The 72,089-nt window shown below is 40.6% G+C and overlaps 1 protein-coding gene across 4 annotated transcripts; it reads left to right on the plus strand.

Annotated features, from left to right (window-relative positions):
• The first annotated feature begins 8,363 nt into the window (after nucleotides 1-8,363).
• LOC104587714 (bZIP transcription factor (DUF630 and DUF632)) lies at nucleotides 8,364-42,500 on the plus strand. Of its 4 annotated transcripts, none has more exons than XM_010245424.3 (6): nucleotides 8,364-8,525; nucleotides 10,141-11,280; nucleotides 11,732-11,803; nucleotides 13,376-13,590; nucleotides 15,780-16,003; nucleotides 41,351-42,500. In XM_010245424.3, exons 2-6 carry the CDS (start codon nucleotides 10,170-10,172, stop codon nucleotides 42,030-42,032), a joined length of 2,304 nt encoding a protein of 767 aa, XP_010243726.1. In that variant the 5' UTR covers nucleotides 8,364-8,525; nucleotides 10,141-10,169; the 3' UTR covers nucleotides 42,033-42,500. The 4 variants fall into 4 exon arrangements, with proteins under 4 accessions (XP_010243726.1, XP_088745586.1, XP_010243728.1 ...); XM_088889460.1 differs by having other exon boundaries at nucleotides 8,397-8,525; nucleotides 10,134-11,280; XM_010245426.3 differs by having other exon boundaries at nucleotides 8,522-8,860.
• Nucleotides 42,501-72,089: the final 29,589 nt, after the last annotated feature.

The following is a 72,089-nucleotide window of genomic DNA, read 5'->3' on the forward strand; positions in this document are numbered from 1 at the left end:
CTGTACACGCTACACCTAGATATACTTTTTAAGACAAAGCTTAAAACTTTTCTCCACCTTTAAACCATTTTGGCCCTTATTAAAAATCGGTTTGATGCTACTATTGGTGTGTTTCACTTAGACTTAGGGGGAACACCTCAATGGAGACTTTCAAAACTACTTGAAAGAATAGGTAAATGAATTACAAAGATCATGGCCTGGAATCCCACAACAAAATAGGGTGGTAGAGTAGAAGAATGGGTACATTTTAAGTGTTGTGAGGACGTTGTTGCAATACTCCCATGCACCTACATCCTTTTGGATGAATGCGACCAACATTGTTATATATCTCATTAATTTGCTTCCTTCTTTTTGTTCTCCATGATACCTTTCCTTTTCAATTCTTATTTCACTATCCTCCGAATTTCTCTTTTATTTGTGCTTGCTTCGTTCATCTTCCTCCACATGAACACACAAACCTTACTCCTTTATTGGCTTTGTATGCTTCCATGGGATATAACTTGGATGATAAGGGATTTATCTGTTATGACTCTTGAGCTTAGCAAATTAGGATTTCTAAAATTGTTGTCTTTCTTGAGAATGTTCCTTTCTTTGCTCACATTCTTAAACTTCTTGCTCCTTCTGCCTCTATTTTGCATTCATTTGACTCTACAAGTACTGCAAACTCCACCTATACCCTCTTGGAGTTTTTCACCAATATGTAAGGAAGCATTGGCTGCTCCAACATCAACACCTCTACCCCTTCTCCACTAGCTCATGGTTTCACTCCTCTTGACATTGTAAATACTAATCCAAAGTCTCCCTCTACACATTTCATCCTCTCCCCCTCTACATCATTCCTCCCGTATCTCTAGACCTCCTAACTACTTTGGTTTTCCCACCAACCATATCTCCTTTTCTATTGTCTTATTCTCTACAAATATTCCAAAGACTCATCAATAGGCTATAGCAGTCTCACATTGGATAAAAGCTATGGATGTTGAAATTCAATCCCTCACAAGAATGATACTTGGAATCTCATTTATATGCCCCCAAATGCCTTGATCATTGGTAGTATATGGCTTTATTCCATCAAGCTAAAGTCAGATAGTAGCTTTAATAGATACAAGGATCATATGGTTACACAAGGATACAAACAGGAGTATGGGATTGATTTGCACCAATTGTAAATATGACTATAGTCCACTTAGTTTTAAATATCTCAATAGTGAAATAGTGGGAAATTCATCAAATGGATGTCAAGAATCTACTGAAGGTGATGATCATGATGGAATTTCTCAACTCAAGAATCTGTTGAGTCAAGAATTCAAGATGAAGGATCTTAGCTCTCTAATTTACTTTCTACGATTGGAAATAAGTCATTCACCTCATACTTTGTAAATCAACAAAATATGTTGTGTATTTGGTTCAACTAAATTGCCCCACTAATGAGAAACAAATGGATACTCCTCTAGAGGTGAACCTCAAATTATCCAAGGATGATAGTGAGCCCCTTCATGATGCTACATTTTATCAACAACTTGTTGGCAACCTCATAAGGTCTACAACCTTATGATTAGGGATCTCCAATTGGCTACTACTTTCATAGCCTTCCTACATCTCATTCTCATTCTAATGGTCAGTCTCATTGTTCTTAGAGAGATTCTTAGGGATGGAGGTGAGGCTGATCCTCAGGATCAGAAGAAAAAAAAAAAAAAAAACAAAGATTCAAATATGAGTGGAGAGGTAAAGAAATAGTAGGGGTCTTATTGAAAGACAGTAGATGACTTGTGAAGAAGGAAGAATGAGAAGGGAAGGGGATGCAAGAGGTTTTAATGGAGGCTAGGAGAAGGTTGAAAGCATAGTTCAACAGAGCTTACACACAAGGGTGGTATTGAACCCATATGAAGAGCTTGTAGGTTTCTTTGATTATAGAAGAAGACTCCATGATGAAATAGGAAGTCACACAATTAGAAAGTATACTTTTTCTAAAGTGGAAAAGTTTGTTAGTTGGTTAGATCTAGGATAGAGGGTTCAAGATTAGGGCTTTGCCATGTGTCACCATGGAAATCCTGAGATCTAGGCTCCCGTCCTTTTTCTCAAAGTCCCTGCATGCGCACAAGCTCGGCTATAGCCCTACTTGTAGAAACTTCTCATTACTCAGTTGCTTTGATTGAGATGTTAATGTGTTGGTTCATCATTGCAATTTTTATTGGTGTTACACAATTGCTAACATATGTTGTGTTGTATCTTTGCAACATTTTTGGTGATGCATCATCATAGTACAAAGAGTTACTATATTGGCATATTAAATCATAGGTGTGTTAATATCAGAAGTTTGGTTATGTCCCATGCTATGACAGTGGCCCTTAGTGTCTCATTGTGAGAGCGTTGGTTTGTTGTAATTTAGCTATTGAGTGGGATTATTCTATAGGGATTTTTCTCAGGCTATGAATTGTAGTTAGATATTTTTCAATACAATTTAATTACCTACTATTTGAGTGTAAAAGATTTAGGTTTGTGGTGTGATGTGATTGCACTATGGTCATTTACTTGAATGTCTATAATGAGATCTCCATAAGGTCTAAATCTATATACTTACACTTAGACATTGAACTATAGAGTCTATAAACTTCTAAACCCTAGACCAACTCGAACAATAGGGCATGATTGAGGGTCCTTAATCTTGTTGATAATTGTGGTTTGATGAGCTTTTAGGGTTTAGGAACTCTTTAAGTGGCTAAAAAATAGGAAGAATGGAAGAGGTATTGGAGATAAAAATGGGGTTTATTCTAGGAAAGACACTATAATGGCATCTCTTCCTTAGTTTCAAATGAGCTCTAGGGAAGATGTTGTAATGATGGCAATGGGGCGGATTCAGGGAGGGCCTTGTAAATTCTAGACTCTACCTGCCTCCCTAAACCTCTCAACCCATACCTGCCCCAAAATCCGTAACGAGTTAGATTTTGAGAATCCAAACCCTCCCTGTACATGAAAATGCAAACCCTCCCCAATCCTCCCCTCCCCACATTCAAGGGTAGGGGCGGGTTGGGTTTAGAACCTATGTTTAATTTCCTATTATTTCTTTTCATATATAATCAATAAATAAGTAAAATAACACAAATAAACAACAAAGTTTCCAATTATTTGATTAATACATGTAGAAAACACATAAACCATCAATTATCCTTTACATAAAATTCAAAATATTATTAAATCAACACCTAGTAGATAAAGTTTTTATGCTTTTTCAACAATATGCGGGTTAGGGAGGGTCGGGTTTAGCCTAATACTGTACCCTACCCATACCCATACAGGTTGTAGAATCCCAAAACCCATACCTATCCTAAAACCCATCGTTCAAGCAAGAAAACCCTCTCTATCAAAGAGAGTAGGGAAGGGTACCAATTGGGTAAGGTAGAAATTGCCATGTCTAATAAAATTAGGGTTTGTACATTGGGAAAGATAATGTAATGACACCTCTTAGGTTTGAATGGCCTCTAGGAAAGAGGTTGTAATAGTGTCTCTTCCTTAAGATTCAAACGATGAGGCAGAAAGGAAAAAGAGTCGCATGTTGTTTTTGGAGAAAAAAGGGAAATATGGGATTTTTGGCACTGAAATTGCCTGTACACTTTATGGTCCATATCATATAGTGCCATTTCTTGCTATTATTTTGTAAAAGATGATCACCTCATGTTTTTTCAGTTCCCCATGTTTGGATGTGATACTAACACCCAAAAGGTGTCGATATACACACACTATAATCGCTTGAAATTCTTCAATTTGGGCAACTTGTCTTGCACCCCTACTTGTACAATGAGTTGTGTAATCCACTCAAGAGTGAATACATCAATGGTTTATACTAGCATCAGTTGTATTGATCATTGGCATGTTTACTCTTGATTAGGTTACATATAAGGGTTTTTAGCCTGGTCTAGTCTAACTAGAAATTCTAGGCTTGAACGTGGGTTTTGTGTTTAGGCCCAGTAACTTGCACCAACAAATTTCCAAGTTGGGTCTAGGCCCAATACTTCAAACCTAGTCCACAATTTACTTATATAACACACACACACACATGCATACACACACATACCTACATACATATATTTTATGACATACAAATACACACATATATTATGTCACATATTATAAAATATTATACATGATATGAGCCCAAGGGCTTTCACAAAAAATCTAATGTATTTAATGATAGGCCCAAAGTTTGGCCTTGTCCACAATCCACATAGACTTGGACCCAACCTAGACCGCAATGGCTCTTATTATAAGTGGGTGTTAAGCCTAGCCTGGGCTTTGATTGAGGCCCATGATCACGACTTATGTAACTCATTTGTATGTGCATTGTTTGTAGTAGACCTAGAGTTGGCAATATATCTTACAATTGTCAATACTCTATACTAGCATTTAGAAAATTGGATTGGACTGGCCAATCATACCAATTGAACTGTGACCTAGACCCTTGATCTATTCAATCATATCCTAAAAATTGGAACTCATAAGAAATCAATCAAACCAATTGACTTGACCACATGGTTTAACCAAAGAATTGATGAATTGGTCCTCGTTTCATACAACTGCCTAGATCCCTAGATGAATGGAATTTGCAAAATGCTAATGACAAAATTTAAATCCATGACCTTTTATATTCATTTGTGCCTCTTTAGTGTATATATTGCTTTAATAAACACATTTTAAAGAGAGTAAGGGTTGATGGACTTGAATTCTTGTTATTTGCTTTAAATTAAAAAAAAAACCATCTATCCACCACATACAACAATTGTATTATTTGTAAAATATATTATATAGTATTTATGTGACCTACATTATATATTCATATATGTTACATCATCACGGTTTGACCTCTAGTTTTAAACCTATGACCCGTGAATCTCTTCTTTTTTTGACTCTTTGCCTGGTCTAGTTCACTAAACATTGCTTTATAGTATGTACATTGGAAATTGGATCCTATAATGTTTGGGTTTAATGTTTTTAGACCCTAGTCATTTTTTATTAGTGCTAGATATGTCAGTCATGTGAGTAATCAATCCTCAAATGGCACATACCAACCATCAAAGCCATGTGAGCCCCTAAAGGTTTTAGATCTCTTGGTGTTGGAATATATTTTGTTAGTAGGAGCGATGTTTTAAAAACTGACCCAAAGGCCGAATCGTTTTTGCCTTTAGGTTGCAACTCATCGTTTTGACTAGGGGTGTAAGTAGGGGTGTCCACAGTTCGGTTTACCGAACCATGGCCTTTTTTTCGTAAACCGAACCGGTACCACCGGTTAACCGGTCTGCCGGTTTCGGTTTTTGACTGGTTCGGTTCTTCAGTTTTTTATATTTATAATATATATTATATAAATATATGTATAATGATATATTAAAAATAATAAATGATATATAATATATTATAAATATTTTAAAAATATATAATATATTTATAAATAGATCATTATAAATATAGTATAAGTATATATTTATATATAATGAAAATATATTTATATATAATATATAGAAAATATGTGACATATATTAAATATATATATATGTATATATATATTTTGGTCGGTTCAGTTTACCGCCAATTTTTTTGTAGGTTAACTGAAAACCGAACCGGTCCTTTGGTTTTTCAAAAATTCTGAACTGAAACCGAACCGATGGGTTCGATTAACTGCATTTTGTGGTTAGGTTTTCTCGGTTTGGTTCAGTTTTTCATGGACATCCCTAGGTGTAAGTGATACAACACTGTTCGCAAGCTAGTTGAGCTTGACTAGATCAATACCCGAGCTCGACTCGTTGATGGTTGAGTTTGAGTCGAGTTCAAGTAGCTCAAATCCTAAAACGGTTCATTACTTGAGGATCTGAATACTCGGCTCAATGGGCTCGTGAGCCTATTTGAGTACTATTATATAATATATATATATATATATATATATATATTGTTATATAATATTTAACCTCTAAAAATTATAATTTATTTTATTCCCTCCAAGAAAAACACTCAATAATCTCTATTAGGGCACTGTTTTGTAAGTTCTAACATAGCATTCTCTATAGTTTTCAGACTCACCACCACCGCCGCCTACCGGAACACAAATACACAACAATGCTGCACGGCTGCAAAATCCCATGCTCCGACCAATCAAGCTCTAGCAATCCAGTTGTAGGCTCACAACAACCACTCCACTTGGTCTTTGGAATCTAGTCGTAGGCTTGTAAGTCACAAAATTCTATTCTTTGGCCCGTACCACATCTTCATCACCATCATCGTGCACACACACATATATGCATGTATGTATGTATATATGCATGTATGCAATGATAGATCTAGGAATTTTCTCTTGGGTGGGCGAGTTATATATCTCTTTTGGCTTATATATCTAGGAAAAAGTTATAATAAGCCAAACTCTTTCACTCATGTGTTTAGTTCCCAAATTGAGGTGTTTTGAAGATTTTTTTTTCTTGATGTTAGAAGATTGTCAACTTGTGCAAAGAGAAAAGGAAATGGAAAAGGATCTAACGTTTTAGAAAAAGTGAAGAAGAGAAAAATGGAAGAGGATGTTCAAACACATAATGGATATATGTGTAGATATTGGTTTTATTTAAAAAAAAATTGTCTAAAAATAGAGATTCTTTTAAAGAATTACTAATAGGGAGCTAATGTCATGGTTAATTGGGTTACTATGTAGTAGGAAATCTGGTTCACAAATATTACGTTGCTTCATCCCTAAACTAGCAGAATAACAATTTTTTAAAAAATGGTTTGGGGGACCTCCCACCTTATTACTTAGCTCGTCTCTTGCATGTATCTATATATTATATAGGTATAAATATGTATTCTATAAATAAAATAATGCATAATTATATTTTACAAGTAACATATGTATTATAAGTATTAACTTATGTTGTTAATTTAGTTTTAATTTTTTACTTGTATAAAAAATGCTAAAAATTGCAGTCAGAAAAAGGATTTTTTAAAAGCAGATTAGGATGCATACATGTTGAAAAGCTATCCAAAGTAAGAAAAAAACATTCCAAATTCCAATTGAACATGCAACTGAAAAGTTTATACCTTCTAAAAATTTACATGCTAACTTGTGATCAGTGACGGAATCAAATGGATCACAGTTCAACCGCCTGATAGGTTTTTCTCCGAAAGTCCGGGTTTTAGAAAAAAACCGAATTGAGAATCTTAACGACGATTCGACCATCTGCATCAACGGGTTGGAACCAGCTGGAATCTGAACCGACCCAATACGAAAGGTTGAGGACTTGGACCCGGACCCGATAGGGTCTATAATTTTTGGACTTGGAATTGAATCTATCGGTTCTCACGACAATCGGGTGTGACTGAACAGACTCAATTATAATAAATAAAAAATAAATATTTATGTTTAATAGATATTAAACATTGTATATTATTATATGTATAGTATATATATAATTTATTTAATATATTATACAATTTATTTATATTATATAATATATAATATATAAATATATAATATATAATATATTATATTATATATTATATATTGTATTATATATATGTCGGGTCAGGTTTAAATCGATTTGGGACTAGGTAGAACAGGTTTCAAACTGATAATAATCGGGACCCTATATCAGGACCCGTAACCGATCCATCGGTTCCAATTCTCAGAACCAGAACCGGTCCAATCAGTTCGGGTTCATTGGCTCGGTCAGGTCGGACCCGACCCATTGACAGCCCTACACTCATCGCCCTATATTTAGGAAAAGACTTTTTATTTTATTTTTGAAAATATCACCTCATCATCACTCTCTCATTACATTACAACTTTGGGAGTACCTGGCCGGACCTAGGACACATTTTCCGGTTAAATTAGAATCCAAATCCAATTAATAAATTGGGCCCAAATCTGCCTAGATGGTCCAGATCCAACTCGACTGCAAGTAGGAAAAATATTTCTTCTCTCGACTTATCACTATCAAGTGTCAACCAAACAGAATTCTCCCACTTATGACGTTCCCCTCAAAACTGTTTTCTTTGGAAAACTTTAACAGCATTTTTTTACGGCCTGGGAGAGAAAACGTATAATATCGAGTGGTATTTCCGTCATTTCGCGTGTTACTGAACATGAGTCCATGGCGGTGATGCAATATGACTGTACATCACTGAAATAGCAATTGGATTTGAATCATCAACCTTTCCAGATCAGAAAAATTCCAATCCAAGGATCATTGTACTTCTCACAGACTAAGAATCTGTTCCATGGTGTTCTATATCATATTACTAACTTTGGATTTCCTTTCTATTCCATAGAGGGGGCTCCACATACACAGTCGTTTGTCTTTATGCTTCTTTTTCGGTTCTGTAAGGATGTCTTTATGCTTTTCAAGTGGTAATATACTCTTTCTCATGAAACCATGGCCGGTTTGTCATCTCTCAGCAGACGCTTCTTAATTCCATTCTCGATGTTTCATGATTCCCTTATATGGGTCGTCTCTGAATTCCAATATAACCGTACACTGATTGAGATTTAATTGCAGGTACTCAATTTTTTAATCTTAATTCTATTTTATTTTTTTACTTCTTTTCCATGTCCGTCGAGATTTCCAATTTTCTGTATCTGGGTTTCAGTTTAGCTGGTCGGTTTGATCGAGTTTTTGTGAATTCGATAAGAAATGGGTGTTCTGTGTCTGCCTTGAGACTCTCTCTAGGGACTGAATTTTGGTATTACTTATTCTTCTTTTGCGGAGTCTTTCTTCATTTTCAGTTCAGAGTTTCTGTCTTTTACCTAAACGGTTTAGAGTTTCTGTTTATTTTACCGAGGCTTACACCTTGAATTTGAGCTCGGATTTCTATGATTTCAATTTTTGACAAGGTGAGTACTTCCTTTCTTTCTTTCTTTTTTTTTTTCCTTGTGGTGTTCTGAGTTCTGAAGTATGTCCTCTATCTCTATCTCTTGTTTTGATGGATTAATTCTAGTAAGAAAGGGGCATGTTGCTCTTTGATGGGTTTTCAGATTAATCTTGCAAGTATTAGAGTTCACATCTGCGCCCCACAATGTCCCACAGCGCATCCCCGCCGTGTATTGGGAACATCTCCCGATGATAATACATAGCTGATGATGTCATCATCATCGGGAAATGTTCCCAATACGGATGCGCTGTGGGACGTTGTGGGGCGTCCCGTCGTGGGGCGCAGATCTGAACTCACTTGATTAGTGGTTGTTTTTCAGGTGGGAAAAATGAGCTTTTTGTATTTAATTTGAAGATTAAACGAGAAATTTATTGCTATATGCAGATTTTTGTTTCATATGTACTTTTTAGATCTTTGATTCCAATTATAAAGGTTTACTTTGAACTCTCAGATGTGAATTTTTGTAAAGTTTCTCTCTCTCTCTCTCTCACACATACACAACACAGCTAGAATTTCTCCTCTTAGTTGCCATTCCCTTTCTCTTCTATCATACCATTGTGCTTTTAATTCGGATTGACCACCTAGAGTAAAGATACCATATTAATGAGTAAGTTGTGTCAGTGGCGATAGTAGCTACCTTTCCGAGGTTTGATCTGTCTGACTTAAATTTCTTGTTCGTAATCGGAAAAAATCCTTTACTTTGTTCTTGTATGTTAATTTTTCAAGGTTCTTTCAAATTTGTTTTGGGTCTGGATTTAGAATTCAATGAATATTTCCCTCAATTCTTTTGGTTCCTTTTCTTTCTTCTTTGCTATTATTTGTTATGCGACTGATTTGATTTTTTCCCACTACAGTTACTAAAATTGGTGGTGTTAAGCGTGCTTCTGGGATGATTCTCTGTTTCTTTATATTCCACTCTGAAAGTAGTTGTGTAGTTGGGTACCTCGGTTGTTGCTTTTGAATTTCTTTAAAATTTGGTTGAGCTATTGATGTTTCATTTAGGTTTCTTAGTTGTTTCTGTAAATGAAGATTTGGAGATTTAAATTGTGGATAATTATATTTGGAAGGGTTGGGTCTTGGGCAATGTGTTTTTCTCAAGGAAGAGAAGTTCTTGAGTAATGGTTTTTATATTCTTCTAGATTTTGGGTTGGACTGAAATGAAATGCGTGAAATTTGGAGAAACTGGATTGTCAACTTTGGTTGCATGCCTCTTATTTCTTTCTGAATAATTTGAGATTTCAGGAGAAATATCTGTCAACATTGTCTTGAAAATGGGAGTCTCAAGCTCTAGAATAGAAGATGACAAGGCCCTGCAACTCTGTCGGGAAAGGAAGAAATTTGTTAAGCAAGCACTTGATGGGAGATGTTCACTAGCAGATACTCATGTTGCTTACATTCATTCACTAAAAAACATGGGGACTGCACTCAGGAAGTTTGTTGGACCTGAAGCTCCAATAGAATCTTCATTGTATACTTCCACAAATGCAACACCTGAACCACTTGTTTTGACTGAGAAATCGCTTTCCCAATTTTCATACTCTTCTCCATCTATGTCACAGCATGTTGATGCAACTGAAACCTTTTCTCCAACTCCTTCACCTCCCTACTCTGGCCGGTTTCAGGTAAACTACATGAAAACAGGCAGTTCTTCCACAACAGTTGAAGAGAAGCCTCCTTTTGCAATAACTGGGACTTTAGAATCCTCTATGAGTACTCATCAAAACCTCACACCTCGATCTGGAGAAAGACCTGAAACATCACCATTTCGAGAAAGTCCCCTTGCCCCTGCAACTCCACCTTGGGATTATTTTGGTCCATTACATCCAATTGATGATCAGTTTTCCTTTCAAGATTCTAGGGGGTTGACCCATGGGCTGGACAATGCTGATGATATAAGACGGCTTAGAGAAGAGGAGGGAATTCCTGAACTAGAAGAGGAAGAAGAAAAGGCTGTTTCTAATGGAAGAGCAGAGTCCCAGGAGTCTGAAGATGAATTTGATGAGCCTTCTACAGTTAACCTTGTTCGAAGTTTTAAAAATCTTACTCGGGTGTCGGATTCTCATTTGACCAACGGATCCACTACTATGCCATCTACCAGAAGTATAAGCTCAGAAACTGAACTCTTGAATGGGGAGAAAAGTGTTTCCCCTGATTTTACTCCATTAAACACTAAATCTTCCGTGGTTACTCTTCCCATGGATGAAAAGAAAGCAGCAGAGAAAGAAGGCAGTTTTGAAAATAAACTTGGTACTAAGGATTTCTTGGCAAGCATAAAAGAAATTGAGTTTCTATTTTCCAAAGCTGCTGAATCTGGAAAGGAAGTTCCAAGGATGCTAGAGGCTAATAAATTGCATTTCCGACCAATATTTCCAGGAAAAGAAGGTGAGGTGACATTTCCCATTGTTCTTTTATGATAATATTTCTCTTTATATTTCTCCGGAGTCTTTCAAATAATATAGAAAATGTAAGGAGGTGCTCTGGTAACTTCTGGATCTTTTCCCAAATCCACCATCTATGTGATATTACAGAGGTCTAGACCACCCTGAAGATGGGTCTACCTGTAAAGCTCCCTAATAGTGGTAACCCCACTACATCCTATATGGTTGATTTGGTAGTGTAATTCTGAATGGGAGATTTTACTAGTTTAGGCTGATTAAATTGAACTATTTGAAAACCTTAGTCATGAGAAGGATAGATGATTGGCTGCATAAGAGCATTGATTACATTGCCTCATCACCATAGACTACTTTAAGAGGCAATTCTAGGTCTTGATTAGGAAGATTTTGACATGAAGAGTGGGATAATCTAACCAGGAGCTTTTGTGATGTATCAGGGAGTTCAACAGCATCTTTGTTATTCAAGGTTTGTTTCTCATGTGGTAAAGATCCAACTCATTTTCCTGAAGGTTGGTCTCCCCATCTTTGTTATATTGCTCCTACTGAATTTACCTCTTTGAAAGACACTTAAATGATATTAATTTAATATTGTTGTTCGGCCAGGAGGGCAGTTTCTCATTGAGAGGAGATAAAAGAAAGAAAGGGGGGGGGGGACTGGTAGACAAAAACATTGACCTGTCTCTGATAAGAGTGAAGAGATTCTATTCACAATTTCATATCTATAAGCATCAACCCATGATATGATATTATCAGGTTTCTCATTTCATTAACTGATTAACATAAAGAATAGAGGGTGATTTAGGGAAATCCATTTCTGATAAGGGGTCACCCCAAATTACTAGTTAAAAAGTGCATGCTTTTGAAAGGTAAAAGCATCCTATGTATTGAACTTATGCTTGGCAGCCTGAGATTTAAACATTGCACCAAGCATGGTCCCTTACATGTGGATGTGCCTGATTCATAAAAAAATGGGACATATTCCCAAATCAATCCCTAACAGAAATATGTCAAGTTGTCTCTTTGGAGGTGGAATGGGGTAATTGTGACAGAAATATTGCAAATTAGATTAATACATTACTTGGCAAACAAAGGTCTATGGTATACATAGTTGTCAGCCTAGGCGACAAGGCGCACTTTGAGGCTCGCCTCATCTAATCGCCAAGTAGTTTTGTACTATGTATTAAAAAATACTTTTTTATTCTTTATTTTTTTGACATTATAATTATAAAATAGGCACTATTAAACTAAAATATTCATTTTGTGTATTTATATTCTAATTTCTTTTTATTATTTTCTTATTTGTTAGAGTTTAATCAATAGAAACATTACTAAATGCTGTATTGAACCCTCAAAGACTTTAAAAACTGAACCAATAAGTAAGGAAGAAATTAAAATTTTGTCCAATCAACACATTTTTTGAATTTTCTTCTTTTCTTTTCTTCTTTTCCTATAACAAAAATAAGGGTTCAGCTCCTATATTTTTTGAATTTTCTTTTCCTTCTTTTTCTTCTCATTAATATGTTGATTTTCTATACTTTTACATGAACTCTATACTTTTCTTATGAAAATTATGAATAATTATTAAGGAAGTATGGTTATGGTACCTAGGGAAATACCCTAGGATCTATGTTTTCCACATAAAATGTCCATTGCCTAGGCGACAAGGCGCCTCCCTGTCACCTAGCCTCGCCTTGGCGCCTTGAAAACTATGATGGTATACTTTGTTTAGGAAACCTGATTGCACTAATTAGGGAGCATCGGATTATCCATTTTGTGTTGAGTCTTGTGATTTTGCATTTAAAAATTGCTACTTTACAGATAAATGAAGTATACTTTCTTTTTTTTTATAAATTATTTGTATATGTACATTCTTCTACACAAACATGCATATTTCAGTATCACTGACAATTTTATGAAATTTCTAGTGATTAATTATAAAACCAGATAAATTTCTTTCTTTTGAAAACTAGCTTCTTGTGTTTCATTGGTTACATCCTTATACCTTTCTAATTTAGCAAATTCTATGATATTTTTGGTTTTGATTCTGATTCAATTCTGTTCCTTTATTCATGTATGCTTAGAGTTAGAACCTGCTCCAACTGAAGTGAAATACTTAACTTGGCATAGATCGGCATCATCTTGTTCCTCATCATCCAGGAATCCCCTCTGCTCAACTTTGAAGGATGACATGCAGGACATAAACAACTACAACAGTTTCTGCATGAACTCGGGTAGCCATGCATCAACCTTAGATAGGCTATATGCATGGGAGAGAAAACTTTATGATGAAGTCAAGGTAAACTTTCTTTAAATGTAACTGTGATACTGTTATAATGATGGGTGGTTGTGATTCTACTTTATTCATTTATATATTTTTAATTAGGTAATTGTAAAATGGCTTGAAATTTTTTTACTTGTAACTTAATATCATGGCCTAGTGAATCAAATCAGATGGAGACCCAGTCCATTACCAAGTCTCTGAACATTCAATTCTTCTAATGTTTTGAAGTATAGATTTCACAAGCTGAACTGGCAAGATATTACTTGATGGCCTCATTACAGGTTTCTGGTGCAAGGGATGACTGCTAGACCAATTATGAAATTGAATAAAAAAAAAGGCTTTCTAGATAAGATTTAACTTTGTTTTTTGTTGCTGAAAAATATTCAAGTACATAATTTTTTTTTCTTGTTCTTCCATTTGTCCTGGAGAAATTCATGGCAACTCAACATTCCTTTTCCATGGGCTTTGTTTTTTATTTTTTATTTTAAGTATGTCCTCTCTAATACATTGAAGTTATATGGTGACGTAAGGATTTAGGTATCCTAAAAGTTTATATAATAACATGAAAAACGTCCTTTCGATGAATTGATTAAGATAGTGCAAATGTTAACACCACAAAACCAGAGGAAAGAGAAGCATAAATATGTTGTCCAACTCAGTGTTATAAAACCTTGATCAGAGGTTGAACAACTTTTTCCTCTTGGTGATTGGGTCAGCGGTTCAACTGTATGGGCCACTTTTCCCTCTGGGTCATCAGGTTAGTTCAACTGTATGGGTCAATGGGTCAATCCATAATGTCATCAATATTAAGATATTGACGAAAAAGCAAAAAACCAGTAATCCATTGAATATGTCAGACAAGTCAATTGTTTAACCTTCTGGGTTGACAGGTCATTGACCGAGTCAACAGTTTTTTGTAACATAACTGGTTAGAGGTTTACCAAGCTGGGGTTGAGATTGGGTCACTGGGTCACTGGTCTGATCAGTTGGGACAATGATGGGTTCAAAACATTGATCCAACTAGCTTTCTGATGGGATCAACTAGCTTTCTGGGTCACTGCTCCTATGCTCATTTGGCATAATTATGAAGATGTGGGGCCACATGGGAGCTAGATTAGCAGTGGATCAACTTGGGAAGACCCTAGAGCCTTCAATCCACCTTAAGATGCTCTTTGTGTGGATGAGTTTGCTGCTGGACATGACTTATTTCGTTTTCTTACATTTCTGGACAGTAAGGGTATTTTTGTAATTTTGCATGCTTAGGGGGGTTATGTTTGGGAACAGGTCTTAGTCTAGTAATTTTCCTTTGTTTAGATTTATGTTTGTAATTGTTCGGGGCAGGTTTGTCTAATCTAGCTTCTTTTTGTAAGTGGCTTGTTAGGCAAGCTAACTTGGGGGGCAAGTTTCTTCCTTTGGAAGCTTCTTCTTATTAAGCTTGTAAGGTTCATTTGGAAGGACAGTTTTGGCTGATTAACAAAGAAGGTTTCTCTATAGAATTTGGTGTGATTGCCAAGTTGGAGGTGTGATTGCCTAGGGTTATCTCTTCTTTCATCTTCTCTTCTCTTCACTTCTTTCTTTTAATCTGATATATTTTTTTTCTGTTCTGCACACCTACAACCTGAGTTTAGTTGCAAGAATAGTGCTGAATCACAAACGTCCTGCATCACTTTCTCCCTCATGTATATATCAAAGGCCCATCATAAAAGAAAATTGTTGACAGCATCCCTTTCGTGTAGATTTTTTTGGTATTTAGTTTTCAGTCACTAGGTGCTTGATTCATTGGGCAAATGTTTCTTAATTTGATGATAACAAACGTATGGCATATGGAAGGGAAGGCATGTAACTAAATAAATGTGATGAAACTTCATAGTTGAACATTATTTAAGTGTATTTATTTACTTATTTATTTATTTTGTTGGAGGGGAGGGGATACAGAAATCATCCATTCAAAACAATAGAAATATAAATTTGTTCTGCAAAAGAGCTCTTTTTACATGTTTCTGACCTTATAATTTGTTCTCCAAAACAGTAGTTTGTTTTACCTTTTTTGTACACTCTTTGATTCATTTCTTTTTTTCTTAAAATAGATGCAACTTCTTGATTCATTAAATTTCTATTTATGTTTGGAGAGACTATAAAAGCTATTAAAACAACTATTTAATCTCTAGGACTAACACTTTTTTATCTAAATCTATATATTTCAGGCTAGTGGGATGATCAGAAGGGAGTATGATGTGAAATGTAAACTGCTTAGACAGCAAGAGTCAAAGGAAGAAAATATTTACAAGATTGATAAAACTCGTGCAGTTGTCAAGGATCTACATTCCAGAATTAAAGTTGCTATTCACCGAATTGACTCTATATCAAAGAGAATTGAGGAGTTAAGGGACAAAGAGCTCCAGCCACAACTTGAAGAATTGATTGCAGGGTATGGCTATTTAGTTCTTTTTTCATGCTTTATGTGGATGAAATTGTCATAAACTTATTCAGTGCATATAAACTATGGACATGGAAAAATATTTTGTGTATGAGATGCAGTCAAGATAGCACTGATTATTGATTAGTCTGGATATTTGCAATTCAATCAAAGTTTAGCTTGAATTAGCCAGATTGCAGTTGAATCCATTTAAACATGCAATCAGATATCCTGAGTGGATTCAGATATAGGAAGATTTGGTCCAAATATGACATTTTTACAGCCTAGTTCAATCCTCCATTCCTAACAAATTTAACTTTCTTACACATCCCTCAAGTCGATAATATATGTTAGCTATAAAGCAAAGTGTTCTGAAAATAAGTTGTTATTTGATCCTATATGGTGTAGAATCATCTTAATTGATATCAATTAATGTAGGGCAACTATCAAAAGAGGGTGAGATTAAGAGGGTAGAAATGTGTTGGAAAGGGTTTAGAGATGGTTTTAGAACTAAAGAGAAGGTTTATAGGGATTAGAAAGGTTTTGAGTTGAACCACTGAGAGCTACAAATTCTTTGTGAGAGTGGAAAAAATGAAAAATTCAGAAACCAAGTTTAGGAATGTAACTTTTTGGTGAAGCTTTATAAAGATGTTTAGGATGATGGGTTTTATGGGGAATTTAACATTAACACTGTAAGGACATGGAATTAACAATCACACGCCATACAGGATGTGATGCAAGTGTGTTGTGAGTCAGCAATGCCAGATCGCAAGTGAAGCCTCAATTGCCACATCATGTGATATAAGTTCGATATGAGTTGGTGATCCTAGATCTCAAGTCATACTTAGACACACTGACGTGCCTCATTGAGGGCCAGATCATAGGCCTCAAGTTAGACCAATGATCAAATCACAAATGAAAAAAAGTATGCAAGTTCCAAAGGGAGAAGAGGGGGGTGTTGTAGCTAGTGTTCCTGTACGCATGCGTTGGGAAGGGGAGTGCCCCAAGTACTGAGGTCCTGCAAGGACACGTGGTGTGTGATAATGGTTCAGTCAAACCAGTTTCAGAGATAAAGAAGAGAGAAAGACAGAAGAAGAAGAGAAAAGGAAGAAGTGTCGAACTGAGAAGTCAAAGAGACTTTCCCAGCCGACCATATATATATATATATGTCAAAACAAGGTACAATGTCAAATATGCCCCCACTTAAGTATGGGGAGTGTGACTTAGCACAGTACCAAAAAGACAACACATCTTAACTTATGATGAAAAGACTGAAATACCCTACCTTGGCTGATTCTAACACTCCCCCTCAAGTTGGAGAATATTGTTGGAAAGTAGAAGATTGACTCTTTGATTGATTCTCCATAATTTTAGGTCCATCAGTTTAGGAAACTTAATTTCCTAGAATCATGGGATATCCTAGAATCATGGGATATTAATTGGAGAATCCCACTGATATAGAAATTAGATTTTTAGGAAAAGTTAGTTTCCAATTTTATCACCCTGTAAGTTAGCTCTGTAATTCTATATAAAGCTGTGTATGTGCTCCTTCCAAGACAATACAATCAATTCATTTTTTCTCTCAAATTTTCACATGGTATCAGAGCTGGTCACAACTTAATCTACATAGTATCTCTTTGGTCATCTCTGCTTCTGGTTCAAGAACACTAACAGTATTTGGGAGGTTCTTGAGTGTCCTTGATTCTTCTTCGAGATCGGGTACAGATATGAACTTTACATTTTTGCTTCTTCTGGACTGCTGCGCCATCGGATTCATCCTTTTTCTTGGATCTCTTTGTAGAGACATCAGATCAGTCTGAAATCTTAGATCTGGTGTTGCCCAGAGCAGATTTACTGAATCCCTTTGGTTTGGTTTGGATCAGTTTTGATTTTGAGTGGTTTCGATCCACTCTTTATTTGGTGGAGCATTACAGTTACCTGTTTTTTTACATTGGCTGAAAGATTCTTTAGGCCTTCGTTGCCAACCCTTACTAAGTTTTTCAGACCTTCATTGTCTGTTTTTCTCTCTTTCTTGAAGCCCGCCCAATATGTCAGAAGCCACCGTATCAAATACCACTGCACAATCGGAAGAAGTTTCCTCACATCAAGCATCTGGCGACCTGCAAAACATTCAGGCAGCATATAGGTTGAACGGGAAAACTTATTTGAAGTGGTCTCAGTTTGTTCGAACATATTTAAAGGGAAAAGGAAAGCTTAGCCATCTCTTAGGGACGGGACCGAAGGAAGAAGATCCAAGATTTGATGCATGGGACGAAGCTGACTCCATGATCATGTCATGGTTATGGAATTCAATGAACCCTGAAATCAGCGACACGTGTATGTTTTTATCCACGGCTAAAGAGATCTAGGATGCCGTCCGACGAACATATTCAAAAGCACGTGATGCAGCACAAGTGTACGAAATCATAGTCAAGACTGGAACAACTAAACAAGGCAGCAAGATAGTTACCGAGTATGCAAATTTACTGCAGAACCTATGGCAAGAACTCGATCATTATCGGTGCATTGAGACTAAATGTGCAGCGGATGTAGCAATCCTAAAGAGTTTTATCGAAAAAGATCGCGTTTATGACTTTCGTGCAGGACTCAACGGAGAATTTGATCAAGTTAGGGTCCATATTCTCGGCAAAGAAGAGGTATCATCTCTAAATGAAACTATTTCTCTGATTTGTGCTAAAGAAAGCCGTAGGGGGGTTATGCTTGAACCCCAAGTACTAGAAGGTTCAGCCATGACTACAAGGATGGAACAGCCGAAAATACTGGAAGGAATGAAGACAGATTTGTCCTCTGCACGGGACAACAAGGAGTCTCTTTGGTGTACCTATTGCAAGAAACCAAGGCACACCAAAGAGAAGTGTTGGAAACTGAATGGTAAACCATCGAATAGGGAATGGGGCTACCGAGGAGGACAACAGAAGAGTCGAAGTCAAGATAACTTCACCACGAATCAGCCGAGCCAAGAAAAGCCTCCAGACAAGACCGAGTTCAATAAGGAGGAGATCCAAAAGTTAAGGGGGCTTCTGGGATCGTTGGAGAAACCTAGTGATACAGACTCTCTTGCAATCTCAGGTAAGTTTTCTATTACTCACGGACTAAATGTCTCAGATGAACCTATTAGGGATTTATGGGTTATTGACTCAGGAGCCACAGATCATCACTCTTCACTACATTTTAGCTCTTATACCCCCTGCCCAAGCAATCGAAAAATAGCCACTGCAGACGGTTCCCTTACTACCGTAGCTAGCCTTGGGGATATCCATATTAATCCATCACTTACACTAAAAAGTGTCCTTCATGTTCCAAAATTGTCCACTAACCTGATATCCATCAAAAAACTCACCCATGACATGAACTGTAATGTGCTTTTATATCCTTCTTACTGTATATTTCAAGACTAGGATTCGAGGAAGAGGATTGGACTTGCTAAGGAGAAGAATGGACTCTACTATCTTGAAGAATCATGCAAATCAAATATTGTTCAGGATAAGTTATCTCTGTCATTCCTTTCATCATCCAACAAAGACACCATTTGGCTTCATCACTTTAGACTAGGACATCCATCTTTTGGAATTCTGAAAACTATGTTTCCCTCCTTGTTTAAAGGATTGAGTGTTGAATATTTTCATTGTGATGTGTGTGAATTTGCAAAACATAAGCATGTGCCCTTTCCAATCAGTAACAAGAGAAGTTCAGTCCCATTCTTTTTGATCCATAGTGATATATGGGGACCCTCCACAGTTCCAAATGTGTCTGGCTCACGATGGTTCGTCTCTTTTATTGATGATTGCACTAGAGTCTCTTGGATCTTTCTTCTTAAATCTAAATCAGATGTAAGAAGTGTACTCCCAAATTTCCATAACATGATCCAAAATCAGTTTGGGGTCAGAATCAAAAGATTTAGATCGGATAATGCATGGGACTATTTCAACCAAACTTTATCTCCATATTTTCAAAAAGAAGGGATTATCCATGAATCCTCCTGCATTAATACTCCACAACAAAACGGAGTAGCAGAAAGGAAGAATGGTCATCTACTAGCTGCAACCCGAGCCTTACTTTTCCACCAGCATGTTCCAAAAACCTATTGGGGGGAAGCTGTGTTTACAACCGCATACATTATAAATCGATTACCTTCGAGGGTGTTGGGATTTAAAACACCAATGGAAACACTTTTCCAATTTTATCCCGATTTACATACAACAAATAATCTCACCCCAAGAATCTTTGGATGCACTGCTTTTGTCCATGTTCATACCCATAATAGAGGGAAGTTAGATCCAAGAGCCGTCAAGTGTATTTTTGTGGGTTATTCGTCCACCCAAAAGGGTTATAAGTGTTACCACCCACCTACTAAAAAATTCTTTGTCTCTATTGATGTCACTTTTGAAGAAAAAACACCATATTTCACTCAACCTTATCTTCAGGGGGAGTTCTTGTCATTCATTGAAGATAAGGACAGAGATTTGTTCCCGCTTGGTCTACCTACAATTTCTCAACACCCAAACTCAGCATCTATACCAGCTCAATCCGTATCTACACTTATCGAACCACCTCAAACCAAACCAACTTCCTCACCCATTCATACCAGACCCATAACAGAGAATGATGAACTTTGTGACTCTATGAGATTGTAGGTATATTCAAGAAGAAGAAACTAGGATCCTAATCTTGTGCAAGTTCAAGATTCAACTCCTAATCCTGAGAATGAGGTAAATACAGTTCCAGAAATTTCTTCTGAATTAGCATTTGACCAAGATCTTCCTATTGCCCTTAGGAAAGGCACAAGAGAATGCACTAAACATCCCTCATATCCCTTAGCAAATTTTGTGTCCTTTAAAAAATTCTCACCATCACATAGGAGTTTCCTAGTTAGTCTAAACACCATTCATATTCCTAATACTTTATCTGAGGCATTATCTGATGAGAAATGGAAAGATGCTATGAGAGAAGAAATGCAGGCTCTAGATAAGAATCAAACATGGGAAATTGTTGACCTACCACTAGGAAAGAAACCCGTGGGTTGTAAGTGGGTTTTCACAGTAAAGTACAAGTCAGACGGCTCTCTAGAAAGATACAAGGCAAGACTCGTGGCAAAGGGATATACACAAACCTATGGTGTTGACTATCGTGCCTAAGATGAATACGGTAAGAATTTTGTTGTCACTAGCAGCTAACTTTGACTAGTACTTGGAACAATTTGATGTAAAGAATGCTTTTCTTCATGGTAATTTAGAGGAGGAGATATACATGGATATTCTTCCAGGCTTCAAAGGAAATCTAAAAGGAAATAAAGTTTGCAGGTTGAAGAAAGCACTATATGGTCTCAAGCAATCACCTAGGGCGTGGTTCGGAAGATTTACTAAAGTTATGCTTGCCATCGGATACAAACAAAGTCAGGGAGATCATACACTCTTTATAAAGCATTCGGATGCAAGGGGAGTCACGGCTCTTCTGGTATATGTCGATGACATAATTGTGACAGGAAATGATGAAAAGGAGAAGGAAGCCTTGAGAAGATGCCTAGTCAGAGAATTCAAAATAAAAGAACTTGGGAGGTTGAAGTATTTTCTAGGGATTGAAGTAGCTCATTCCAGAGAAGGCATCTTTATCTCATAACAGAAATATGTAATAGATCTTTTAAGAGACAGGAAAGTTAGCATGCAAACCATCATCCACACCGATTGAGCCAAATCACAAATTGGGAGAAGCAAATGAAGATCCAGCCGTGAATAGGGAAGTGTACCAAAGATTAGTAGGAAAACTTATATATCTTGCCCACACAAGGCCAAACATAGCATATGCCGTGAGCGTGGCTAGCCAGTTTATGCACAACCTGAAAGAGGTTCACCTACAGGCGGTCTATAGGATACTACATTACCTAAAGGCTAATCCTGGCAAAGGAATCTTCTTTAAAAGAAATACTGGATTAACCCTAGAGGCATACACCGATGCAGATTATGTAGGCTCTCCCATGGATAGGCGGTCCACTACAGGTTACTGTACGTTCTTTGGAGGAAATCTTGTGACATGGAGGAGTAAGAAGCAGAATGTGGTAGCTAGATCAAGTGTGGAGGCAGAATTCAGGGCAATGGCTCAGGAGTATGTGAATTACTATGGCTCAAGATAATTATGGAAGACCTAAAGATCAAATGGGAAGGTCCAATGAGATTATTTTGTGACAACAAGTCAGCTATTAACATTGCTCACAATCCTGTCCAACATGACAGGACAAAGCACATTGAGATAGATAGGCATTTCATAAAGGAAAAGCTGGATAGCGGATTAATTTGCACTCCATACGTCTCAACGAATGGTCAACTGGTAGATGTGCTGACAAAAGGGCTTTGCAGTGTGGCATTCCAAGGACTTGTCTCCAAGCTGGGAATGAAAGATGCATATTCACCAGCTTGAGGGGGAGTGTTGGAAAGTAGAAGATTGACTCTTTGATTGATTCTCCATAATTTTAGGTCCATCAGTTTAGGAAACTTAATTTCCTAGAATCATGGGATATTAATTGGAGAATCCCACTGATATAGAAATTAGTTTTTTAGGAATAGTTAGTTTCCTATTTTATCACCCTGTAAGTTAGCTCTGTAATTCTATATAAAGCTGTGTATATGCTCATTCCAAGACAATACAATCAATTCATTTTTTCTCTCAAATTTTCACAAATATATGTCATATAATCCCAGTTTGTTACATATATAGTTCACTCTTCCCGAACTCAACCCTTTTGTGAACAAGTCTGCCCACTGATTACCTGTTCTCACACGTTCTGTACTTGGACACCATTAAGAACTTTTTCCCTTACAAAATGGCAATCTACCTTTATGTGTTTAGTCCTCTAATGAAAAATTGAATTGATGAGATGTGAATTGCAGCTTGGTTGTCACAATATAGTTTCATGGGTTTGCTTGTACAATAACCCATGGCCTGGAGCCCCCTTCAAATACCGCACATTTCTAAGGACTGCATCCCAGTGAAGAACTCGAGGGCTTTGCATGAATTGGCTTACCACACTGATAACAAATGAGATATCTGGTCTAGTAATAGTTAAGTAATTCAGTTTTCCCACTAGCCTTCTATACCTTATGGGATCATCAAATAATTCACCTATATCACTGCCCAACTTCACATTTGGTTCCATGGGAGTTTCAACTAGCTTAGCACCTAATAGCCCTGTTTCTTCTAATAGGCCAAGAACATATTTCCTCTGACATAGGTTTATGCCTTGCTTCGATCTAGCAACTTCTATACCCATGAAAGACCTTCAATCTATCAATCCCAAGTCCATCACTGCCAGTGGTGACTATGTCGTCCACGTAAACCACTAGCAAGATTTTCTTGGCTTTAGAATCATAGCTAAACACCGAGTGATCAACTTGACATTGTTTCATTCCGAACTCTTTCACTACTTCACTAAATTTTCCAAACCAAGCACAGGGAGACTGTTTGATCCCATAGATTGCCTTCTTGAGCTTACACATCTTACCATTCTCCTCTTGAGCAACAAACCCTAGTGGTTGCTCCATGTACACTTCCTCTAGAAGATCACCATGGAGGAAGGCATTTTTAATGTCGAACTGAAACAGAGGCTAATCATTCATGACTGCTAAGAAAATCAACACACTTATTGATCCAATCTTAGCAATAGGAGAAAAAGTTTCCACATAATCTATACCATATAATTGAGAATATCTTTTGGCAACTAAATGGGTTTTCAGCTGTTCCACTCTTCCATCTAGTAGATATTTAACAGTATACACCCATTTACAACCAACAACATGCTTACATGGGGGAAGATTGGTGAGTTTCCAATTCCCACGTATGATTGTGTTTAAGGGCAGAAAGTTCCTCTTCCATAGCTTTACGCCACCTTGGTGAAGTAAGAGCCTCCTGGACATCCTTAGGTGTAGAAATAGAAGATAACAGAGAAACAAACTAGCGATGTGAAGCAGAAAGGTGAGAGACAAAAGCATAATTGGATATGGGATGCAAAGTGCAACTACGTTTACCTTTCCACAATGCAATAGGAAGGTTAAGGTCAGAAGGCTACTCGGGTGTAGAAGAAACTGGATCTGCAGGCGAAGTAAAAGTTGGAGGAGGTGCTGGTCTTTGCTGGTGAGTATACACTTAACAGATTGGTGGTCATTCAGTATGGTCTTACACTGGAGGAGGTGGAGACTCAGTCACAACGGGAACAACAGGAATGGAATTATCAACTAGAAGAGGAACATCTGTGGGAGAGAGAGACATATCAGGACTTGAAAAGTATGGCATAGACTCAAAGAATGTAACATCAGGATAGATAAATGACTTTCGAGTAATGGGGTTGTAGCATTTATACCCTTTCTGAGTCCTAAAGTAGCCAAGAAAGATACACTTAATGGAGCATGCATCCAACTTGTTTAAACCAGGACCTAGATTATGAACAAAGCCACACACCCGAAGATCCTGGGAGTCAAGGGATATGGAGACAAAGTGGGAAACAAAATAGAGAATGGAGAACGACCGTCAAGAATGAACGAGGGCATGCAATTAATGAGAAAACAAGCGGTAAGCACTGCATCACTCCAAAAACGTTTAGGAACATTCATATGATGAAGGGACCGAGCTATTTCAAGTAGATGTCGGTTCTTCTTCTTAGCCACCCCATTTTGTTGAGGAGTGTATGCATAGGATGTCTGATGAATAATGCCATATTGTTCCAAATACTGTTGGAATGAAGTAAGGAAATACTCTCTGCCATTGTCTAAATGGAGAATTTTAATTGAAACACCAAATTGTGTACATATTTCAGCATGAAACTTTTGGAAAATGGAAAATAATTCACTCCTTTATTTTATTAAATAAATCCATGTCATTCTTGAACAATCATCAACAAAAATAAAAAAAATTCCTATAACCATTATAGGACTCAATTCTAATTGGACCCCAAAAAATCTGAATGAACTAAAAGCAAAAGGGCTCAACATGCTACTGAATCCTCAGTAGCCATTTTCACAGAAAATCAACTGTTGTGTTTTCAAAAACCAAATCTGATATAGAGAGTTTTTTGTCTGAAAAAAAATAGGAGCCTCCAAAGAATGTTTAACAGTAATGTAGGTGATAACTCTTAGTTGAAACACCTCGGTTTACAGGAGGAGGAGACCACCAGTCCCTACAATCCTCAAAACTGTGACATTCACAGTGGTCAAAGGTTTACGTATGAATGTAATAGTGCATACCTGTCTTCCACAACCCACAACATGACAGCACATAGAAAAACCTTCAGAAAATCAAGTTCTAGTGCATTCGGCTACCACCACAAACCCAGGAAGACACCTTACTGCATTCGGTTGCCACCACAGATCTAGAAAGATCTCTTACTGCATTCGGTTGCCACCACAGATTTGGAGAGATCTTTTACTGCATTCGACTTCCACCACACCCTTCTCCTTGGTACAACAACCAAGAGAGAAGAAAGAGGAAACAAATTAGGGACTAAAGGTTGCGCCCAGAAGAAGAAACCACGTTTTGAGAAAAAACAGATTTCCAGAAAAGGAAAGAAATCACGATCCGAGAAGAGAAGTTTGCGCCCATATCAGAGATGCTTTGATACCATGTAGTTTGACAGAGAAGAGAGAAGAGACAAGAGAGAAAAGAGAAGAATGCATTCAGAATTCTAAAGCAGGCGGTGCCTAAGTATTTATACTTTGAGCGACAGCTCATAAGAAATACAAGAGGAAAGGGCAGAAATGCCCCTACTAGGCCACAGGCCGCTATACATTACAACAGGGTGCAAATTTCTCGTTTCTCCATTTTTTCCCTTATGAAGTTTTTGTCCACTTCAATGTGCTTGGTCTTCTTGTGTAGGACAGGATTGCTAGCGATGTTTATGGTTGCCTTGTTGTCACAATAAAGAGACATAGGATTATGAACAACAACTCTAAGCTCCCCTAGATGATTTTTTAGCCAAAGAACTTCAGCCACTCCATGTGCCATAGCCCTATACTCCGCTTCAGATTTGACCTTGCTACCACACTTAGTTTTTTGCTTTTCCATGTCACTAGGTTTCCTCCCACAAATGTGTAGTATCCACTTGTGTACTTTTTATCATCCATAACACCTGCCCAATTAGCATTTGTATAGACTTTCACCTTTAGATGATTATGTTTACTGAATAGTAGACCTGTTCCTGGATACTTTTTTAAGTATCTAAGAACTCTCTCTGCTGCCTCCATGTGTGGTTTCTTAGGAGAGTGCATGAATTGGCTCAGGACCCCAACTGAATAGGCAATGTCTGGATGGGTCATGGACAAATAAATCAACTTTCCCACTAACCTTTAGAATTATTTCACATCTTTCAAAGGTTCACCATCACAGTCACCCAATTTATGATCAACGTCCATGGGAGTATCTATTGGCCTTGCACCTAACTTGCATGTGCCATTTAACAAATCAAGGGTGTACTTCCTTTGAGAAATGAAGATGCCCTTTTTTGAGAGGGCAACTTCAATTCCAAGAAAATACTTTAGAGGGCCTAGATCTTTCACTTCAAATTGAGATGCAAGGAATTGTTTCAACTTTTGTATTTCTGAGCTCCAATTTCTTGTAATGATGATATTATCCACATACACTATCAATACAACAACCTGCTCCTAACATCACTTCACAAAGAGAGAGTGATCAAATTGACATTGCTTGAATCCTATTTGTTGGCTTCATCTCTGTTACACATGGGAAATACCCATGTATAACGGGAGAAATCCTCAATCAATGTGATGAAGTAAGTAGTCGTACAAGACTACAAATATCTCTTAGGTTTTGAACAGAAAATAAAGAAAGGAAGAGAGAAGATGAGAAGAAAAAGAAGAGAGATGAAGAGGGAGAACTCGTGGAGAGGTATTAGAAAGAAGAGAGTGGTTGGTATGTTTAAAACAGTCGCCCCACACCTTAATTTATATACATAGTTTCCTTATTATAAAAGAACTTTAATGCTTACATGGCAATAAAAGATAAGATTAAAATAAAACTAATCCTATATAAGATAGAATAAAACTAATCCTATATAAGATAGAATAAAACTAATCCTACTAGGAAAGCTGATCCTAATCAATTTAAATCTAAGTACATCTCTGGGTGTCACACGAATACACTTAATGTGGGGTCCACAGTTTCCTACACTCTCCCTCAAGTTGGGTAGTAGATATTTGTCATTCCCAACTTGCATAGATCTTTTTCTAACTTCTTTCTTGAAACAACCTTGGTGACTAGGTCTGCAAGCTGCATGTCGGAGGTGATGTAGGGAAGGCATACTTCTTGAGATGTAACCCTTTCTCTGATAAAATGCCGATCCACATTGATATGCTTAGTTCTGTCGTGCTGTACTGGATTATGGGCTATATTGATGGCCGCTTGATTATTACAGTACAACATTAGGGGTTTCTCGTAAACAATACCCAATTCCTCAAGTAATGATCTCAACCATAGAATCTCAGCCACACCATTTGCCATGGACCTATATTCAGCTTCAGCACTTGAACGAGAAACAACACTTAGTTTCTTACTCTTCCAAGAGACCAGGTTACCTCCTACAAAGGCACAATATCCAGAGGTAGATCTTCGGTCATCAACACACCCAGCCCAATCAACATCTGTGTAGACTTTTATCTTCATGTGGTCATTTTTCTTGAACAAAATGCCTTTGCCTGGGGACCTCTTCAAATATGCTAATATCCTTTCAACCGCAAGGAGGTGAGTAGTTTTAGGAGAGTGCATATACTGACTAACTTCACTGACTACATAACTGATGTCAGGTCGTGTGAGGCAAAGATAGAGAAGCTTTCCAACTAACCGTTGAAACATAGCTTTATCTTCAATAGGCTCTCCACCCTTTGCACTAATCCTGTGGTTCTGTTCAATAGGTGCGTCCGCAGGCTTAACTCCCAACTTTCCTATTTCTTTTAGTAGATCAAGAACATACTTTTGTTGAGAGACAAAAATCCCATGCTCGGATCTAGCTACCTCAATACCCAAGAAGTATCGTAGTTCCCCCAGATCTTTTACCTCAAACTCTTGATGAAAGAGTTGTTTGAGAGACTCAATCTCACTAGTATCACTCCCGGTTACTACAATGTCGTCCACATACACGGCAAGCAAGGTTACGGAGGAACCCACTCTCTTAATAAACAAGGTGTGGTCTGATTGAGCCTGCATATATCCGAACCTATCAAGGGCTCGTTTTAATCTGTCAAACCATGCTCTGGGGGACTGTTTTAGTCCATATATCCGAACCTTTCCTGTCTCCGTACCATAAAATCCTGGAGGCAACTGCATGTAAACTTCTTCCTGCAAGTCTCCATTGAGAAAGGCGTTTTTACCATCTGATACAATGACCAAGAGTAACTAGTTGCAAGAGATAATAGTACTTTGATAGTGTCATCTTTGCTACCGGTGCAAAAGTTTCTAAGTAGTCAATACCATATGTCTAAGTAAATCCTTTTGCAACTAATCGGGTCTTATACCTTTCAACAGAACCATTAACATTATGTTTCACAGTGAATACCCATCTACATCCAACCAGTTTCTTTCCTTTAGGTTGATCAACTATCTCCCAGGTATTGTTTCTAATGAGGGCATCCATTTCTACTTTTATCGCATCTTTCCATTCTGGTACTTCCAATGCTTCCTGTATTGTTCTGGGAATGGGAATATCAACGATAGATTCGAGAAAAGACTTGTAGGAGGGAGACAAATGATCATAGGATAGGAACTGAGAAATGCAGTGAGCTATGGTGCAACGGTGTTTGCCTTTACGAACTGCTATGGGGAGATCAAGGCCACTGAATGAAGGTGAAGGCTCCATGGTTGGATGTCTCTCATCTGTAGTATTCGTGGTACCTGGATCTGGATCTGTAGAAGGAACTGGGGCTACTGTGGTACCTGGATTTGAATCTGCAGAAGGAACTGGGGCTACTGTGGAACCGGGATCTGGACCTGTAGAGGGGACTGGGACTGGCCTGCACTATTGATGTCCAAAATCGACCTGTCTCCATCGTCTGTGATAGACTCTCACATCCTTTCTCCTTTGACATCCTTCCCCATTACATCCTCCTTCACTTGATGGGATTGGAAAAGAAACTTCCGATGAGCTACTCCCGACTTCACTATTCTCCCCCTGAGGAGAAACCCTTGGATAATAGGGTTTATCCTCAAAGAAGGTGACATCCATTGAGACAAATCTTTTTCCAGAAGTCGGTTCATAACAACAATATCCCTTTTGAGTTTGGTTATAACCAAGGAAAATGCATTTTGGAGGCCTTAGGATCAAATTTGGAACGATGAGGGCCAAGGATTTGAACGAAGCAAGTGCACCCAAAGGTTTTGAAGGGAATGGTAAATAATTCTTTATCAGGGTATAAAGGGGTGAATGGGGTTTTCATGTCAAGAACCCGTGAGGGAATTCGATTGATAAGATAAACTGCTATAAGAATGGCATCCCCCCAGGAACGTACAGGCACATTTGAGGTAAACATAATACCTCTGGCTACCTCCAATATGTGTCTATTCTTTCTTTCAGCAACCCCATTTTGCTGTGGTGTATGTGGGCTGGTACTCTGATGGATAATCCCATGATCAAGCATGTAGGAGGCTAATGGGTTTGAAAAATATTCTTTTGCGTTGTTGGATCTAAAAATTTTAATTTTGACCCCAAATTGGGTTAAAATCATTTGATGAAAGATCCGGGTTAATGTTGGAACCTCATCTCAAGAACGCATAGGAAATATCTGTACCCCCCATGGCAGTGGTATGATAGGGTCCCCAAACATCAGTATGCACAATTTCAAAAGGAATATTGCTTATGTTAGTACTTAATGGATAGGTAGTCCTGCAATGTTTTGTGTAGAGGAGATGGGCCGAATGGCCCATAGACTGTCATTTCATGTTATGTTATGTTTCTCTTTGTTATGGGCCTTATTCTGGGCGCATACTCTGTAATGTTCTGTTTTTTGTATTTTTCTGCCCACTCAAGGGCCTCTCTGTAATTTATCAAAGATTAACACCTTAATAAAATGTTTAGAGTGTTAAAGTGAGGTTAGGTTCGAAACTCTCACTCTATAACACTCATTGCCGCCAGCTCTCTCTCTCTTCTCTTCTTCTCTTGTTTGTTTAGTTTCTGTTTTGCATCTAATCTCAAACAGTTTCATACATCAAGTGAACTGTTTTTCAACTTGGTATCAGAGCGGGTCATTGCTTGGCGTGTCCCTCATGTGGTTCTAGTTCAGCCAACTGCATGAGGTTCTAGGGCTGAATGTTTACAGTCATTCGCCTGGTTCTTGGAGGTCACTGGAGGGTGCCCAAGTTTCTATACACTTGGAGAAGGGTTCGGTGACCAGGAAGAATCAGAGAGCAAGTTTTTCAGCCTGATTTGAAATCAGAGAAAAGGGATTTCGAAGCTAGCTCAGAGAGCAAAGTGTTCGGCCTGGTTTGAAGTTCAAACCAGAGATACTGTAAGTTGTTTTCTCAGTTCTTTGCTGAGTTATTTTGTTATTTGGGAGGAATGTTAAAGCATTCAAAGCACACCTCCATTCGGCCCACTATTGCTGGACTGATTCTACTCAGAAATTTATGGGTTATTCTAGAAGTGTGGTTCGGCTGTTATTGGACTTCCAAACTGCTGAAAACTATCTAAACTAAGTGGTACAAGCCTCTACTTTAGTTCAGCTACTTCTTGGACCTAGACGGAGTCTTCTTGAAGTGATTTCTGCTGGTTAACAGTGAAGTGTTGACTGTTGCATACATAGTGTTTGTAAAAAGTCTTCTTAGGTACTATGGACTGTATTTTTTGTTCTCCTTGGGAAATTATTGTTGGGAATCAAGAATACATATTGTTTGGAGGCCTGCTGATTGTTCTTTGAAGGCTGAATCAGGGTTTCTTCTCCTTGAAAGTGCTGCCACCGAACTTGGTTCTCATGGATGTCAGATCTGAACTGAGTTTGTGTGTTGCTGTGTTTGCTATTGTTTCAACTCAATCTGAGTTCTTTGAAATCAGGTCACTTTTGAAGGCTTGCCGAAACTCTAATTGAAGCTGTTACATAATGGACTTCTCAGAAATTGAGAACAAGAGCACTGCTGAATATGGACATAATTCAGGAACTACAACTGATTCCTTGTTGGCTGTAACTACAGTTAAACTGGATGGAACCAATTATTTGGCCTGGTCACAATCAGTAAAAATTCATATTTGCAGTAGAGGAAAGTGGGGGTTTATCTCTGGGAGCAAGAAAGCTCCCCCAGAGGAGGATCCCTCTTATGAGAAACGGGTGTAGGAGAATTACACAGTGATTTGGTGGCTTGTGAACTCAATGCAGCCACAAATTAGCCAACATTATCTGTGGATGAACTCGACTAAAGAAATTTGTGATAGTGTTGCAAAAACTTACTCCCAGAAGTTGAATGTTGCCAGAGCCTACAAACTGAGAAGTGATGTGAAGAATCTAAGGCAGGGGGAGAAGTCACTTGCAGCATACTTCTCAACCCTGAAATCTCTATGGCAAGAGATTGATTTGATAGAGGCTGTGACATGGGATACCCCCAAGGATGCTGAAACATACAGGAAATTGGTTGAAAGGAGTAGGGTCTTTGAGTTCTTGACAGGGCTGAACTCTGAATATGACATTACAAAGCAAAACATCTTGTCCAAGGAAGATGTTTCATTGTCACAAGCATATGCTTTGGTCAGCAGTGAAGAAAGTAGGAGGCAAGTGCAGGTTCAAGGAGTCGGTATCAATAATCATTTTGCAAATATGGGAATTAAACCCAAAGGGGTTACAGGAGCTCACAGTGGCACAGGAAAGAAGGAGGTGGTGTGTGAATATTGTAAGAAGCCGAAACACACAAAGGACAAGTGCTGGAAATTGCATCCCAATCTTGTTCCTATTAGATTCCAGAAGAAGAATGATAGTAGAAAGACAGGAAGTGCACATGCAACCACAAGCACAGATACAGAGGTTGAGTCTACCAGTGCACAGTTGGCAGCCATGAAAGCTGAATATGAGAAGTTTGGAAAGATTATCAGCCAACTTGAATATGAGAAGTTTGCTCACTCAGGTATAAGGGCTTCTGCTAACCATGCATCCACCTCAGGTAATCTCAAAACCCCTTGGATCATAGACTCAGGTGCTTCTGATCACATGACCAACATTTCCACTTTGTTTGTTTCATATGATTTACTTCTTGGTCGTGACAAAATCACCTTAGTTGATGGTTCTCTTGCCCCTATTTCTGGTAAGGGAACTGTCAAGGCTACAGACTCCTTACTCTTATCTTCCACTCTTCATGTACCTAAATTAAATACCAACTTATTATCTGTAAGTAGCTTGACCAAGTCATTGAATTGTTGTGTAACCTTTTTCCCTTTTCACTGTGTGTTTCAGGACCTGAAGTCTCAGAAGGTGATTGGGAGTGGCCATGAAGCGAATGGAATATACTTGCTCGACACCCCTGGCCAATGCTTTGATCATCCCAAGAATGTTGCTTTTGGTTCCACTTTTCCAGAGTCTGTCAGTCAAATTATGTTGTCATTGTCGGTTGGGTCATTTACCTTTTTCTACTTTAAGTCATTTGTTTCCCAAACTGTTTAAGGGAGTCAATGTGTCTAGTCTCAATTGTGAGTCCTGTCAGTTGTCAAAGCATTGTAGAAAAAATTACCCTGTGAGCAATAAAAGACCCTCTTTTCCTTTTCATATTGTGCACTCTGATGTGTGGGGGCCTTACCACTTATCCTCTATGGGGGGTTACAAATATTTTATCCTGTTTATTGATGACTTTTCTAGATTCACTTGGATATACTTAATGAAATCCCGAGATGAAGTCCCAAGACTTGTGAGGCAATTTCATGAGCTTGTTTTAACTCAATTTGATACCAGAATTAAGGTTTTCAGATCTGACAATGCAAAAGAGTACTTTGAGAAGAATTTATCCTTGTATCTCTCTGACATGGGGGTTATTCATCAAAGCTCCTGTGTTAGAACCCCTGAACAAAATGGAGTTGCTGAGAGGAAAAATAGACATATTGTTGAAGTTGCAATTAGCCTTTTGTTTGCCTCACATGTTCCCACAAGATTTTGGGGTGATGTTGTACTTACTGCTACCTATCTCATAAACCGTATGCCATCCAGGGTTTTAGGGTTTAAATCCCCCTTCTGTCTTTTTCATCCAGACAAGGATCTCTTCCCAATTCCTCTTCGTGTGTTTGGCTGTACCTGCTATGTTCACATTCCAAGTGTGCAGAGACATAAGTTTGAACCAAAAGCCCACAAATGCATCTTCCTTGGTTACTCCCCCACACAAAAGGGTTATTGTTGTTTTGATCCAAAGACTAGCACCCGACATGTCTCTATGGATGTTACCTTTGATGAACTTTCTCCTTTTTATGGTTCCTCTCAGGAAGGACATTATCCACAGGGGGAGAGTCTGTCACAAGTTTTTGCTCTTCCTCTTCCTATCCCAGTTGAGTCTCTTGACAAACCTGTATCCTCACCAAATGAATCAAAGGAGGATCAATCACTTCATGCCTCTTGTCCTAGTGCCCCTATTTCTTTACCTCCTCGTTCTACCCATAATCCCAAAGTGTATCAAAAGTAGAGATCCAGTTATGAGCAAGTAGTTTCCCTTACAACAGATGAGGCTCATACATTCCCAATCACAGATGAGATAACAGGTACTGCTTCAGCTCCTTTGGAATCATCCTTCCCAGACCTTGATGTCTCCATTGCTGTTAGGAAAGGGAAGCGGAAGTGTACTGCACACTGCATTTCCAAACACCTTTCTTATGACCTGCTTTCTCCTTCATACTTTGCCTACCTCTCTTCTATTGCTTCTAACCCCATTCCTAGGTCTGTCTTAGAAGCCCTTGGGATTCCAGAATGGAGAGATGCCATGAAGACTGAAATGGATGCTCTACATGCAAATTGTACTTGGGAGGTGGTGGATTTGCCTGAAGGGAAGGATCCAGTTAGGTGCAAGTGGGTTTTTACCATTAAATACAGGGCTGATGGAACTATTGAGAGGTACAAGGCCAGACTTGTTGCAAAAGGCTACACACAGACATATGGGATTGACTACTTGGAGACTTTTGCCCCTATTGCCAAGATGACATCTGTGAGGGTTCTTTTATCTCTAGCAGTTCACTTTGATTGGCCTCTCTATCAGTTAGATGTAAAGAATGCATTTCTGAATGGTGACTTACATGAGGAGGTCTACATAAAATGTATGGGAAAGATATGCAAGGAAAGGTATGTAAATTGAAGAAATCACTTTATGGTCTCAAACAATCTCCTAGAGCCTGGTTTGAGAGATTTAGAGTTGCACTTGTTAAATTCAGCTATGTTCAGACACAATCAGATCATACTCTGGTTGTGAAGAAAAGTGGATCTCTAGCAGTGTATCTCATTGTGTATGTTGATGACATTATAGTGACTGGTGATGATGCCTCAGGCATTCTGGCCCTTAAGTCTTTCCTCCGTACAGAATTTGAGATTAAGGATCTAGGGGAGTTGAGATACTTCCTTGGCATAGAAGTTGCCAGATCCAAGGATGGGACTTATTTCCCAAAGGAAATATGTCCTTGATTTGTTGTCTGAAACTGGAAAACTGGGTGCAAGACCAGCTGCAACTCCCATTGATATGAGTCACAAACTTTCAGCTTCGGATGGAACTTTGTTGGAAGACAAAGGGGTCTTTCAGAGACTTCTTGGGAAGCTTCTGTACCTGTGCATGACTAGGCCAGATATTGCGTATGCTGTCGGTTGCATTAGCCAGTTCATGCATGCTCCTAGAGATATTCATATGGCAGTAGCAGAACGGATTTTGTGCTATCTGAAAGGCTCTCCAGGAAAAGGAATTCTATTTACCAAGCATGGTCATCTGAAACTTGAAGCCTATACTGATGCTGATTGGTTTGGAAATATTGATGATAGAAGATCTACTTCAGGGTATTGCAGTCTGGTGGTTGGTAATGTTGTCTCTTGGAGGAGTAAGAAACAATCTATTGTGGCCCGATCCTCCGTAGAAGTAGAGTATAGAGCCATGGAACATGGAGTCTCGGAATTGTTGTGGCTAAGGTCCTTAATGGAAGAACTTGGGATTGATCATGACAAACCCATGATGTTGTACTGTGATAATTAGGCTGCCATCAACATTGCTCACAACCCGGTACAACATGATCGAACCAAACATATTGAGGTTGATCGACACTTTATTCGAGAAAGAGTCTCCTCCGGTGAAGTGTGTCTTCCATTCATTACTTCTGAAGGACAATTGGCAGATTTTCTCACCAAGGGCATTTCCAAGGCAAGACTTCAACATGACACTGGCAAGTTGGGCATGATTAACATCTATGCTCAGCTTGAGAGGGAGTGTAGAGGAGATGGGCCGAATGGCCCATAGACTGTCATTTCATGTTATGTTATGTTTCTCTTTGTTATGGGCCTTATTCTGGGCCCATACTCTGTAATGCTCTGTTTTTTGTATTTTTCTGCCCACTCAAGGGCCTCTCTGTAATTTATCAAAGATTAACACCTTAATAAAATGTTTAGAGTGTTAGAGTGAGGTTAGGTTCGAAACTCTCACTCTCTAATACTCATTGCCGCCAGCTCTCTCTCTCTTCTCTTCTTCTCTTGTTTGTTTAGTTTCTGTTTTGCAACTAATCTCAAACAATTCCATACATCAAGTGAACTGTTTTTCAACTTTTTGCAATCTCACAACTTTCACATTTCAAACTTGTCACCTGAATAGTTTCAAATATACTAGGAAACAAACTTTTCAAAGCCTGAAAGGATAAATGGCCCATTCTATTATGCCAAAGCATCACTTGATCAATGGATTGAGAAATAAAGGATTTCTTAGTTTCACTATCCTCTTGATGAGCACTTCCTCCAAGTAGGTAGATTCCATTTGTCTCACGACCAGTCCCAATCACCTTCCTTGTTTCCAGATCCTGAAAAATACATCGATTAGGAAAAAAAGTTGTTGAACAATTCTGTTTTTTTGTAATGCTACTAACTGAGAGCAAGTTAATATTAAGCTTAGGAACATGTAGGACGGAGGATAGGGAAATTGCATCAGGCAACTTGATGTCTCCTTTGCCAGAAATAGGAACAAGGGATCCATCAGCAATGGATACTTAGTCTTTACTAAAAGATAAATGATAGGTAGAGAAAAGTGATGGCAAGCCAGTCATATGGTCAGATGCTCCTGAATCTATTATCCAAGAACGTTCTGTATTACCTGGAGCTGAAGCATGATAAGTTGAGGCCCGATTACCTGATTGAGCAAAGGATGAGGTTGAAGGAGCTGATGATGGCCGAGGAGATGATACTGAATTACTGATTTTACTTTCCAATTGTGTCAGAGCAGCTCGGACAACAGGTAGGATGTCTAGAGGAGTGCCTCTCGAGGCCATTGACGCTGTACTATCAGTGTTGACAGCCATATTGGCATTCCCCTTTTTGTTTCTGAGTTTTGCTGGAACTAGATGTGGATGCAGCTTCCAACAAGTGTTTAGTGTGTTTAGGTTTCTTGCAATGTTCACAAACTAGGTCCTTTTAAGCCTCTTTCTTCATATCCCTTTCCTTCTCCCCTAGGCTTGGGTTTAACTGCTGCCAGGGAAGATTCAAAAGGTTGCTGCTGTAACATAACCTTTCTCCTAGTTTCTTCACTTTGCACTAGGGAATAAGCTTGAGATAGAGTCACACTTTCTCTTGTCAATGGTTGTTGTTTACAATATCATACTCAAAATTTAGGCCAGCCAGGAACTCAAATACTCTGTTAGTTTCAACTTGCTTTCTATAAGTCTGTGCATCTTTCTGACTCTTCCATTCAATTGTCTCAAGGTGGTCAATCTCATGCCACGGAGATTTTAAGGTTGAAAAATAAACAGACCTGTTTCTCTCCTTGTCTGATGTGTGGCTGCATGGAGTTGCACAACCATGTCATCACCAAATAATTTTCTTGAATCCACTTAGCATAAGTGGAATCCTCCTTAGTTGGTTCCTTCACATCTCCCAACAAATAGTTCAGCTTTCCTCTTCCCCCAATGGCCATCATGGCTGATTGGGCCCACTCTAAGTAGTTTGAACTATCAAACTTTACAGTTGTAATCTGGAAGGTGTTTTCAGTCATGCCACCTGAACCAGTCCCAAAAACACCCTTTCCTTGGCCCTTAAACTCCATTCTTAGAAGTTAATTAAAGGGCACTTACTGTACCAGTTGGCCTATTGGGTCTGTAACTAGTAGCAGTAAAAAAAAACTGATTCAGCTGTAACAATCCTGTTGAAACAGCTCTATTGGGTCTTCCAGAGAGTAAAGAATAACTTTAAAACGAGGGAGACAAATCTGATTACCTCCCTGAAATAATAACAATCCTAAATCTCGAGGGTTTTTTCTCTTAAACCCCAAAAGAAAATATAGTAAGGAGAAAAAATTTCTGACCGTACCTCTTAGATCAAGTTATGCTCGTTGCTAATCTTAAGAGAGATTGAAATCTCACCAGGGTAAGAACTTCTGAAATTCTGATCGTCTCTTCCAGTCTTGAAGGATGATCTCGAATCAAAATTCCTTTGAAATTCTGATAGCCGCCACCAGTCTTGATCAAGAACTGATCTTGATCCTCTTATCCTTCTTTGATTCTTCCTGGTTATCAAGGATCTATCCAATCTTTGGACTGCTGTTGTAGATAACCTCAAAGAATCAACCGAAGAACTGATCTTTCTATTTTTCCAGCCCTAGGCAATTCTCATGTGGTCGGCTGGATCAAAACCACATGAGAAGCCCTAGATCTTGCTATGATACCAAGTAGTCATATAAGACTACAAATATCTCTTAGGTTTTGAATAGAAAAGAAAGAAAGGAAGAGAGAAGATGAGAAGAAAAAGAAGAGAGATGAAGAGGGAGAACTCGTGGAGAGGTATTAGAAAGAAGAGAGTGGTTGGTATGTTTAAAACAGCCGCCCCACTCCTTAATTTATATACATAGTTTTCTAATTATAAAAGAACTTTAATGCTTACCTGGCAATAAAAGATAAGATTAAAATAAAACTAAAGTAAGCTGATCCTAATCAATTTAAATCTAAGTACATCTTTGGGTGTCACACGAATACACTTAATGTGGGGTCCACAATTTCCTACAAAGTACTTATACCCGCCCTCAAAGATTATAATAGTAGGCCCCCATACATCAAAATACCCAAGATGGAAAGGAAAACTTGATCTTTTATTACTTGAATGAAATGTTGCTTTACATTGTTTGCTCAACTGACATGTTTGACACTGGAAATCTGACACTGAACGTCACTTAAATAAAACCGGAAACAAAGACTTTATTATTTCAAGTGAAACATGATCTAACTGACTATGCCACAAAAAAAAAATTTGACTCTTATTTGACTGACTATATGACTCCGGGGATGACATTGAGAGACTAGCCTTGTTGTCAAGAATGTAGAAACCATCCACTAGGCTTCCTCTGCCAATCGTCCTCCCAGAAGTTAGATCCTGAAAAACATATGAACCAGGAAAAAATGTTACACTACAGATTAAAGAGTTTGTGATACTATTGATTGAAAGTAAATTTATAGGAAACAGGTTTGGCTTACCGGTTATGTGGTTAGAGGCCCCTGAGTCAATGATCCAAAGGGGAATCAATAGTAGTGGTGACATGGAATGCAGAGGCCATATTACCTGATGTAGACGCAAATGAAGTAGAAGGGGTACCAGTAATTGAACAATCCAATGTCGCAAAGCCTTGCCATATGATTCCAAGTGATTTTGGAAGGAATTCACAAAATCTTCCTTGGGGTCAGAACTAGTGAAGTGGTCCTGAGTAGTACCAACAAACTGAGTATCTTGGGTTGCCACATTTGTTGCATTATGTGTTGTATTTGGCTTCTTCTGACCTTGCACTTTACCTTGTCCTTGGTTCTTCACTGCCCACTTGGGCTTCCCATGAATCTCCCAACTTGTGTCACGTGTATGTCTTGAGCGCCGGCAGTGGGTACAAAACAACTTGTCCTTATCATCACCCTTCTTGGAGTCACTTTTCTTTACCATATTATTACCACCCATTGTAGCTAATGCTACCTATTGCTCCCCCTCAGTTGTAACCATCACACTCCACCTACTTTCCTCATATTGAACAAGGGCATACACCTCTTGAACTGAAGGAAACTCTTTACTTCCTAAAATCTGAACTCTCAAAGGTTCATAAGTAGGGTTTAGTCTCAACAAGAATGCAAAACCCCACTGCTGAGAAACCATCTTCCCACATAAAGTTCTTCTTCACATCAGGTTCCATGGCTGTAAGGAGCCAAGACATCACCATACTGTTTTCTTAGTCCCACCTATCATCTTCAGCTGTCTACTCTTGGGTCCTTTGACTCTTCCATTTATGTAACCAGCTTTTCCCCTTGCTGTTATATAAAGTTTTACACTTTTAGCCCACTCCAGGTAGTTTAGGCCATTTAAAGGGGTAATTGGCACGAAAAACATCATGTTTTCACCTCCCATACCAGCTGCTATGGGTTGATGTATCCCTGGATGAAGCAGAATCATCGTTTGCCATTGAGGGGGAGGGTCTATACTACAGAAAACAAAACCACAAGTGCACCAGACCAGTTCCCACACAAATACTATCTTTACAGTCACAATCAGAATGCTAAACCCCAAAAAACTCTACTTCTGAAATGAGAAAAATACTGCTGAAATCAGTCCAGCAACAGTTCGGCCATTAAAACAGTCCAGTAATCAGTCCAGCAACAGTCCGACCATTAAAACAGTCCACTAACAGTTTGACCATTAATAAGGAGCCATACCAACTGACTACAACACATACCTGTGATAAAAAAGGGACTACATACCCCTGTCCAGTGCCTGTACGAAGGTGTAAACCCAGAAAAGAGGCCTTCACAGTATTGACCACAGAGAAAAAGGGGACCACACACCCCTGTCCAGCACTTGTACAGAGGTGCAAACCCAGGAAAGAAGTCTTCACAGCATCAATCAAAGAGAAGAAAGGCCTTCACAGCATTGGCCCTCTTCTACTAGGGTTTCCTTGGTGCTACGACCAAGGAAGAACCCGAAAAAGGCAGTAACAAGTGGCCTGACCAGTCCGATTAGGTTTTTCTTTGTCTTCAACGTCCAAGGGATCAAGAGAAAAACTGGGAAGGGATTTGATTCAGATGAGAGAAAGGATCCCTATAGCCCAGAATTGTGCTCTGATACCATGTTTTCTTTCTTCGAAAGAGAGAGAAGAGAGAAGAGAGAAGAAAAGAGAGAGGAGAAGAGAAGGGGAGAGGGAGAGATCTGATTGAGAGTCAAAAAGTGTTGCTGGCGGTGCCCAGGTTCTTATTTATATTAACTTAACATAAAAGTAGGATATTGCAAATATGCCCCTAAGGCACACCCTAATAAAAAGTTAATAAAAAAGGAAGAAAGGAACAAGCTAACAGCATCCTTGGCTAACAGCACACTAACAACAACTATAAAAAACAAATAAATAACCCAAATAACACAACGCTTAGCTGGGCCTAAAATCAAATATTTGCTCTTTATATTGTTTTCCTGAGCTATTCTGATTATGAGATGGCCCCAGTCAACCTATTGGTGATCCAATCCTCCCCACCCCCACTCCCAAAAAGATAATAGTAAAATGAAATAAAATGGACAAAGAATCAGAAACAAGATAGGAGCAAAAGAAAACTGAATAAATTTTTTGTGCAGGTTTCTAAAGCATTAATTGAACAAAAGGTTCAAATATCGGTACACCCTGATATGGCGGAAGGGATGTATTGGTATTTTGAACCTCACTCCTTATTTTTTTAGTTTTTTTTTTCAAAATTTGAGTTTGGGCTTATTTTTAGGTGTTTTAATTATTAAGAAAAAGCTTTCTTCAAAAACCATGGAAATAGGTGTATCAATGCCTAAAAGATACGATACGCCCGATATGTGCTCTATTTATCAAAATTTTGAACCTTGATTGAACATAAGGGCATTGCATATTATAGAATGCATGTACACATGCATGTACGTGTGTATCTTGTATATACTCTAATTTGCTTCTTCACATGCTTATAATTTAAAAATGCTTAGTGAAAAGGTCTGCCGTTTCAACATGGCAAGAAGTTGTTGGGCTGAAACTTGCACCTGATTAGAGAGTTATGTGCTTAGCCTTCTGATGACTAGTATAGCAACACATTCCACAAAAGTTCTTATGTCTGCACGCATGCATGTTGTGCAGTCTCATTTTCTGTTTCATCATTTCTCTTGTCCATGTTGATGGCAAGCTTCTTTTATATCACAGGCTAAATCGAATGTGGGAAATGATGCTTGAATGTCACAGTCTTCAAGTCAGTGTCATCCATGCAGCATACAACAGTGGGAGCCCCATAGTCTCCATGCAGTCAGAATCACATCGGCAAGCTACCATGCATCTTGAATATGAACTGAGCTCTCTATCATCAAGATTCACTAAATGGATCAGTGCGCAGAAATCTTATTTGCAGGCCATAAATGGATGGCTCCATAAATGCATATTACAACAACAAAGAAACCGAAGAAAGAAAAATAGGTCCGCAGGTCCATCTTTGAGAGAAGAAGGTCCACCAATATATGTTACATGTGGTTTCTGGTTGGATAAACTAGAAGTCCTGCCTACCAAGGATGTTGTGGATTCCATAAAAACCTTAGCAGCAGATACTAGCCGTTTCTTACCTCATTTAGAGAAAACCCCAGGAAATAGTTCAAACAACTCATTCCCACCATCCTGGAAAGTTGGTAGTAGTGGTGAAGCAATGGTTGGAACCACAGGAGAAGCACCACCACAAGACTGGAATTCAGGTTTTGATCATTTTAAATCAAGCTTGGTGGGTGTTCTGGAGAACCTAAATCAATTTGCACAGCGCTCTGTGATTATGTATTCAGAACTTTCTCAAGCCATCCAAAATGCTAAGGGTACTGGTCAAAATTCAGTCAAATCCCGTTAATGCTCTTATTTATTAGCAGGGAAAGGAAATATAATTGAAAAGATGGAAACAGGGCAAAGGTAAAGGTTGATATAAATTGCATTTGCAATTAAGGAAGGAATAATGGGTATTGTGCTCAACAGTTTTTTATTGAAGGTTCTTCCTGTGTTTACTACTGCAAATTGGTAATAAGTACCCTCAAAGCATGAGTATTGCTTTTGTAAATGTGAGGCGTTGATGAGAGAGAGCATGGAGATGGGTTGTATGTCAAAGTTCAATCTGTACAGTTTTCTGAAGACAAGAATCAGGTAAAATCTTTCTCAATCCACCCACAAAAGGTTTCAGTGACGGTAAATAATGTTGTTACCAATGTATTCATTCATATTATGAACCTTTCTATATTAGCAGGAGAAATGGATATACATGTATGCTGTACAACAATCTGGAATGCGTATAATGTAGAAAACAAAGTAATGCTATTGTCACCCAGTCTTTGCACTTCTTGGTGGTGTCGGTTGACATTTGTTCAAACCTTAACTTATGTTGGGCTTAGGGCTGTCAATGGACCAGAAAGACCCATCAGACCCAAACCAAATCGACCCTCTAGTCTAATTCCTATTTTTCTGTTTCACCACAATAAATACTTGTTTTTCTCACAATATAATTGTAATATTTTACAGATAAGTTGCTTTATTGTCAAATTACAAGTAATAAATATAGCTTTTAACTATATTTGTACTAGCGGGGACCTGTGCAATGCACGGGATTTATCAAGGAAAGTGAAATAACCAATACTTATAACTAAGGAAAAAATGCAATGTTGTTTAAAATAATTAAATCTTTATTTTAATAATTTATCATAAAAATGTTTTAGTAATTTAGTAATTTGGTTAACAAAATAATTATTTTTTCCACATTATTTGTTAGTGTTCTATTTTATTTATACTACTTTACTAACGATTAAATGTTTCAATTTTTAGTAAATTTCACTTAAATATTTAAAATAATTAAATATCAGTAAATATATAAAATTAGGCTATAGTCATAATTAAATTAATATATAGTTAACTTTTTGTTATTAACTAAATTAATTGAAGCCCAAGCTCATGGTTTAAGACTTTGGTTTAGGCTTGGATTGATCCCCATCTTGACCCAACCGACCCAAGTTGCATACATTGTAACATTCGTAATTAGATTGGACCAAAGTCATCAAACCAAGTGCAACCCATGCATGCATTATTTTTAGGTTTTTTAACTACTTTTAGATAGTATTGAAGCCAAAAGAACTATAAGAGATGGGCCACCCACATTGTGTAGCCCGATAAACCAAAGAATTAAAAAGTTCGAGCTAAATGTTAATAGTGTATTAGTAGTTTTTAAGATTGTTTGGCCTAGCCCAACCCACACCTTAAGTGTATTAATATTTGTATAGGCTTACAGGATTGTCTGTGTTAATTATAAAGCTATGATTTTTTACAATTAAAATTTTTATTTAATTTTAGTCTAGTATATAAAATATATAACATTTCTATATATATTAATATAAATTTTGTTATCTATATATTATATAATAATATTAATATATTATTAATATTCTATATATATTAATATTATATAATAATATTTACCATATATGGATATAACTTCCAAGTTGAGCTTATTAGGGATTGTTTAGCTTGGGCCCTATCCACTAAAGCCATCATTGGACTCTAAAAGTTTGTTGCTCAATTAGATTTCGAATCTGATTATCCTTGATAATGTGTGGGCTTGGTTCATATCTCAGTTAGGCCTAACTCAAAAGAAAATAGTTGCTTGAGCTTGGAAATTTATATATCTAATCAGGTTAGGTTAAGTTATAAATGGTTTGTTACTTTTTATTATTAATTTTAATTATCCTATTAATACTAATTTTTAATAGTTTATAGATAAAGCCTAGGGGTGAGCTTTCGGTTTATTTAGTTAAAAATCTAACCAAATAAACTGAAATTTTAAAAATTGAACTAAAAAAAAAAATCGAAATAATTGAAACTGAAATTTTTGGTTATTGTGGTTAAAACCAATATATTCTATTAAATATATTTTATAATATATAATATATTATATATTATAAAATATATATTATGAAATCAAATTTCATTATATTATATGTAACATATTATATATCATATTTTACATATAATAATAAAAAGTTTGGTTAATTTGGTTAACCGAATTTCTAATTCTAAAAACTAAAACAAAAAACTAATTTAACCAAAAATCCAAACCGAAAAAAAAACCAAAATTTTTGGTTTGGTTTCCGTTTTAACCAAATGGTGTTCACTCCTAATAAAACCTATTAAAATTTAATAGAAAAGGGAAGTAAGGATAATGCAAAACCAATACGCAAGTGGTGTTATGTTCCAAAGTCTCGCCTAATTCATACTTCCAAGAAGTATGCACTAGCATTCAACAAGTTCCTTGAACAGTGGACTTAAAAGAACTTCAAAGTACGTAACATGGTCTTTCCGGTTACTACATTAGGTGAGTCAATTGTTGCCAAAACTCCACAAGAAGAGTTCATGCAAGCATGAAGTAAGTAACGGCGCATCTATCCAAGACTTTGAAGGATGGTTTGATTCCAAAGTCCAAAAGCTCTTTAGGAATTCTGGGTGGGTGTGGCAAAGGTGAACTAAAAAATTTAGGGGATCTCCATCTGATAATCACAAGGAAAATTTCACAAACCTTAACAAAGACTCAGTTGAGGCTACAAAGGGAAGGTTATGCCCTTCCTGAATCCAAATCAAGAATTGGTTATGTTCCAAAGAAAGCAATGCACATTTTAGGGAAGAATGCATCATCAAACCATACAACAGCAAAAGCTCTCAATAAGTCTTGATGGAGGGTGATTTGACCCGACCTCCTAACCAAGGGACACGTGGATATGACTCGACGTAAGTGACAGCTTGGCCACAACTTGGCGTAATTAGCTCGCTGAAACCCCAGCAGAACAGCTCACCACAAGACAACTCGCAACAGAATGGCTTGCTACAAGGCAGCTCGCTATTGAGCAACCCGGAGTCTTCGGGAAACTTCTTATCCGACAAGACCGTGCTTGTCAGTCTGTTCGCATGTCTCTTGTCCGGCGGTGCAGCACCTGCCAGCCTAGAGGACTGCGCCCACGTCTCACGTCAGGCGGCGTCGCACACGTCAAATCTGCATAACGTCTCTCAAGTGACAGGACTGTACCCTGCAACGGATACCTACATCAATCAAATCAGCCTGACGAATAACAACTGTAGCAGAGAATCAGAGATGGTTACACCCGATTTGACAGAGCATTAATATATAAGGACTCCGACCCCCAAGGAAAAAGGTAATTGAATTTTTGCAATTGAGTAGTGCGCATCTCCACTCTTAGCTCGTTTTCCTTTACTACTCTCTAAGCTTTCCACCAAGTTCTAACTTAAGCATCGGAGTGTTCCCGCCGGGCGAGCTCCCCGGGAATCCTTCATCTTCTCCTTCTCAGGTGTTGTCTGTTGCCAATTATGAGCGAGGTCCTGCTAGCTAGGAGTGACCAGATTGCACTACATCATTTGGCGCCGTCTATGGGAACCGCTTCGAAAGGCCTTCCTACACCAAACACTGCAACTTTCAACAAGACTTCAATGGCTTCCTCCAGCAACGTTGGACGAAGTGCTGACCAAAACACCTCCGGGACGACCTCAACTCCCCACCGTCTGCATTGGACAGTTCATCATCCCCCTCTTTGCAGACGGAGTTCCTACTCTGAACGTGCCTCAGATAATGGCACTTGTGAACGCTCCACTACCCTCCACGGTAGGAGCAACCTTCGTCGAACCTTCTATCCCTCCGGTGACCGGCCAAAACCAGCTTGAAGACCTGGTACACTGCATGTAAGCTATGCAGGCCCAAATGCAACAATTTCAACAGTTTCAGTTGTATCAGCAGCAAGTGTTGCACCAAGTCTATCAGCACTAGTATCAACAGCAGTTTTCACCACTGCCCCAGAACCAGCAACAAGTCCCTCCTCGACACCCCACTGCACAGCAGGCCAAGCCCTGCCGTCGCAGCGAGCAATCCCCCCGCCGGGGAGAGACCTCCCGAAGTCAGAACCCTCTTGGGAGTCAGGTCTCATCCCGTGTAAAGGAAAGACAAGCCACAACCCCCACCTCACAGCATGTGGTCAGGTCGGGAGAATCTCATCCAACCAGGCCAGCATCACCTCGGCCTTTGCAGTTCAGGATCCCACTCATTGAGAACCAGTTTGAAGTCCTGGCTGCGGATTATAGGTAGGGTCCTATAGCTCACAGTCATCAGCAGCAATCCAGAAGCGAGCAGCACTAACATCGAGCCAGTGAAGCAGCGGAGACACTGCCGAGCTCGCCGAACTGTCACTCATAACCTGCCCGAGCTCAAGGGTAAGGAAGAGGTAAGCTCAGGCGAAGTGAAAGCCACTCTGCTCCTCTCAGTGCCGTCCCCCCTGTCTCCAGAACTTCTAGCCGTCCTTATGCTGAAGGACTTCAAACTTCCTCCCTTGGACAAGTATGACAGATCGTTCGATCCGAATGACCATGTCGACGCCTTCTAGTCGCAGATGCACTTGGCAAGGGCCAGTGAGTCCTGCATGTGCGTGGCCTTCTCAACAATTTTCAAAGGAGTAGCCCGCACGTGGTACAGGAACCTCGCACCTGGGTCAATAAGGAGTTGGACGCAATTCGTACAAGTTTTCACCTCTCATTTCGTCACCAGCAAGCGGTGCTCGAGAACCCAAGAGAGCCTCCTTGGCATAGTCCAAAGGGAAGGGGAGTCCATTCGGAGTTACATCAAGCGGTTCAATGACGCTTGTTTATAGATACCCGACCTAAACCCCGCAGTGCGGCTCACAGCAGCCAAGAGAGGCATCACGCACAAAGAATTCAAGTGGCACGTGATTGTCAATCGGCCGAAGACTGTAACCGAGTTCCTCAAGCTTGCGGACCAGTTCATAGAGACGGAGGAGGAGATCGGCCATAAAAATGAGAGTGTGCCTGAGAAAAGGAAAAGAGAAGTTGAGTCCTCAATCCAAGGGGATAGCAAGAAGAAAAAAGACCCAGCTCGAGGGGCAAGGCCAGGTCAGCCTTTTCGATCTCCGCCAGCAGAAAGGACGGACTATACACCCCTGAACGCAAAGCGGGTCGAGATCCTTATGGCAATCAAAGATGCCCTGTATGTGAAGTGGCCACCCCGGATGAAAGGGGACCCCAATGTAAGAAATAAGAACTTGTATTGTAGTTTTCACAAAGATCACGGTCACAGTACTGAAAGTTGTAAGAACCTCCACGACGAGATAGAATAGCTCATCTATCGCGGATACTTGAAAAATTTTGTACAAAACAATAATAATAATAAAGCAGGTCGGTAGGGGGAGCAAGGTGGAGATGCTCCCGAATCCAGCGGCAAGCAAGTTGAGCAGCCACAGAGGCAGCCCCCCGAAGAGAGACCAGTTCGGGGCACAATACATGTGATCGTCGGAGGTTCGATCGCCGTGGGCTGCACCTCAACTGCAGCTCAGACATTGGCTCGAGAGGTTGGAAGGGAGGAGCAAAACCCCCCAAAGCGGCCAAGGACAGAAGACCCGATCTTCTTCACTGAGGATGACGCGCGCGGGGTCCACTACCCCCACGATGACGCGCTCGTCATAAAGATACGGATCAATAACTTCAAAGTCAAGCATGTCCTCGTTGACTCCGGCAGCTCGATAGACATTCTTTTCAAGGCAGCATTCGACAAGCTTCAGCTCTAAGAGAGTGATCTCAAGCCCATGAGTACTCCCTTGGTAGGCTTCAGCGGAGAGGAACTTAGGCCCCTAGGGAGAATCACAGTACCTGTGGAAGTCCGCTCTTGGCCTAGCATAGTGAGGCTCAACCACGACTTCTTGGTGGTCGCAACTCCCTTCCCGTACAACGCCATAATAGGTCGGCCCATCACCCATGCTCTTCGTGCGGTGGTCTCCACCTATTATTTGGCAATGAAGTTCCCCACGGGCTTCGGAGTTGGGGTAGCGTGAGGCGATCAGCTCGAGTCTTGCAAGTGCTACGTCACCGACCTCAAAGGGAAAACCAAGGTGGCCGACGACCTCGAGCTGGAGCGACTACGGAGCAATGCGAAGAGCGAGCTGCACCTACCGAAGAGACTGTTTTTGTGTCCACTTCGACAGAGGACCCAACTCGGACATTCTAGACTGGCGCCTCATTCCAGGAGCCCTGCGGTCTCAACTAGTAAGTTTTTTACTTCAAAAGTTAGATGTTTTTGCATGGTCCGCGGCAGAGATGCCTGGCATAGTCCCAAGCATCATCACTTACAGGCTAAATACTGATCCTGTAGTTAGGCCCGTTAGACAAAAGAAACACAACTTAGCCCCAGAGCGCTAGAGAGCAGTTGACGATGAGGTCGAGAAGCTCCTCCCAGCCGACTTCATCAAAGAGGTACATTATCCGAGCTGGGTAGCCAACCTAGTCATGGTAAAGAAGGCCAACGGTAAATGGCGCATGTGCGCCGATTATACCGACCTGAATCGAGCTTGTCCGAAGGATTGCTTCCCAGTCCCCAAGATCGACCGTTTGGTGGACGCGACCTCAAGGCATGAGTTGCTGAGTTTCTTGGACGCCTACTCGTGCTATAACCAGATAAGAATGGACCCTATCGATGAAGAAAAAACAACTTTTATAACCGAGCTAGGCCTGTACTACTACAAGGTCATGCCCTTCGGACTGAAAAATGCCAGGGCTACCTTCCAAAGACTTGTAAATAAGTTGTTTGAGCCATTGACCGGCAAGAAAATGGAATGTTATGTAGACGACATGGTCATCAAAACTCAGTTTTCAAATGATTTAATAAAAGATTTGCATTCTGTTTTCGAAATTTTGTGTAAGTTTAATATGAAGCTAAACCCAAACAAGTGTGCCTTCGGTGTCACATCGGGTAAATTCCTAGGGTACATCGTCAACCGGCGCGGCATTGAGGCCAACCCAGAAAAAATTAAGGCAATCTTAGATATGAGACCACCCCGAAAATTGAAGGAGGTTCAGAGGTTGAATTGTCGTATAGCCGTTCTGAGCCGCTTCATGTCCAAATCGGCAAATCGCTGCCTGCCTTTCTTTAAGGCAATTAAAAGCAAAGGCTTTGAAGGACCGAAGAGTGCCAGCTCGCGTTCGACGAGTTCAAAAGGTACCTCACCAGTATCCCAGTCTTAACCCGACCTGAGGAGGGTGATGTTTTGGAGCTGTACCTCTCGGCAAGTGACGAGGTGGTCAGCTCGGTACTGATAAGAAAAGTAGATCGGGTCCAACGATCTATCTACTATGTTAGAAAAGTGTTGCAGGGTGCAGAGACAAGGTATTCAGAGATCGAAAAGTTGGCGTATGCACTAGTCATTGCAGCTCGGAAGCTCCATCCGTACTTCCAAGCTCATATTGTTGTCATCCTCACCAACAAGCCTCTGAGGCAAGTCTTGCTCAAGCCCGAGGTCTCTGGTAGGATGACAAAGTGGGCCATCGAGCTCAGCGATTACGAACTCTAGTACAGGCCGCGAATTGCTATCAAGGCCCAAGCCTTAGCTGACTTTGTCGCGGAATGCACTTTCAGCACCGAAGTCCCCAGGCCAGTCAAGCTCGAGGCCCCTAGGTCGGATGAGCCCGAGGTTCCCAGGCCGGTTGGGCTCGAGCATCGTGAGGTAGCAACCAGTGCGGCTTCTCTCCTAGTTAGATCGAACCCGACCTGGGATGAGGAGCCCTGGATCCTTCACGTGGATGGCTCGTTCAACCAACAGGGCAGCGGAGCTGAAATCGTTTTGTATGGGCCAAGCGGAGTGAAACTGGAGTATGCATTACGCTTTGAGTTTGCGGCGTCCAACAATGAAGCGGAGTACGAGATGTTAATAGCAGGGCTGGCTCTAGAAAACGAAGTGAAAGCCAAGCACATCGTCATCTGCAATGATTCTCAGCTCGTGGTCAACGAAGTTACTGGTGAATATGAAGCTTGCGAGCTAACCATGATCGCCTACTTAGCTAAAGTCAGAGAGGCTCTGATAAACTTCCAGTCTCACTTCATCAAGCAAATCCCGAGATCTGAGAATGCTGAGGCCGACGCCCTATCCCGATTAGCCAGCACCAGTGATAATACCATGAGAACCGTGTACATAGAGAACCTACCTCGGCCTAGCATTCTCGGGGGGGTAGAGCATGCTAGGCCGAGATGGATTGATCCGCTCGCGGGCTTCTTGCTACACGGGACCCTCCCTGCAGATCGCTATGCCGCCAGAAGGGTAGAGCATCAGGCGACCAAATACGTCATAATAGACGAACGACTGTACCGAAGATCTTACACGCTCCCCTATCTGCGCTGCATCCGACCTTCCGGCCAGAAGGCGCTACGACAGGGATACTACTGGCCAACAATGAAGGCAGATGCGATCGAGCTTGTCAGAAGATGTGACAAGTGGCAGAAGCACGCCAACATCCACCACCAGCCTGCCGCCAACCTGAAGTATCTCACCAGCCCGTGGCCTTCCGCATAGTGGGGGATCGATATACTCGGACCATTTCCGCCAGCAACAAGGCAGAGGAGGTTCTTAGTGGTGGTAGTTGATTATTTTACCAAGTGAGTAGAAGCCGAACCTCTCACGACGATCACAGCGCGGAATGTGCAGAACTTCTTCTGAAAGAGTATAGTGTGCCGTTTCGGACTACCCCAAGTACTAATCTCTGACAACGGTAACTAGTTCGAGGATATTAAATTCCAGAATTTGTGCAAAGATATGGGAATTCAACAAAATTTCACCTCGGTAGCACACCCTCAAGCAAACGGTCAAGCGGAGGTCACGAACAGAGCCATTCTCCGCGGACTGAAGGCACGCCTCGACCGAGCTAAGGGACTCTGGGTAGACGAGCTACCCAGTGTACTATGGGCTTATCGGACCATGGTAAAGACCGCAACAGGTGAGACTCCCTTCAACCTCACTTATGGCACTAAAGCAGTCATCCCAGCCGAGATCGAGGTTCCCACGCTACGTCTAGAAGTGTATGATGACGAAGCAAACGAAGATGAGCTACGCACCAACCTCGACCTACTTGACGAAGTACGGGACCTCGTATACATTAGGACCACGACCTACCAGCAAAGAGTAGCTTGGTACTATAATGCCAGTGTGAAAAAGCGGAACCTCCGTGTCGGAGACCTGGTTCTTCGTAAATTCATGGTACCTGAGCCCGGTGTTGGTAAGCTCGGGCCGAATTGGGAAGGACCCTACCGAGTAAAGCAGGTGCTCGGGGAAGGAACGTATGAGCTCAAAACCCTAGAAGGGAAACAAGTACCTCGGGCATGGAATATTGTCAACTTAAGGCAGTATTACCTGTAATCACCAAGCTGAGTGGACTACAAGTCGCTCTTCGAGCCTAAGGGCTAATATGTCGAGCTAACAAAGACCTCGGCACTATAAGACCTAGTCGCCTCTTTGGCATGGGCGAACTCTAGAAGGGGGTGGACCGTAGTCACTCCCCGAGGCTAAGGGCCAATATGCCGATCTAACGAAGACCTCGACACTATAAGACCCAATCACCTCTATGGCATGGGCGAACTCTAGGAGAGTGGACCGTAAGTCATTCCCCCAGCCCAAGGGCTAAAACGCTGAGCTAACGAAGACCTCGGCATTGTATAAGACCTAACCACTTCATCGGCATAGGCTAAGTAATAATACCAAAGGCACAAGCAGCTCGGGTGTGAATCCTATGATGCATAGCCCGCCCCGGTATACAAGTTGGATCCGTTAGGGACAACCGACTTCAACTTAAGTAACCCAGGTGCATACAGGTCAGGCATATGCTCGCTATGTTGGTCATCTCGATGTATGTTATAAAATCACCCCTACCAAGTACTGGGAGACAGCTCGGGGTAACGGTAATCGAGAAACCCCACTTCGGGCACTTAGCTATAACAGTTCGAGTGAAATAGTCACTTCGGCAAAAGAGCAAATCGCACAACACTTAGCAAAAAAATAAACATTTCATTACTAGAAAAAATCGGGCTTAACAGCCCAAGAGAGTACACCAAAATAGAAAGAGAAGAAAGAGAACCGGGCTCAGCTGCCCGGGAGCAACCACTTCAAAAGACTCACTTTTCAGAAGAAAAAAAAAAGAGAGCAACCAGCCTCAAGGCCCCACCTCCTCTATGTCCTCATCGCTCTCCTCCAAGGAGTCGGGCTCCTCCTCCACCGTAGTGTCCGTCGTCTCTGGGGCCAGGTCCCTCATTGTTACGCCCTCAAGGTTAAGGCCGGAGAACTTCTTCCGGACTAGCCACTGGCAAAGCTTGAACCCTGAGTGGTAGGACTTCGAGCCGTATTCGACCTGGAGGTCATGGAACTGCTGGGACTCTTTAAAGTCCTCCACCGCCTTAGCCCGCTCTGCCTCCACCGCGGCGTCGAAGTTTCGGGTCCTCTCATGGAGTGCAGACTCCATGTTCTGGACCTGTTGGCAAAGAAGCTCCCTCTCCGCCGCCACCCTCGAAGACTCCTCCCTGTAACGAGCGCTCTCCTCAAACAGTCGGGAGATCCGCGCTTCCTGGTCCCTAACGAGCAGCTTCTGGGCCTCGCTCCCCTTCTGAGCCTGGAGGAACTAATCCCGAGCCTGGTCGAGCTCGTGTTGGAGCCTCTGCACTTTCGATCTCTGATCGACGGCGTCGTGGGAGTGAATAGCAGTTTGATAGGCCATGGCATGGATGGCGGAGTTCAACTGCCAATAGAAAGCCGAGGTAAGTAGGGGGAGAGAGAAAAGAAAAAGGGGGAGAAGAAGGGAAGAAGCAGGCTCTTACCACCATGCAGTGAGCCGAGGCTAGCTTGGCGAGCTGCCTATGGTGCATCCCGGCCTAGTTCGCGATCTCCTCATGAGTGACCACCTGCCGGCTCCTCCACGAGGCCACAAGGAAGTTGGTGACGCTTTCGTCCCATCCCTCGGTAAGAAACCGCGGGAAGACGGTGGGCCCGAACCGCGCGGCTGATGGGTACTGCTCCTGAGGTGGGACCTCTTCTTCTTCGCCACATCCCGCGGCTACTCCCTCGAAGGGCACAGGTGGGACCTCTGGCGGCGGAACAAAGGCCGGGTCCGCAGCCTCGAACTCGGCAGCCCCAGAAGTGGACGCCTGGTCGGGGCGCAACCTCTTCGCCCTACGCTTCTGGTTGCTTGACAAAAGGCGACGTGCATGCACACCAGACATGTTGGCTACAAGAGTCATAAGGCATTAGTCCAGCTCGGAAAAAAAAAAAAAAAAAAAAAAGAGAGAAGGCGACCTAAGGGTAACCTACCGGGGCTCAAGCCGGCCTGCACGAGCTTGTCCTTAGCCAAGTAGTCCGACCAGAGGAAGCCTACCCCCGCCCAAGACTGCAGCATTTTCCGAACTTTCGGGTTCAGCTCAACGCTTGGATCCTAAACGGCGGCCCTCTAGTGGGTCGGAAAAGGCCACCCCTCGGGGTTGCGAACTATAAAATAACCCCGCTTCTAGGCTGGGATCTTGTTTGGTAGATCGTGGAGGAGCTTGAAGCCAGGACGGGGGGAAAAGTAATAAGAGCGCCTTTCTGGAGGGGCTCCAGGGGAGGCATTCTTAATTGACAAGATGGTGGCAAAGATATCAAGGGAAAGAGGAAGACAATACTCAAAAAATAGGGAAATTGTCCCAACCACATTTCGGATTGAGTTCGGATTGAGTTGGTCAATGATGACATTGAAATGGGTAAGAACCTCCACTATCAAATGGTGTAGAGGGAGTCGGAGACCAGCCATGAGTTGCTCCTCAAAGATCACGATCTCGTCGTGGCCGTGCTCCCAGGGATAGTTACCAGATGGGAGACTGTAGATGAGATCCCTGGGGAGGTTATAGTAAGACACTAAGGCCCGAAGCCTCTCCATTGACATGGAGGAAGGGCCGAAGCTATCCGGCTCCCGACCTTGGGAAGTGGAAGCCGAGTTACCGGAGGCCTCTCGGACCTCCGGAGCTTGCCCTCAAGGAACCCCCAAGCTCCCCCCAAGCTCGAGGGGACCTCAACCTGATTACCATCTCGTGAAAAGCCACCGTAGTACGGATACCCAGACATTGTTTGGACAGAGTAGATGACTCACCAGAAAAGTGAACTGAGAAAGCGATGAGAACGGGGAGAGCTCGAGCAAACAAGGCGAAGGTGCGACCTCAAAACTGAAAGCAAGGCAAGTTGGCGTAAAGAAAATGGGGCATGGGGCCCTCCTATTTATAGCCACTGTGCCCAGAAAACTAACGGTTTTGATCAAAGCGGATCCAGCGGCTTATAATAAAGCCGGCTACATGTCCTCCGAAACTGAAATAAAGCTGGATGCACGTCTTCCGAAACTGAAGGTAGCTTGGCGCCTTTTTTGGCGCCCGAAAAATCCAGAAGTCGCCTGATGTCTGTGCGTATACATCATGCAATCAGTCAACCTAGTTTAAATTATGGGTCAAATCCACCCATCACTTCATGAACTCCCCGCGCTAGAGTAAGACCCTTAGCCCGAGGAGTGGGGGGCAATTGATGGAGGGTAATTTGACCCGACCTCCTAACCAAGGGACACGTGGATATGACCCGACGTAAGTGACAACTCAGCATGACAGCTTGGCCACAACTTGGCATAATGAGCTCGCTGAAACCCTAACAGAACAGCTCACCACAAGACAACTCGCTACAGCCTGCTACAGAACGGCTTGCTGCAAGGCAGCTCGCTATTGGAGCTCGCTACAAAGGAGCTCACTATTGAGCAACCCGGAGTCTTCGGGAAACTTCTTATCCGACAAGACCGTGCTTGTCAGTCTGCTCCCACATCTCCTGTCCGGCGGTGCAGCACCTGCCAGCCCAGAGGACTGCGCCTACGTCTCACGTCAGGCGGCATCGCGCTTGCCAGCTCTGCATAATGTCTCTCAAGTGACAGGACCGTACCCTGCGATGGATACCTGCGCCAATCAAATCAGCTTGACGAATAACAGTTGTAGCAAAGAATCAGAGGCGGTTACACCCGATTTGACAGAGCATTAATATATAAGGACTCCGACCCCCAAGGAAAAAGGTAATTGAATTTTTGCAATTGAGTAGTGCACATCTCCACTCTTAGCTAGTTTTCCTTTACTACTCAATCTTTCCACTAAGTTCTAACTTAAGCATCGGAGTGTTCCCGCCGGGTGAGCTCCCCGGGAATCCTTCATCTTCTCTTTCTCAGGTTCCGTCTGTTGCCAGATAGGAGCGAGGTCCTGCCAGCTAGGAGTGACCAGATCGCGCTACATCATGTCTGAAACAAAGGGCTCATATCAAGCTCGGGTCTTAGTGTTTGACTAGACTAGAGAATCTACATCACGAGTCTTAGTGTTTGAATGACTCGGCCAACAATAACAATGCTCCAATCACCATCTTTATCCCCACGTAACTCAATCTTCTCTCAACTTGGTCCACAAACTACAAAGGTTGTTTCATTAAAGAAAAGGCTAATAAACAATACAAACAAAGCATACAACAAGCAACCTTGAAAGAAAGTAGTGAGCCTCGGAGTCTAGTGCCATCTCGTAGGAAAAGGCGACTAGTCCTAGAAGTCTTACAAGGTGATCCATTAACAATTAAGAGGTGGACAGTTGTGGTAGAAGATTCTCAACATTACTCTTCTTCAGAAGATGAGCTCGGAGATGCACCACCCATCTTTGAAGAAGGGGGTAAGCAACTATGGATGAACTAAAAGAGGTAAATCTTGGGACAAAAGAGGAGCCTAGACCCAGCATATGTTAGTGCCCTTCTTAGCCCTAAAGAAGAGTCAGAATACTTTAAATTGTTGAAGGAATATAAAGACATTTTTGCATGGTTATACAAGGAGATGCCAGGCTTGGACCCTAAAATTGTAGTTCATCACTTGGCTGTCAAACATGGGTGTGCGCCATAAAGCAATCTCAATATCGTTTTCGACCTGAGTTAGTCCTTCAAATTGAAGAGAAAGGAAAAAGGTAGGAACACTGTAACAGAGATGGGCTTGGCGATGACAATATCGTCTGAACAGTCAGGAGGTATGTACCCGCTAGAAATTCCAATAGGGGTCCGACACTATAAAAAAGGTTACCTAATACTGAGATGGCTGCTAAAATAAGGCCAACTTACAATATAAGAGTGAATAAACCCACGGTGGTGGAAAAACTCGATCTCAGACCAGAATATTTTAGAACTTGGAAACTGAGAGGTGTAAATGAGACATTAAACAGGAAAAGTGGGAATGAGATGAAAGGAGATAAAAAACAAGATGGTAGGAAAACTAAATATATTGATAATCGAAAGATGCCCATCTTACTCAAGATTCACTTGCGTAAAGTAAACCAATAGCCAGAATGGACGGCAAAAAAAGCTTTAAGCTCAAATCTGGGAAGGAGTAATGTGAGGGAACGTCTGAGTAAAAGCACAAAGACCAGGAAAAGGACTGCATGATCTCAATAATGGAGCGAGTGCGAGGCGGAGGAGAGGTAGACGCCCCATCAACTGAAGCAGTCGTGGGTTATGTAGTGTAACTAGGGGCACTCATCGAGGATGATCGTGGTGATGATTGAGTGGTAACAGAAGGAGCTGAAGAACTGGGAACTGAATCTTTCATGAAGGCTGTTGGTGGTGGTGGTGCTGAAGTCAACTGTATGCGAGGAAGAGGGAACCTTGGTGGAGGAATGGTGGAGTGAGAAGTGGTGGCAGTAGTTCTGTGCTGGAATGGAAAACACTGTTCATCAAATACCACATCCCGACAGATGTACACACGTCCAGTGCTTTGTAAAAGACACTTGTAGCCACGATGAGAGGAACTATAGCCAAGGAAAACACATTGAGTGGATCAGGGCTCCAATTTGTTAGCATTATAGGGGCGTAGAGAAGGATAACAATCACAACAAAATGTTTTCAATAAAGAATAGTCAGGGGCCGATTTAAATAGTACCTCAAATGGGGATTTAAACTGCAATATCGGAGTCGGCATTCGATTTATGAGGAAAACAGCCATAGCAGTGGCCTCATCCCAAAAGCTGAGGTAGAGACACATGTTGAAATAACGTAAGGGATGCTTCAACAATGTGTTTGTGTTTGCGCTCGACAAAGCCATTTTGAGTAGGCACATGAAGAAAAGAAAGTCTATGAGCGATGCCAAATTTGTCTAGGTAAGCAGAAATAGAACGAAATTCCCCACCCCAGTCAGATTGAAAAGATTTGATGGTGGTGGAGAATATGTTCTCAACAAGGGCTTTATGAAGGGATGGGAGATCCATCATATATATGGCCGGACCCTGTGGAAGGTTGGGCGAAATTTCAAAAATTTATTTATTTCCATTCGGGAATTCTATTCCCAATTTAGAAAACTGCATTTTCAAGGTTCGTTCTTGTAACTAAACCGGACCAAATCTAAAACCAAATTAAGGGAGTGATATACTTGATACGAAATCCATGCAAGATTGCTCCACCCAAAGTAGGTGTTCATGCCCAAAGAGTGTACCAAATCCACCCTCCACTGAATATGACACATTAGGATGAGGCAAGATCAACAGGTAGTTCTTCATCAAGAACTAGTGAATCTTCAGCAAGAATCGAATGGGATAGTGATCATAACTTCTAAATTGTTTCTTCTGGCAAGAAACAATATCAAGATCGAATCCAAGAACTGGAGATCGAACAGGGTAGGGCAGCAAGAGCAAGAAGAAAAAAAGAACAGAAGGCAAGATCAGTCTAACTGTGTTGTCTTCTCTCTATATTCAGTGAATGTGTATTCATAGTTTGCTCTGCTCTCTTGTTTATATCCTTAAAGAGACAATTTCCTAATCTCATTAGGAGTTTCATGATCCAAATCTTTTATTTGGATCTAGACTCTTTAAGTAATAAGGATAATCCCTTATCTTATTTGTAGATAAATATCAACCTTCTTAATCAAATTAGGAGTTCCTTTGATCCAAATCTTTATTTAGATCTAGACTCTTTAGGTGGATAAGGATAATCCCTTATCTTATCTGCTGATCCAAATCTCAGATCCGCCCCTTGATGAGACCAAAAAGAACCATATTTTTATCCCCTAATATTCACTCTTTTACATTTATTTAGCACTTGAATGGACTCATTACTCTTGTATTTCGATTCAGGGCAATAAAAAAGGCAATTGGAAGAAAACAGGGCAAATCGGGTGATTTTGCATAGTTTTGGCGACAGTCAGTAATCTGGGCCTAACTCTCAATTCCGGACTCCGAATTGGACAGTTCAAGAAGAATTAGAAAGATGAAAGGAAGGCCCACAACTTTTATGTTTTGGGTTTTGACAGATTCGGCCCGCATCGAGTACAAAAATGAGCTTAAAGTCGGAGCAAGTTCGTAGCTAGGCCCATTTCACAACTTAAGCCCAACTCGCAGAAGTACCTTAAAGCAGCCCAAGTTTTAAAGCAGCCCAATTCGAATTCAAGAGTTAAGAGTCCGAATTTTGAATGTCATCTCCAAGGAGAGAGTCTTATCAGATCTAAAGTCTTGAATGTAATCCTAAAGAGATAAGAAGATTGAGATTAGAGCATTAGATAAGAGATAGGATAGGATTAGTTCAAAGAAGATCAAGACTCCCTAAAGATAAGATGATCTCCTAGAAGGAGTTGGAAAACAGCCCTCTCCTTTGGCTATATAAAGAGGGGGACGAACCAGCTCTAGCATCACTCACTCTTAGATCTAAGAGATCATCAAGAAGACCAAGAAGCTCAAGAAGGTAGTTCGGCTATGGAGAAGAAAAGCATGGAGATTGCGCAGATCATGAGCAGCTAAGCTTTTTTTTCTAGTTCAAGGGGGGAGGTTCGATTGTATCATTGTGAGGTTCTGTAGTTAATTTACTTTCTTGCTTTTTAATTCAAGTATTCATTGATTCTTGTGCATATTTTTATTGGATGTTGATGTTAATTAGTTTGACAAACTGAACTAATGTTGATTTTCCTATTGCAAACCATGATTTCGGTGATCCGTAATTGTCATGAATAATGGTACAAGTAGCAATTAGGTTGATATCTTTTTGGGTCAATTGTTCGTGACAGCCTTTGACCAATGTTTTAACATGGTTCAACCTAAAGGAATCGATGGAGCAAAATTCAGTAATTGCAGCTATCTCAATTATTGTTATTTTGGTTTAACTGTTTTCACAAATCTTAATGCTATCATTGTTTAACATGGAACGCTATTGTACCTAGTTGAGTGGTGATAAGTGTTGATTGAATGTTGGGTTTGGTCAACTGAATTAGGAAAACACAAGGTTTATTATGGCTATCCTAATAAATCTAAGGTTAAATGCTTGAATTGCAAGAATGCTGAAATGTACCTAGGATCGATAGCCAATCGATTCAACCCGAACCCTTGAACCAGAATTTGGTAAGACTGATTTTCTCTTGTTTGTTTAGTTTGTTATTCTTTTAATTTTAGTTATTAAATTTTCCCACACAATTACTTTATCCATTCGGCTAAGAGATTACTGATTTGCTCCCTGTGGGATTCGACCTAGAACTACTTTTACTGCAAATATTTTATTGTGGGACTAGTACTAATTTTGAGGGCTTCGACAAACCTGTCACCCCTATTTAATTAATCTAAGTAACCCAGTTCGAAATGGGCTTTTAGGCCCATTAAGCTTTTAGGCTCACTTCCACTTTAATGCTAGCTAGCTTGGCTTTCTTTGTATGGCGTGGGACCCTATCATTGATCTACACATTACCCACATGTGTTCAGCCTAGCCTTTGTTACAAGACCTGGCCGAATTCACTACTGAATATAGTGAATGCCTGAGTCCATCACTATGGCTCTTAATGGGCCCAACATTTACACTAAATGGTCCTTAGCTCCAGCCATCTTATGAAAGCCCAAGGACTGTGGGCAGATGCAAGAATAGCCCATCAGGTATAATCCTCAATGGTCTTACACTTAACTTCTCAGCCCATTATGATCAAACACTGCCCGACAAGAGAGGACCTCTCCCTTGGCTGCAAGGTGCAGTGCTGCACTCTATACTCACATGGATCCCAGGAATTAAAACATTTTGCAAATATTTTGAAACCATAATATATATATATATATAAATATATTTTGCAAAAACAAATTTCAACGGTTGAAATCAATTGCCGGCAGTTTAGGTTTTCATCAGAAAGAGTGCATCCCTAATCATTCACTTTGTCCGACAAAGGGGCTGATCCTATCACTATGATCACCCACTCAGATGAATTCTCAGACTGTCCCAACATACCCAAGTTTTGACCCCCTCTAAGGATCTCATTGATTGGTATATCAAAGGCAGCCCAATCCGACACCTAGTGTAGTATCATAATCGAGTCTAGGGGTCAGGTATAACATTCCAATTTTGCCCATCTATCTCCAAGGTCCAGGGCAATACTAGAATTTTGGTCTGGTTTTGTGTTTCAAGAAAATCCACACTGCATGTACCTCAGGTCTCACTCTGGCAGCTGAGACAAGCTAACCCAACCAACTTGGTGGTACATCAGTGTTAACCTTGGCAGGATAAATCTCCCTAGATCTATCCAACGACTGTGAAGATTCTAAACTAACACGAGTCTCATATGTGTCCAGTTTAAGGGTATTACACAGAAACACACCATAATAACATGAATCAAATGTGTACTTTATTCATTTACAATAAATGTCATAATGTACATCATGCTGATTGGAGCTAAGGGCATACACTGCTAACAACTCCCACTTGCACTTAGGTCCAATCGGGTATAAGCCAGAGTCCCATAATTTCCATGTGTTTCTCAAATACTTTCTATGTTAGTGGCTTAATCAATGGGTCTACTACATTTTCTACTGATGCTACCTTCTGAATCAGGACGCCCTCTCTTACAACTATCTTCCATAGTACATGGTACTTTCTCTCGATGTACTTTGACTTCGAGTAGGCTCGTGGCTCCTTTGCCTGAGCAATGGCTCTAGTGTTGTCACACAATAGTGGAATGGGTGATGTGCTAGATGGAACTACTCCTAATTCCTGAATGAACTTCTTCATCCATACAGCTTCCTTGGCAGCTTTTCCAGCTAACTGCACAGGACCCCACCGTAAAGATGTATCCAGATGTAGACTTTCTATCATCTGGGTCTGATTGGAAATCGGCATTGGTATACCCAAGGATTAACTACCATCGAATACCAGACAAAACTCTTTTTTCCTTCGAAGGTATTTCAATAAGTTTTTCACAACGGTCCAATGCTCTTGTCTTGGGTTAGATTGGTATCTACTTACCACACTTACAGCCTGAGCAATGTCTGGCCGAGTGCACAGCATGACATACATAATGCTCTATACGACAAAGGCATAAGGAACTTCCTTCATGCTCTCAATCTCCAGGTGTCTTGGTAGACATACCTTTGGAGAGAGTGACTCCATGCCTAAAAGGAACATTTCCTTTCTTGGAGTTCTCCATACTGTATCTCTCGACTATTTTGTCAATATAAGTAGATTGGGGCAATCCTATTATCCTCTTCGATCTATCTCTATAGAGTCAAAGTCCCAAGATATAAGAGGCTTCTCCAAGATCTTTCATGGAGAATTACTGTGAAAGCCATACTTTAACCGTAGTCAACATTCCTACATCATTCCCATTGAGTAGAATGTCATCTACATACAAAACCAAGAACATAACCTTATCCCCACTGGTCTTCCTGTAAACATAGGGCTCATCCGGATTCTTCTCAAAGTCAAATTGTTTGATAATAGAGTCAAACCGAATGTTCCAGCTCCTAGAAGCTTGCTTAAGTCCATATATGGATTGGTTGAGTTTACATACCATGTGTTCCTGACCTGCAACTATGAAACCTTGCGGTTGCTGCATATAGATATCTTCAGTAAGATCTCCATTCAAGAACGCGGTTTTGACATCCATTTGCTAAATCTCATAGTCATGGTATGCTGCTACAGGTAGCAGGATCTTAATAGATTTAAGCATGGCCACGAGTGAAAAGGTTTCCTCATAATCGATTCATTCTTTCTGAGTGTACCCTTTTGCCATAAGACGAGCCTTGTAGGTCTCAACCTTACCATCGAGGCCCTTCTTCCTCTTATAGATCCATTTGCAACCAATTGCTTTTACCCCAGGGGGTGAATATACCAAAGTTCAGACTCCATTGGTCTCTATTGAGTCCATCTCAACTCTTATGGCATCTACCCACTTCAAAGAATCTTTGTCCAATATAGTTTCCGTTTAAGTCATGGGATCCTCCTCATTGGTCGTGGATTCCACCAAGTAACTTTCTTGGTCATAATCGTAACGAACTGTAGGCCTAGATGCCCAGGTAGATCTCTTAGGTTGGTTATTAACTGGAGCTTGTGAGACATCTTCCACTACTCCTGAGCTCTCCTCATCAAGAACAACTTCCTGACGATGATTGTTTAGGATGTAATCTTCCTCCAAGAAATGAGCATTTCAACTACAGAACACCTTCTGTTCTCATGGGTCATAGAATAAATACCCTACAGAGCCTTTTGGGTAACCTATAAATAGGCAACGATTGGTTTTAAATTCCAATTTGTCAGCACTTGTTCTTTTAACATGTGTCGAACAACCCGAAATCTTCAAGTGTCTCACACTTGGTTTCTTATTGGTCCAAAGCTCATAGGGAGTCTTCGGAATGGATTTAGTTGGAACCCGATTCAGCATGTATATCGTAGTCTCTAATGCGTAACCCCAAAATGATGTGGGTAATTTTGAGTGTACAAGAAGTGATCAGACCATATCCAATAAACTCCAGTTTCTCCTCTTTGACACATATTTTAATTGTGGTGTAGCAGGAGGAGCTAGTTGTGATACTATCCCATTTTCCTTTAAGTAGTCCCTGAATTCGTCAAAGTGATATTCGCCTCCTCGATCTGATCGAAGGGCCTTAATGTGTCTCCCTAACTGTTTCTCGATCTCTTGCCTGAACTCTTTGAACTTTTCAAAGGATTCACACTTGTTTCTCATTAGATACACATCACCATATCGAGAGTGATCATCGGTAAATGTTATAAAATAAACATGCTGGTTACATGTCCTAACATTCAGGGGACCACATACATCAGTATGTATAAGGTCAAGTGTTCCTGTAGATCTTTCAGGCTTACCGGTAAATGGCCGCTTCATCATCTTACCCTGAAGGTAGGGTTTACAGGTTGGAAGATCTTCTATAGTTAGAAAATCCATAGGACCATCCTTTACCAACCTTGTGATATAATCTATGTTAATGTGGCCAAGTCGGTAATGCCATAGGCACATGGGATTAACTGTATTACGGGTTCTTTTCTTACGTTATTATCCGACATAGTTTCGATTATATTTGTTTCCAGAGAAGGATGGAGAACATAGAGACCATTCTCAAGTTCTCCATATGCGAGAAATTTGTTATTCCTTTTAATAGTAATCACAATGCTAAAGAGAACAGAATAACCATCCACACACAGTTTTGAAACAAAAATTAAATTTCTTCTCAAATAGGATACATAAAGACAATCTTTTAATGTAATTATTCCTTCTCTGAAATACAATTCTACAGTTCCTATGGTTGTAGCTGCAATGCTTGCGGAAGTCCCCTAGTAAAGAATCACTTCACCGTCACTCAGTCTTCTACTTGTCCTGAACCCCTGCAATGTGTTACATGCATGAGTAGAAGCCCCGAAGTCAATACACCAGGAAGTAGAAGTCACCAATATATTGGTTTCTTTGACAAAGGATTCTAAATTACCTTGTTTCTTGGTCTCCAGGTATTGAGGACAGTTCCTCTTCCACTTGTCGGTCTGTTTGCAGAAGTGACAAGCATCTGATGCCTTGTCCTTCCCCTGCTTTTTAGGCTTGCTAGTTTTCTTCTGAGGTTTCTTCTTTGTCTTCCTCTTCTTCTTGCCCGATTTGCCACCTTCAACAAGCATGGCAATGGGCTCATCCTTCTTTATTAGTTCCTCGGCCATCTACAACATATTGCTGAGTTCTTGAAGGCTAATATTTAGTTTGTTCATATTGTAATTCATTATGAACTAATTGAAGGAAGGAGGCAAAGAGTTCAAGATGGCATCAACTTTGGTGACATGATCTAGCCCAGATCCAAGAGCCTCCAGTTCATTGATGTACCCCATCATCTTAAGACAATGGTCATGAACTAGATGGTTCTTGGACATTTGTGTAGTCATAAACTACTTTAGGACCATTTGACGAGTTAAACGATTCTGCTCCTCATACATAGTCCTTAGACTATCCATGAAAGATCACATCCACTCATCTCATGAGCTTTCCCTTTGGCCTCTATCAAACAAGGTTCATTGCCATTTTAGGTTAAACCTTTTATGTCCAGTGAGTGCTTGCCCATCATATTTGTGAATGCCAAGATACCGTGAGAGAGTTTTCCATTTTAGGATAGGCCCCTCCCACAACGGTTTATGACGCCCCTATCGTCTTATGAAACAATCCAACAGATCCAACAGCAAATGGATAGCCCAATTTTATGGTGCATTTTCTCATTACTGAAGGACCCATCTTCATGTTAATGATGGAAGGCTTTTAGAGAGTTCATCATATGAATCTCCCTATCACATACACTCACATTTCAATGGAGGGAAGGAAATATTACGCCCTAGTTTTATTTAGGTCAAACCAAAGTAGCTCCCACTGGCTTTCTCAAAGCCAGATTTAAATGGCCCTAAACGGCCAGGGTTCTGTGGAGAAAGCTGATGTGGGGCCCACCAAACAGAGAGATCATCCAATGATCTTATGGACACCATGGAAATGATGTGCATTCAGCCATGGTGTGCGAAAGAGCCGCTATCGAAATAATCATGGGCCAAGTACTTATGGTCTATGTACGTAGCACATCACACATCCATACATCACATGTATGAAATAAATTGATCCAATCAATTAAAATATCTATAAAATCCTTAATTAATTGGACTAAATCAGTATCATCCCAACAGAGCCCATAATGTTATCATATAACATTATCTAGGTACATGGGTTGTACTGCAAAAGGCAGTTCGACCCATGTAGCTAAATTAGAGCTGATTCAGTTTTATCATATCAAAATTAGGTTTTTACAGAGGTGGGCCGAATTAAAGCTTGAAGTGGGCCATCAACCCTCTGGCCTAAATCGAATTAGGGTTAGAAAAACCAACCCTATCGAACCAACAATTCGATCCAACTAGTTTGGACCAAATCTGGTGTAAATCGGCCCAAGTTTTGGTGTCTAGTTCAAGATTTAATTCAAGAATAATGATCTGAAAATAATTTAATTCAAGATCATCAAATTATCAAGAAACTAAAATCAGAGGTCTGCACTGTGATTTTCTTGGATATCCTTGCAAACTTGCAAAGAACAATTAATCGCAGATTGCAGAATTGATATCTGCTAAATCGCAGATCGCAAAACTTGTTTTTGCAAAATCTTCTTCTCCTCTGTTGCGCGCTCCAACAATCTCCATACGGAAATAAAATAGAAAAACCTATTTTTTCTATTATTACATCACATCGAATTCCTATACAATTTGTCTAAAAATAAAAAAAAAATTATTTACAAACCAAAATTGAATAGAAAAGAAATCGCAAGGTGTGCCATTCTTGGCACCATAAAGACTCGATCTCCATCACATGTGCAGCCCAAAAATTCAGGAAACATTCACAGAACAATTCTATAAATATCAGAGAATAATAAAGATTTATTTTTCAAATCATCTGCCTATAATCTGGGAACCAACTCCAAAAAAAAAAGCTAACTACGCAAATTGGGTAGAATGCCTTCTACCCATTTGCGCAGATTCAGATCTGTTCCAATTTGGTTCAAGACTTGAACTTGGCTCTGATACCACTGAAGGGATGGGAGATCCATCATATGGATGGCCGGGACCCTGTAGGAAGGTTGGGCGAAATTTCAAAAATTTCTTTACTCCCATCCGGGAATCCTATTCCCAATTTAGAAAACTGCATTTTCAAGGTTCGTTCTTATAACCAAACCGGACCAAATCTGAAACCAAATTAATGGAGGGATATACCTGATACAGAATCCACACAAGAATACTCCTCCCAACGTAGGTGTTCATGCCCAAAGAGTGTACCAAATCCTCCCTCCACTGAAGATGACACAGCTCAGGATGAGGCAGGATCAACAGGTAGTTCTTCACCAAGAACTAGTGATTCTTCAGCAAGAATCGAATGGGACAATGAGCACAACTTCTAAATTGTTTTTTTTGGCATGAAACAATATCAAGATCGAATCTTGATCCAATCCAAGAACTGGAGATCGAACAGGGTAGGGCGGCAAGAGCAGGAAGAAAAAAAGAGCAAAAGGCAAGATCGATCTAACTGTGTTGTCTTCTCTCTGTATTCAGTGAGTGTGTATTCAAGGTTCGCCCTACTCTTTTATTTATAGCCTTAAAGTGACAATTTCCTAATCTCATTAGGAGTTTTCTGATCCAAATCTTTTATTTGGATCTAGACTCTTTAAGTGATAAGGATAATTCCTTATCTTATCAGCAGATAATTATCAGCCGTCCTAATCAAATTAGGAGTTCCTTTAATCCAAATCTTTATTTGGATCTGGACTCTTTAAGTGGATAAGGATAATACCTTATCTTATCTGCTGATCCAACTCCCAGATCCGCCCCTATTTAATTAATCTAATTAACCCAGTTCAAAATGGGCTTTTAGGCCCATTAAGCTTTCAGGGTCACTTCCTCTTTAATGCTAACTAACTTGGCTCTCTTTGTATGGCGTGGGACCTTATCATTAATCTACATAGCAACTACATGGGTTTAACCTAGCCTCTGTCACAAGGCCTGACGAATTCACTACTGAATACAATAAATCCCTGAGTCCATCACTATGGACTCTTAATGGGCCCAACATTTACACTAAATGGTCCTTAGCTCCAACCATCTTATGAAGGCCCAAGGACTGTGGGCAGATGCAAGATTAGCCCATCAGGTATAATCCTCAATGGGCTGACCCTATCACTATGATCACCCACTCAGATGAATTCTCGGATTGTCTCAACATACTCAGATTTTGACCCCCTCTAAGGATCTCACTAATTGGCATATCAAAGGCAACCCAATCCGACACGTAGTATAGTATCATAGTCGATTTTAGGGGTCAGGTGTAACATTCCAGTTTTGGCCATCTATCTCCAAGGTCCAGGGCAATACTGGAATTTTGGTCCGGTTCAGGGTTTTTAGAAAACCTACACTGCATGTACCTCAAGTCTCACCCTGGCAGTTTAGACAAACTACCCCAACCAACTTGGTGGTACACCAGTGTCGGACTTTGTAGGATAAATCTCCCAAGATCTATCCAATGGCTATAAAGATTCTAAACTAACACGAGTCTCATATGTGTCCAATTTAAAGGTATTACACAGAAACACACCATAATAACATGAATCAAGTATGTACTTTATTCATTTACAGTAAATGTCATAATGTACATCATGCTGATTGGAGTTAAGGGCATTAAGTGTCTAACACTTTAAATTGTAAAAATTTGTCAATGGCCTCAGATTTGTGAACAAGTGGATATATCCAAGTGAAATGAGAAAAATCATCAACAAAGATAACATAATAAATTAACTGAAGAAGAAAACTCGACCTAGTATGTGAAGAATGAAAAGGTAACCTTTGACTCTTAGGAGTCTAATAAGCATCACAATTTTTTGTTTCACTAGAAGAAGAAAAAACTGGAAGATGATTAGAGGATAGAACTTTATGAACTATACGTAAGGAGGGATGGCTGAGATGAGCATGCCACTGATCGACTGAAGTACGTTCACCAACAAGAGCTTGGATGACTTGATCTTGCAGAGTATCCCGCACTTGGAGTATGTAGAGACCATCTCTAACCGGCCCACGAAGAAGAACTTTCCCCGACGATCGGTCCTTCACCATAAAACCATCAGAGTGAAATTCAAAGTAAGTATCATTATCATGAGTGAACTGAGCAATAGAAAGCAAATTCTTGCACAATTCAGGAACATGTAACATATTATCAAGAATGAAAGACCGATCTTTAGTGTGAAGTATAAATGAACCAGTGTGTTGATTAGTCAAACCTGCACCATTCCTGATTTGAACATGATCTGAACCACAATATTCTGAGTGTAACTGAAGATTACCCGGTTGAGATGTCATGTGAGTGGTCGCTCCAATGTTTGGATACCAGTTAGAATCAACAGTGGTAGGAGAATTTGTATTCTAATATGCTCCAGCATGATATGCAGCAGTTTTAGGTTGTGAAGACGGTACTTCATGATATGAATATCAAACCGTTTGTAGCAGGGGAGTACTCATCTTCCCATAGTGTTGGCCATATTAGCTGTGGGCTGGCTGCTCTCTACGATGGAAGGAGGGTGCTGTTGGCGTAGCTAAATCTCATGGCTAACAAGTAGACTATGGAAGTCTGTTAACCGTAGGTCAAACGAGTCTGATCACATGGTAAAAGTAGTGACAAAGGACTTGTAGTCTGGTCCAAGACCGGCCAGGGTATAGAGTATCAAATCAACCTCATGAACCGGTGCATCAATTGCACCTAACATATCGGAAATATCTCGGGCTTTTTGAACATATTCAGTGACAGAGAATGTACCTTTCTTTAGTACCTGGAGTTCACGCCAAAGCAATAGAACACGAGTGCGAGATCCCGATGCAAAGGACCGAGAAAGATTGGTTCATACTTCAACTGATGTGGAGAGACCAACAACCTGTGGTAGTATTCCTTCAGTGAGCGAGGACAGGAGATAGGTAAGGATCCATTGGTTATGTTGGATTGGGAACCATCTTCGAGCTATCATCAAAATCGAGAATTTCATAAGGTGAGCATTTTGTTGTGCCGTCCACTATACCCTTCAACCCATAGGTTTTAAAAAAAAGGAACGAACTGAGATCTCCAAAGCATATAGTTTTCACCATTGAGACAACGAAGCAAAGAGAGTAGATGTTGGGAGTGTAGGCATGCCAAACCAATCAACACTCAAAGAAGGGATCGGAAGTTGCGCCATGGAGATGATTAACGGGATTGAAATAAAAGAGCCAGATTTAGCTAACCAAAGCTCTGATACCATAAGAGACTTAAAACAACAATTGGAAGAGAAAAGCACACTCAGCCGATCGATTTACTATTGTATTTATAGAGAGAATTAAAGTACACATGTAGTAGGATTCAAGACTAAGTTTACCTAGGAGACTGATACAAAAACAACTGTTATCAGTTCTTATCACTTGTAGAGTTCGAGTGGGACTCTGCCTTGGAGTCTTCTACCGTAATATGCGCAAAGTGAAGCAAAAGAGGATGGTAAAGAGATAGAAATTGGAAAGGAACTAAAGGGTAAATTGGTAAATCTGTTGCAAAACTGTACGAGCGAAAACCAAATATTTGGAGGTAGCTGATGATGCTACTAAGAACAGGGCATGAGAAAGAAAATTCATAACACTAGAGAGGGCATTTCAATCAAGTGTTGTAATTTCTTCAATAAGAGTGGAGTCCAGTCAATAAGACAAATTGAAAATATTAATAAAATAAAACAGGAAGTGCAAGAGAACGCCGGAATTAACAATAACATAGAACACATCGTGCAAGGGCCCAATGAAAACTCTTGCATGCATGCAATATCCCAAACACGCTAACCAAAGAACAAAGAAACAAAAAGAGTTCCTTTCTTTCAGGGATGAAAATTTCGTATAAAGAAAACTGATAATTACAATTGGGTTTTTATCAGAAATTATATTAGTAAGAGATTGTTTATGGTTAAATTGGACATCTGTCGCTATACTGACATTGTGCGATTAGAAGTGATGAAGGGTGATTTGGCCCGACATAGTAATAAGGGGATACGTGTACACAACCTGACTAATAGATAACAGCTCAGCCTGACATGTCAAGTCCGTAACAGATCGAGCTCGGATATTAAACCACCTCGGCATGGGTCACCTTGGGACGAGGTCACTTCGGTACAAGGTCGCAACAAGATCACCTCGGTCCCAAGACACTTCGGCATTCACTCCAGTTTGGAACTAAAGACCATCAGCTCATGGATACCGACTCGGACCACTACGTGACGACCCTGGAAATCTCTCCAACAGAGCCCGAACCTCGCGGGATCACACCACATAACGGCAAGCCTTATCTCCTCCCCGCCCGGTTCAGGAGGAATTGATAAGCCTTATTAGTTGGTAACATTATCTTCCAATTAAAGCGGAAACGGATCCCATCGTGACAAAGATCCTGGAACCGATCCGCAAAACCCGCGAGGACTCAACTATATAAAGGCTCCAACCCCAAGAGCACAAGGTACGCGTGATTTCTCTACTCTCTAGCTCTCTAGCTCTCTACATTCTCAAAGCTATTCAACTCGCAAACAGGTTACTAACTTAACCTGGTTCGCCATCCGACTGGCAGCCGGATCATCCTCCAGCAGGGAGCGGTCAGATCGCGCAACATCAATCGGCGCCATTTATGATAACCGCTACAAAAAGCCTTCTCCACAATCAATAGCTCATCTGAAATCAATGGCATCCTCCAGTCACGCCGGACAGAGCACTGAAATGAACGTCTCTGGGAGGCAAACTCAGTTGCCATCAATGTGCATTGGTCAGTTCACAATACTGCTTACTGTGGCTGGGATACCAACACTGACCGTGCCACAAAGTGCTACACAAGTAAATGCCCTGCTCCCTCAAGTCATGGGCGCGACCTTCGCTGAACTGTTGTGGTTCCCCCGCGAAGTCGGGCAATCCCAGTTCAACGACCTGGTACACTACGTGCAGACCATTCAGGTCCAAATGCAATAGGTCCAACAATTCCAGCAATACCAGCAACAGATGTTCTACTAGTTCTACCAGTAGCAGTTTCCTCCACTGCCGCAAAGCTAGCAACCGGTTCCACCCCAGCACCTAGCATCTCAATAGAACCGACCTCGTGTGCAGGACATCACTCGATCTCCCCACCGAGGCGAGGAGACTTCTCAGGTTCCACTCCCTCCCAGGAGCCAAGTCTCACCTTGTGGGAGGAGAGACAGACACATCACTCCGCCTGCTTCGCAAGACAACCTCAGAAACAGCTCTGGAGACACTCAGCCCGCCAGAGCCATTCTTCCTTGGCGTTCGCATCAAGAAGGTGGTTCGCTCACAGGTAACCGGTTCGGGGTTCTGGCCGTGAACTCAAGGCAAGGCCCCTCCATCCATGGCAGTCAGCCTCAACATCCAGGGAACCAAGAGCTACCTCGCAGTAGAATAGTACCAGACCACACAGAGGTTAGCAACACCAATGCAGAGCCGACGAAGAAGCAACAACGAAGGTGTCGCAAGGCACGCCGAACTTTAGCTTAGAATAGCCAGCTCGTGAGGCTAAACCAACAAGAATAGATTAAAGGTAAAGAAGAGGCGAGCTCAGTATCCACAAAGACCGCTTCTCTCCTCTCTGGGTCATCCCCTTTGTCCTCTGAGCTGTTGGCGACCCCGCAGCCCAAAGACTTCAAAATGCCTCCCCTCGACAAGTATGACGGATCTTTTGATCCTAATGACCATGTAGAATCCTTTCAGTCTCAGATGCAACTAGTTGGGGCTGACGAGTCCTGCATGTGAGTGGCTTTCTCCACCACATTCAAAGGAGTAGCTCTTACATGGTACTGAAACCTTGCGCTAGGAACAATCAAGAATTGGGCACAGTTCATGGAGTTGTTTACCTCGCATTTCATCTCCAGCAAGAAGTGTCTGAGGTCCCAAGAAAGCCTCCTCAATGTAGTTCAAAGAGAAGGGGAGTCCATCAGAAGCTACATCAAGCGCTTCAATGACACCTGCCTGCAAATCCCCAACCTAGACCCAGCGGTGAGGCTCACAGCAGCAAAGAAGGGCATAATTCAGAGGAAGTTCAAATGGCATGTGGTGGCCAACAACCCAAAAAACATCACAGAATTCCTTAAGCTTGCCGATCAGTTCATCGTGACCGAGGAAGAGATGAATCAGAGGACTGATAATCTAGTAGAAAAGAGAAAAAGAGAAGGTGACAACACAGGTAATGATGGAAA

The sequence above is a fragment of the Nelumbo nucifera genome, chromosome 6, assembly GCF_055504915.1.
Source record: "Nelumbo nucifera cultivar China Antique chromosome 6, China Antique-T2T, whole genome shotgun sequence".
NCBI lineage: Eukaryota > Viridiplantae > Streptophyta > Magnoliopsida > Proteales > Nelumbonaceae > Nelumbo > Nelumbo nucifera.

Bases quoted from the DNA above. Each gene is read 5' to 3' on its own strand.
- LOC104587714 (XM_010245423.3), top strand. The intron at 11,804-13,375 runs GTTGGTCTCCCC...ATGTATGCTTAG, and splicing joins TCCAACTCATTTTCCTGAAG to AGTTAGAACCTGCTCCAACT. The intron at 16,004-41,350 runs GTATGGCTATTT...TTTATATCACAG, and splicing joins CTTGAAGAATTGATTGCAGG to GCTAAATCGAATGTGGGAAA.